At 40.1% G+C, this 72089-nt stretch overlaps 2 protein-coding genes across 3 annotated transcripts; both read right to left on the reverse strand.

Moving 5' to 3' along the window:
* Window positions 1-876: 876 nt before the first annotated feature.
* LOC124863591 (Na(+)/H(+) exchange regulatory cofactor NHE-RF1-like) lies at window positions 877-36463 on the reverse strand. Its single transcript, XM_047358044.1, is given in 7 exon segments — window positions 877-2455; window positions 2542-2567; window positions 2570-2660; window positions 5448-5491; window positions 9801-9954; window positions 16139-16309; window positions 35480-36463. Coding segments are annotated over 7 exon segments (1254 nt in total). The 5' UTR covers window positions 36110-36463; the 3' UTR covers window positions 877-2317.
* Window positions 36464-42565: 6102 nt separating this feature from the next.
* LOC124862444 (ras-related protein Rab-37-like) lies at window positions 42566-69223 on the reverse strand. Of its 2 annotated transcripts, XM_047356343.1 has the most exons (9): window positions 68950-69223; window positions 66054-66164; window positions 63271-63312; window positions 61005-61071; window positions 60827-60879; window positions 60380-60445; window positions 58709-58765; window positions 58553-58629; window positions 42566-43451 (listed from the first exon to the last, which is right to left on the reverse strand). In XM_047356343.1, exons 1-9 carry the CDS (start codon window positions 69058-69060, stop codon window positions 43346-43348), a joined length of 690 nt encoding a protein of 229 aa, XP_047212299.1. In that variant the 5' UTR covers window positions 69061-69223; the 3' UTR covers window positions 42566-43345. The 2 variants fall into 2 exon arrangements, with proteins under 2 accessions (XP_047212299.1, XP_047212300.1); XM_047356344.1 differs by lacking the exon at window positions 66054-66164.
* Window positions 69224-72089: the final 2866 nt, after the last annotated feature.

A 72089-nucleotide genomic window follows, 5' to 3' on the forward strand; every position in this document is an offset into this window, starting at 1 on the left:
GCAGGGAGCACTGATCAATCCATCCGCTGAAAATAAGAGGAGTGTGTGCACCACTGCAAAGTCTGGAGGAGCTGCACAGACATACAGGGATGAAGTTGTGAAGAAGTAAAACATTATACCAAGCTTCACGCATCTCACAGATCACTGTTCAATTCATCATCTGAAAATGGAAACAGTATGGCAGAACAACCAACAAGGATGTGGCCATCCACCTAAACCAGTCAAGATGTCTCTTGCTTAACTGTTGACAGCACAAGTACCATCTGTGCACTTGCCAATTCTGGATTATATCAAATGGTGGCTAGAAGAAATCCGCTATGGAAACCTAGCAGATTGACCCTAAACATAAAGCCAAAACTACAACGTAAAGGTTTAGATCAAAGCATATGCATGTGTTAGAATGTCCCAGTCAAAGTCCAGACTTAATTCCAACTAAAAATCTGTGAGAACCCCTAAAAGACTAACAGAGGGAATTGCAGCAAATGTACAAAGTATTTGAATGTGCTTTACTTATTAGGTAACCTTTGAAGGCAGTTCTAACAATATCATCATTTTGTCGAAGCAAAGGGGGCTTACATTGCTAGCCATTTATTAGTTTTATTATGCACTGACTAGAAAGCGATGGATGTTTTTTTGTGTGTAATGCACAAAATGACAAAGTTTATTCACTGATCATTCATACAAATGCCAGCCACACTTTTCAGGTTTTTATCTAGAAATGACTGTGAAACACAAATATGTTGTACTTAGTGTTTTGTCATACAATCCCATTAAAATACAGTGAAGGTGACTGTGGGTGAAGGCTCTGCGGAGATAGAGACCTTTGCAAGGAACTCTTCAGTGTTCAGAATTTTTCAAGCACATCACCTCAACACATGGACTTGAGAATATTTTTATTCATTCTCAGATAATACAATAATGTTGCCATGACAGACACACTACACAGTGGAAAATCCTTATTGCTTGCACAAAGTACAAATATCTTTCCTTAAACTCAGTTGTTGTCTCCACATTTCCCAACTCCAGTCACTATTACTTATGGAATCTATTGAAGGATAGAAATCCCATGTGAGGATCTAAGTGACACAGAGTAACAGTTTTTAAGACATCTCTTACATTCTCATTTCTCCTGGAGGAAGAAAAACCTCTAGCTGTTAACGTTTGTGATCCGAGCACCAGTGAGCAGTTACAGCGATGGCCATAAGGGGGCGCTGAAAGTTTCCCATTTTACAATGTGGCTCACACTAAAGTACACATTTGTTATGGCTGGATAAAATCTTAAGAACTTAAGTCAAAAGTCTAAAAACATACATGATAAAAGACATATACACATACATATATTAAACAAGAATGCAATTTAAAATATAGTTAATTCCAGTTTTAAGCTGTTCCCCCTAAGAGCTGGATCACATTAAAACAATTTTATAACAAAGCAGCAATGTTTATCTTAGGTGAAAATTTAAAGAATTCATATGGGGGTTTTAGTTTAAAATGTCAACAAATATAATTTTAAAGGTGACAAGAAGGACAAATGATGGAAGCCCCGAAAGGCAGGTGATTAACTTTTCTCCACCTCCCCCCCCCACATAATATTTACATTGTCTCATAAAGGAATGTTATGACAAAATGTTCTATTTTATATTGGCTTTATGGCTTCTTAGCAGGTTAAAATAATCTTCTGACTAATTACTTCTGTAAAAATGAGGAATAAAAAATATTTTTCACCTAAAATTAATTAACAATACATGAAACATTAATCATTTTTGGCTCGCCTTTCAGGACGGACAAAATAAAAGCAACAATAGGTATAAGAACGACAGATTTGTGGTTTTTTTTAAAGGTTTTGCCCCAACCATTAAACCCAACCAAACCCGTCACACTTGGTCAGACTGTTGGTCATGTGGGTGTTTGGACAACAAAAAAAGTCAGTGGTTTCAATGATTTTGGAGTGAGTCAATAAAATCTGCAACTCCTTCACATCTCCTCACGTGCCAAACAGACATGCTTGATCATACACAGACACTCACCAGAAATGAAAACAAAAACAAAAGAAATATCTAGCCCCACCTGAACAGAATACAGATCTCTGATTCATTGGCATATATAATTTCTGGTTAGAAACACAGAAAAATATACATTATTATAAATGGGTTATAATAACATGAGGCATAATACCTAGAAGAATACTATATTTTACAGAACAGCATTAGTTTTCTAAGGTGTGTTTCTCTTTTCTCATAATAAAATACCTTTCTCTGATATCTCTTGGGAAGATTTCCTAAAATAAAAATGTGTGTTTTAGGTAAGCGGAGGTGTCCTATAGGTTGCTGAAGAGCTCGTTTTTCTTGGTCCAGTCCATGGGTGGAGCTCTCTTGTTGGATCGTTTCTGGTGGGTGAGCTCCTTGACCTGCTGCAGGGTGAGGTTGAGTGCTGGGATGGCATTTGTGATTGGACCCTGAAGGAAAAAAAATTTAATTAGCTGAAAAATGTTAACTCACCTATATAGAAGATGGCTAAAATCATAACTTTTCTGTGATGTACCTCAGGCGGGGTGTGTGCAGTCGGGTTGTGAGTGAGGTGTTGGACGACGCATTGGACGGAGAAGGACTGATGGAGAGCTTTGAGTTCCTCTCTGGCTCTTTGGCCACTCTACCATTCACCTACACAAACAAATATTCATTAGAATCCCTTAATCATATTTAACCAAAGATCTTAAAGAGTTTATGCAATAATATTCGGATTTCAGTAAGTTAGCATCTTTCTTGTAGTATCTGAGTTGGCCACATGGGGGCACAGTTGGATTGGAGATGGTTAAGAAAAAAGACAGTTCTGACTCATTTTATCAAAATTTTAAGGTGGACTGGCTCAAATTCCTTAAACATGAATTAAATATATTATTAAACGTCAAGTATTTATTGCTATTTGTTAAAATTTATAATCCTTTTTTGAAATAACTAAATAATCTAATTAAAAATAACAAACAAATGTACCTATTTTGTCCTCGAAAAAAATTTAACTTGCTGCTGAATCAGCGGAAACATCTCCAGCTTATTGCTCATGAGCCTGTTAAACTGTTACCAGTTCAACATTTTTAATCACTAAAAATTGAGTCTTTCACCTCACCTCCAGCTTTGTCTCCTCCCTTCATAGCTCATCACTGCTTGTAACACAACAATATGCGGAACAATTATCTTGGCTATTGCACATAACATTCCTGAATAACAGGAACTGCCGGTCAAGTTTCACTCTGCATATCTGGCCCAAAGCCAGGGTCAAAATGGTCAGCATAAACAAAGGAGTTTCTTTTAATTCTCTGTCCTGGTGTAGTCATCCAAAACAACATCACTGTTATTATAGAGTATTTACACAGAAACGGGACACTAGGTAGCTGGCACTCATAGATTGTCTAGTGATGCAACATGGAAACAACAAACACAAATGCAAGGTTATGAGTTTTTTATTTTGTATCTGCAGTACTAGATTTCAAAGAAAATGTTTAACAATTTGGGAGATTTAGTGGAAAAGTAAGCATTTATTTAAATGTTGCCTGCACCCCATATTACTCACTTTTTACACTGATGTCATATGTATTCTTCATTAAATTAATTTAAAAATGAATGAATTAATAGGCTTTCACGTACAAGACAGCCCATGTTTCACAACTTCACTAATTGTTTTAAGTAAAAATGTATTTGTTTTTTAATGGAAATCCAGTCATACTTGGCAAATTAGCTGAAAGTGACTAGTATCAATTTTGAGATCTGGGAATGTTTGGTAATTTTACTTGATTTTACAGGTATATGAAATTAAAATGCTTATGTCAGTTTTCTCAGAGATAGATAAGTTTCTAGCTTGCTAGTTTTAAACAGGCACAAAAACTATGAAGAGACCTGAAAAATTATTTCTGCTTTCATCACAGATCCATTAAACAACTTAAGTAGTTATTGCCTCTTCTTATTTAATTCAAAACTTGATAATATCGGAGAAATATTAAGAATGCACATTATCAGAATGTTACAACAAAGAAGAAATCAATGAATTTTTTTTTTTAATCAAAGTAATGTTTGTTTCAGGATAATATATACATGGCAGGGTTAGTTTAGCTGCAATAGCAATTATAAAAAATATAGCTGACATTGGATTACTTTAGTTTAGCTTATCTTGGTTTGGCTTATTTTAGTTTAGCTTTGCATAGCCTATCTCAACCTTGCACAGTTTAGTTTATTCTAGTTTATCTTGGTTTAGTTTAGATTAGGTCGGTTGTTCTAATTTTTCTTCTAGTCTAAGCTAATTTATCTTAGGTTAGATTATTTAATCTTAGTTTATCATGTATTAGTTTTGTTTTGTTTAATCTGGCTCTTCTTTTCTTGTCCTAGTTTATGCTAGTTTATCTGAGCTTATTTTCATTAAACCTAGCCTACGTTTAAGTTTAGCTTAGCACATCTTAGCCTATCCCAGTTTAATTTTGCATACCGCAATTAAACTTAGTTTATTTTGGTTTATATAAGCCATCGTGGTTTAGCTTAGTATAGCCAAGTTTAGTTTAGCTTCTCTTGGCACATTCTATCTTATCCCAGTTAATTTCTCAACTGAACTAGAATCAGCTTACCTAAATATGTGTACATCAATTTAGTTTATCATATCCTAGTTCAGTATAACTTCTCTTAGTTTAGCTAAGAATAGCTCAGTTTAGTTTATCATAGTTTAGCTTCGAATGTTGCCTAAGGCAGGAGAAAAACAACCAGCTTTCTCTATAAAAGATAATAAATCACGAGTCTGGAAAAAGGAAAAATGTGTCCCATTTTTCTTGTTCTCAGTTATTTTTCAACTTGTAGTACAATTTATGCTACATTTTCTCCATCTCACCTCAAACTCTAGCTATCACTTTTATGGACCTTCTAGTTGCATGCTACACAGCGGATCACATATTTTTATGTTCTAAATTTTTTTTATGAATACTTCATTTACAGCCTGTCAAACACACAAATCATGCAAGCATTAATGGGGAGTTAGTAGGGTGGAGTCTTTTAACAGATCCCCATACAATAAAGACAAGAATGGTCAGACAATAACAGGAAAGGCTGTTCTGTAAACGTCTCTGATTAATAACTCACTTCATCAGCGTTTCAGTTCTCTGATGTAACATGCCACTTAAGCAAAAAAATAGAGCATTACATCTTTGTTTTGAACGTCCTTGATTTGTTGAGCTGTATTGTACCACACGAGGAGTTCTTAAAACAGAAAATTATTTAGTCGTCTTTCTGCCAGGAAGAAGAAGCAGGATCAAAAGAGAGGGAAGTAACCTCTGTGGGAGACTGGTCACTTTTGCTTACTTTAAAATTCAAATCTCACAATTAGCTTTTATTTTAAAGGCAATTGTCAACAAAATACTATCTCTGAAAACTCAGGCTCCTCTCAGAGATGAGTCTGTTGCTGGTTAATCTTACCTTCTCTTCTGTTTCTCCATTAACAACAGGCTCTGGAAGTGGACCTGCAAAAAAAAGAAGATCATCACTGTAAATTATGCAAACAGAAATGTTCCAATCTGTCCCAGGTAAAACGTTAATTCAGCTCATATTATTGAAAAAAAGATGCACCAGTTCCTTTATAAACCGCATGTTGAAATGTTGCAGACATCATTCGTCTTTAGCCTTATCTTCCATCCCATTGGCCCCCTAACTGCATAAAAAAATCTTTAAACCAAACGATGACTATTTACTGTTAAAAAATCTATTTTTGAAGGTAATTTCAGATTTAAGGCCCCACATCTTGGTTGCTTACATATGTTTGTGACACATACTCTTAGAGAGGCCTCTACATGTCCTAGCCTGACATAAGTGATCACTTGGAGCAAGCACTTCATTAACCAAAGTGCTGTGCATCGAGGCTGCTTGGAGAAATGTAGCAGTGTGTGTCGGTTTGCCGAGTGATTGTGGGCAGCGTGTGGAGAGCTGGCAATTACCTGGGAAACACCTCGCTGGAATCTTTCTTCTGAATAGACCGTTATTATTTCTAATTCTGGACTGAGCAGAGAATGTATCTTACCACAAAAATATAGGCATGGGTCTGTAAAATATTCTAACAGTATGATTACAATTAGTTGAGTCATCTGCTCTGGTAGTGATGCTGCTGCCGGTTGCTTCACAAACCTGCTTGCCAGCTGTAGTTTTTAAACAAAACAACCTTAATAAGAGTCATGGGTGGCACTCCTTTAGTTTCTATTTCATAACTGATGGGGCTTTTGCAGAACCTAAATTTTTCTGTCTTATAAACAAAAAATGACCATAGAAATACAACACAAGCAATAAAATAGCATAAATAGTAACAATAACACAAAATAAAAACTCAGTTCTAAAACATTTCAACATATTTCAATGTACAAAATGTGCGAAATTATAACAAAAAATAGGACAGTTTTTAGTGTGACCCAGGGGTGTCCAGCTCCTGTCCTCAAGGGTCTTAGATATGTCCTAGGATGTTGCCTAGCTCTGCAAAGGCCTGATAACAAAACCATTCACTTGATTCAGATATGCTGAATCAGGGCAACATCTAAAACATGCAGACTTTGGTCATTGAGGACTAAATTTGGACACTTCTTATGCATGTTACCACATAAGCATAAAAATCATTGCACACAAAATATGCCATGATTTGTTCAATTAGTACAATTTATCTTATTTTTGCCATTAAAGGTGGACCCACAAACACAGAACTGATGAAAGGGAACCAGTCTGCTTCTAAAATATACCTCTCAAAGTCCCAAGAGGCTGAGCTAAGGAATTACTAAGCATTACTAGGGAACCACTGAACCAAGTAAACTTACATGCTTAATATAAGGAGACTAAAATTACAACCTTTTTTGACACAAAATAGAAACTTTGGGTTGTGAAATAGGGTCCCTAACATATTAGCATATTGTGATAAAGTTCATTATTTTCTATAATGTAATGATGAAAATTTAACATTCGTATATTTTAGATTCATTGCACACTAACTGACATATTTCAGGTCTTTTATTGTCTTAATACGGATGATTTTGGCATACAGCTCATGAAAACCCAAAATTCCTATCTCACAAAATTAGCATATTTCATCCGACCAATAAAAGAAAAGTGTTTTTAATACAAAAAACCTCAACCTTCAAATAATCATGTACAGTTATGCACTCAATACTTGGTCGGGAATCCTTTTGCAGAAATGACTGCTTCAATGTGGCGTGGCATGGAGGCAATCAGCCTGTGACACTGCTGAGGTCTTATGGAGGCCCAGGATGCTTCGATAGCGGCCTTTAGCTCATCCAGAGGGTTGGGTCTTGAGTCTCTCAACGTTCTCTTCACAATATCCCACAGATTCTCTATGGGGTTCAGGTCAGGAGAGTTGGCAGGCCAATTGAGCACAGTGATACCATGGTCAGTAAACCATTTACCAGTGGTTTTGGCACTGTGATCAGGTGCCAGGTCGTGCTGAAAAATGAAATCTTCATCTCCATAAAGCTTTTCAGCAGATGGAAGCATGAAGTGCTCCAAAATCTCCTGATAGCTAGCTGCATTGACCCTGCCCTTGATAAAACACAGTGGACCAACACCAGCAGCTGACACGGCACCCCAGACCATCACTGACTGTGGGTACTTGACACTGGACTTCTGGCATTTTGGCATTTCCTTCTCCCCAGTCTTCCTCCAGACTCTGGCACCTTGATTTCCGAATGACATGCAGAATTTGCTTTCATCCGAAAAAAGTACTTTGGACCACTGAGCAACAGTCCAGTGCTGCTTCTCTGTAGCCCAGGACTGGGGAATGTGGCACCTGTAGCCCATTTCCTGCACACGCCTGTGCACGGTGGCTCTGGATGTTTCTACTCCAGGCTCAGTCCACTGCTTCCGCAGGTCCCCCAAGGTCTGGAATCGGCCCTTCTCCACAATCTTCCTCAGGGTCCGGTCACCTCTTCTCGTTGTGCAGCGTTTTCTGCCACACTTTTTCCTTCCCACAGACTTCTCACTGAGGTGCCTTGATACAGCACTCTGGGAACAGCCTATTCGTTCAGAAATGTCTTTCTGTGTCTTACCCTCTTGCTTGAGGGTGTCAATAGTGGCCTTCTGGACAGCAGTCAGGTCGGCAGTCTTACCCATGATTGGGGTTTTGAGTGATGAACCAGGCTGGGAGTTTTAAAGGCCTCAGGAATCTTTTGCAGGTGTTTAGAGTTAACTCGTTGATTCAGATGATTAGGTTCATAGCTCGTTTAGAGACCCTTTTAATGATATGCTAATTTTGTGAGATAGGAATTTTGGGTTTTCATGAGCTGTATGCCAAAATCATCCGTATTAAGACAATAAAAGACCTGAAATATTTCAGTTAGTGTGCAATGAATCTAAAATATATGATTGTTAAATTTTCATCATTACATGATTGTTGCCTAACAATGCTACAGATAAATGTCCTTTTTATTTAAACATTTCTGCCTGGGTGCAGGGCGCTCCTCTTATTTTGTTGCCATGCGGTGGTGAGCATGTGTATATGAGTGATCACGTGACACAGTGGTTCTCAGGCTGTTTAATAAACCCAGACATGTTGACTCTTTGAAGCCACTATTCCACACAAACACACAAACAATACAAATCGCCAAGAATTGCTCAATTTTAGTATTCGTGTGGATTCTTGGCATTGGCATTTTCAGGTCCAGAACTGAGTACAATTTACAAGAATCTATTAGGAATACTGCATCAACGTTAGGAATCAGTTAACAATATGCCAGATGCATCTAAGAATCAGGTACGATTACATTTGAATTTGTTACTATTCTGAACAATTTGTGGGATTTTCCATCAAAATATAATAAAAAGTGATGAGTGACTAGCACCAGTTACTGTTGATATTTAGAAGTTAAAATCTTTTTAAGTGAAGTAATTGTTTTTTCTTATGAAAACTAAAAACTAAAGTGCTGTTTTTTTTTTAACAGAAAATGTAAGAAGCTAAATGCAATAAACTAAAAAAACAAAATTTTACTGTTTTATGTTCCTTAATTTTTTTTATTATTATTGTCCTTATTTCTTTTTTCCAAGGGCAAAAAACAGCTTTAGGCGGTACAATGGCCTTGAAGGGTCAAGATAAAACTTCATTACCCCAGATTGAGTTAAGAGTTCCGTCTAGTGGTTTGTTAGATAAACTAGTTTAAATAGGGCCTGTTCTTTAGATAAAAAGGGAAAAAATGCATTTTGTCTTGCATGCAAGGATTCAAAAGCTGACTACTGCATTTAAAAGTAGTTTGTGACCTTCACCTGCAGACTGAGACATTCCCTTACAATAAAATAATCACGTTTGAGAAAAGGCTGTCATATTATTCAAATATGTTTTTTTTAAATATATTTCTGGTATTAATTAGCACTGACAGGCTCAATTCCAGAGAAAAAATGTCTTTGCCATCAAACGTAAACAACCCGGTTAGTTAGAGCCGTCTCACACTGATCCGTCTGATCTGATGTATTTATGTCGAAAAGATTAACTTTCCCTGCAGGGCGACAACATTAGGTGGGGGGGCAGGAAGTGGCTTAGTGTTTGTGATCCTCGACAGAAAAGAGAGAGCGAGTCCTGGAGGAAAGAAAAGAGAGAAAACTATAGAAGAAGCGAGCCAAGGAACAAGAGGGGAGGCAGTAAAGTGGCTATAAATATAGCTGGTGACTGACAATAAACCTGGAGAGAAACATTACGAGATAATTGCAGTCATGCAATCAGTCACTGCCTCACAGTTGCTGCTGATGAGGGTAGGGGGTGGGGGCGGGTGAGGGGGTAAAGCATCTTCTCACCAGTTAAGTGCTCGGAGGTGGGGGTCACCCTGCATCTCTTGAAGAAGGCATCGGTGTCGGAGTCCACTACGAGCAACCGGGTCACGTCCCCGCCCGCTTTAATGGTGGCGACCACCTCTGAATGCGTCTTCCCCTCTACAGAAACACTGTTCACCTGCAGAAGATAAAAATACAACATTAAATATTTTTACTTTGACTAGGAACAGATCAGAAATAAATACACACATTCTTTATTCTTTCTTTTTCTGTATGTTTGTTCCCACATAGTTTATTACTGTTAGGACGTCTTTTTTCAACATTATCAAGCAGGAAATCCTGTGTCCACACACAAAGATCCTGCACACATTCTTTCATCTTTTACTCTTTTCAGGGAGCATTGTCCTTAAGAACTGCAAAACCATCATGTTTCAGCCATGAGATCAAATGATTATTTTTTGGTATAAATCTCCATGGGAAAGCATGTGAGAAATTTCTCAAACCTTGTGTGTGCTTGAGTGTGTGAGTGTGTTTAGGTCACTGGGTGGACCTCCAAGACTAAGCCCAGTCCTACAGAGGAAGCTGGACAATAGCTGCTTGGCCCGCAACAGCAGTAACAATGGCTGTCCGCTCCTCACAATGGCTGTCCCCCCCCCCCATCCTCAGTGGTTGGCGTGGCTGTCTGGGGCCCACTCAGGGAGTGGAAACCTAACTTGAGACTCTGAAACACACCATGGTGTCCATTTAATCCCTCTGTTGGTCCTTTCATTAGCTTTTTTGTAGTGTTTCTTATTTTTAGGTGTTGTATTATTTGCAAGGAGGCATGCACCAGACCATGCTCTGACTGAACCATGTGGTGACATTGTTTTTCTTGCAATATTGTCATTTTTTCTGCATGCCTACCTTTTTTTCTCCTATCTAACTTGTTCTGAAATTCGGTTTCTATGTAGATTTGGCCGAAGGTTTCTTAGGTGTGATGTAAAGCAATCGCCCTTTTGAAAATTTGCATAACAGTGATTATTTATTTAAGTCTGACTGAGGATTCTTAGAGTCCACAGACCTACCCAGCCTTTGCAGGGTTGGATTAAAGGTATTTAGGATTTAAGTATTTAACCTCACCTTATATTGGGCAAAGTTTCATTTCATTCTGACAGTAAGCGGTATATTTATTTAGTTCTGGAAACTGTATAGTGCCATAATAGCTGCAGATGCAAATTAAAAATGACATTTAATAAAATCTAATTTTTACAAACTTTGGTTTGATGTCTGACTTGGGGAAAAAACAGGAGGAAATTCAGTCGTTTATCCTATCTTAGTAATAGATAATTTCTCCGTACATTTACTAACTTAACTTTTGCAAACCATTAAAGCTACAGAGCCACATTTAAGGGCAATCCTGGTGTAAAAACCCTTAAAGGAGCTTAATGTCACTGCTCCAGTTGCCTAAAACTTATTACTCTGACAGTAGATATGAGCCATTTTAGGCAGATATATTTTCATGTAGCTATTTGTTGACATGTTGACTGTCATTGCCTGGGATCAAATTAGACTAAACCTTCCCTCATTTTAGTCAGTTAAGATTATCTGAATTATTTTTCTGCTAAGCACCTGTATAATATTATAGATAGTTATTTAGAGAAACTTTTATAACTTTTTTTCAAAGTTAGATGTACTACTTCTGCTTCAACAGGAACTGGGCCTTGGAGGCAGCAGACTCATTAGAGACGCCCAGACGTCCCTCTCCCCAGATACCTCCTCCAGCTTCTCCGGGGGGAGCCCAAGGCGTTCCCAGGCCAGCCGAGAGACATAGTCCCTCCAGCGTGTCTTGGGCCGTCCCCTGGGCCTCTTCTCGGAACTCCCTACCTGGCGTCCCAGGCCCCCCCCTGAACCGCCACCTTAACCCCTCCTTTAACTGCCACCTTAACGTGGTGAAGGGGTTTGAGTGCTCGAATGATCCTAGAGGCTATGTTGTCTGGGGCTTAAATGCCCCTGGTAGGGTCTCCCATGGCAAACATGGCTCTGGGTTATGGGTCAGACCCCCATGGTTCAAGACGCTTTCATAAGGACCACAAAATCAAGGCACGTGATGCCGCCTGGTACGGCGGAGCCGGGGTCCCACCCTGGAGCCAGGCCTGGAGTCGGGACTCGTCGGAGAGTGCCTGGTGTCTGGGTTGCTCCTCGTGGGACCTGGCCGGGCCAAGCCCGAACAAGAGACACTGGGCCAACCCCCAGTGGGCCCACCCCCTGCAGGGGGAACCATGAGGGACTGGTGCAAAGAAGATCAGGCAGCGGACGAAGGTGGAGACCTCGATGACCCAATGCTTAGGCTGGCTCTAGGGACATTGAAAGTTAGACGTTTTTATACAAATTCCCTTAGTATTTGGTAGCATTGCTCTTGTATGACAAACATTTTAGGTTTCCTTCCACAAGATTATCAAAATAGTTTCGGTCCATTCCTCCTGATAGAACTGGTGGAACAGAAAGGTGTTTAAGCTACCTTGATAATACAACTTTTCAATTCTGCCCATAAAGTTTTGGTGGGACTGAGATCAAGGTTAGTTGTCCTTAAAACAATTTGTAACTAATTTATTAAGTTTGAAACACCCATTTGTGCTTTAGTTTTAACAGGCCTATGTCTTAAGATGCTCCTTTAATGTTTCCATATAATGTAATTTTCAGTTCATGACAGAAGTGCACCAATCCATCCTGCAGCAAAATACCCCACAACATGATATGGCCACCCCCATACTTCACTGTTGGGATGCTGTTCTCAGGCTTGCATGCTTGCCTCTCTTTCCTCCAAATGTAACAATTGCCATTATGGTCAAACACTGAAATGTTAGTTTTAGCAGAACACAGGACGTGTCTCCGAAAATGAAGTTTGTCCCTGAGTGCATTTGCAAACTGTAATCAGGATTCTTTACATTGCTTTTGGTGCAATGGGTTCTTCCTCTCCGAGTGGCCTTTCAGCTCATGCCGATGCGGGACTTACCAGCATCATCTTCACAAGGCTTTTGCTTTTTCCTGCTGCCGATGCACATATTTCCCACCTAAAGACATTCCTCTCAAAGACACAGAAAAGATGAATGTGGCACCTTTATGTATTTGTAAATTGTACCTATGGCTGAACCAGATTTGTTAAGGTCCAAAGTTCTCTTTCTGATATTTTGTCTGATTTCCTTTGATTTTTTCATGGTGTAACAGAAGGAAGCAGTGTGTTGGGGTGTGTCTCCAATTAGCACAAATACCTTACCAAACCGTCACATCATCACTTGGGCTTTCCCAAATTTTTAAGTGTCTAGTAAACTTAGAGTATGTAAACTTTTAGAATCTGAAGAAAGATATTTTAAGAAAATCCCCTATTATTTTGACATTTAGCAAATAGAAGTAATTTTGCCCGTTCTGACTTAATCTAATTTAATCTCAGACATGGAAAAAAAAAGGATATATATCTTGATACAATGTTTAGTTTCACCTATGCAGGTCCTTCTCAAATATTAGCATATTGTGATAAAGTTCATTATTTTCCATAATGTCATGATGAAAATTTAACATTCATATATTTTAGATTCATTGCACACTAACTGAAATATTCAGGTCTTTTATTGGAAATTAGCATATCATTAAAAGGGTCTCTAAACGAGCTATGAACCTAATCATCTGAATCAACGAGTTAACTCTAAACACCTGCAAAAGATTCCTGAGGCCTTTAAAACTCCCAGCCTGGTTCATCACTCAAAACCCCAATCATGGGTAAGACTGCCGACCTGACTGCTGTCCAGAAGGCCACTATTGACACCCTCAAGCAAGAGGGTAAGACACAGAAAGAAATTTCTGAACGAATAGGCTGTTCCCAGAGTGCTGTATCAAGGCACCTCAGTGGGAAGTCTGTGGGAAGGAAAAAGTGTGGCAGAAAACGCTGCAGAACGAGAAGAGGTGACCGGACCCTGAGGAAGATTGTGGAGAAGGGCCGATTCCAGACCTTGGGGGACCTGCGGAAGCAGTGGACTGAGTCTGGAGTAGAAACATCCAGAGCCACCGTGCACAGGCGTGTGCAGGAAATGGGCTACAGGTGCCGCATTCCCCAGGTCAAGCCACTTTTGAACCAGAAACAGCGGCAGAAGCGCCTGACCTGGGCTACAGAGAAGCAGCACTGGACTGTTGCTCAGTGGTCCAAAGTATTTTATTCAGATGAAAGCAAATTCTGCATGTCATTCGGAAATCAAGGTGCCAGAGTCTGGAGGAAGACTGGGGAGAAGGAAATGCCAAAATGCCAGAAGTCCAGTGTCAAGTACCCACAGTCAGTGATGGTCTGGGGTACCGTGTCAGCTGCTGGTGTTGGTCCACTGTGTTTTATCAAGGGCAGGGTCAATGCAGCTAGCTATCAGGAGATTTTGGAGCACTTCATGCTTCCATCTGCTGAAAAGCTTTATGGAGATGAAGATTTCATTTTTCAGCACGACCTGGCACCTGCTCACAGTGCCAAAACCACTGGTAAATGGTTTACTGACCATGGTATCACTGTGCTCAATTGGCCTGCCAACTCTCCTGACCTGAACCCCATAGAGAATCTGTGGGATATTATGAAGAGAACGTTGAGAGACTCAAGCAAATTTGTGAGATAGGAATTTTGGGTTTTCATGAGCTGTATGCCACAATCATCCGTATTAAGACATAAAAAGACCTGACATATTTCAGTTAGTGTGCGAATGAATCTAAAATATATGAATGTTAAATTTTCATCATGACATTATGGAAAATAATGAACTTTATCACAATATGCTAATATTTTGAGAAGGACCTGTATATCCATTCGTTTAGAGGCATGTTCTTGGGTTTTTCCCATTTTGAACAGTGAGGGAAATGAGCTTCTGTCTCACATTGGTTGTACACCCCAGGGATTCAGGATGTCATAGATTGCTAATTTAAATCCATTTAATACTTATCACTTTAAAAAGTATAAATAAGAACGGTTTAGTTATATACATTTTAGAGTAGGCTATTAGGAAGGTTGACTTTGTCTAAAAAATAGGACCTTAATGGGATTTTTGTTTTTATAACACACAGTATGCATTATGCTTATGCAATGAAAGATATTATTATTTTAAATATGTCCACATAACTTTACCAGTGGTGTCAGAACAATTTGGAGGGTACTGTAAATATATTATGTAATAACTTGTCAAGTAGAAAGTACTCGCAGGCCACTAAATGTTTTTTTTTAACAGAAATTGCAAAAGCCATTTTATCATTTTATTTTTACTTGCTCAACAATAAAAGAAACACACAATATTTTAATGAAACAAACAAAGTAGTTTGATTTCTGCAGAAAAGAGATCTATAAATCACTGCAGATTTGAAACATAAAAAGGGTCTTGCAGGCTTGCATGGTTACAAAAAACAATATCCTAATTTTTTGTGGTTAATCATCTTTTTCTAGCAACAAAACCAGAATATGGCTCATTCTTGCTTTACTTTGCCAAGTTCAATAAATGGGAGAGCCCAAGTCTGCTTCTTTGTAAAAGTCACGAGATGTTTGCTGTCCTATTTACAATGAAATGAAATGAAATTAAAACAAAACATCTCTGACAAAAGATTAATATTGCACCTTATGTTTTCCATTTTAAGAAGATTTATATTTTTCTGTATCTCAGTCAAATTTGCACCCCAACATTTCTTTTTAATGTGTATCTGCATCAATCGCCTGAGTAAGCAAACCACATTTAGGCCTTTCTTGAATTGTGATTGAGGGCCACCCAAAATCACTCTGAAGGCTGCAAATAGTCCCTGACTCGCTTTCCTTTTTTCTTCTTTTTTTGCCCAACTAGTTTTTCTTGTTGCCTGTTCAGCAGGTTCATACCCCCAGCCAGAATCTGCTACACATTTGAGACTACTCAAAATTGGCAAGACGCATTCAAATTTCTAAATGTAATTTTTTTTAAATCACTTTATCTTTACTTCATTTAAGAACAGTTGAAACTGGTTCATATAGAAGACATCATTTCATTCCCTTACATGTAAACGTCAGTGGATCACAGAGAGGTCCAGAACAAGGAACATAAAAGGCTTTCAGTCCTTAACCACACTGTAGGTGAGGCCTGATTACACAACAAACAATTCTTCTCCATTTTTGTCCAAGAAACCCCAGCCTGACGAGAGCGGAAGTATGCAAGACTAATCAGGATATGCCTGTGAGAATGTTTTCTGGTCAACTTTAAACTTTATTTCTATATGACTATTACAGGACTGATCCAATCAGACATCTAGTTAGTTTTAATGGTGCTTAATAATGTCTCCATTTATTACCTGTGGTGATTTACAGCCCTGTGTGGCATCAAAGTACTTCAGCCTTTTAAAATTACCTCTACTATCCTGTCCTGGGGCTGCAGGCCGGCCCTCTCAGCTGGAGAGTCTTCATCCACTGCTCTGATGTACTGGCCCGGCCGCGCCCGCTCGCTATGCAGGTTGAAGCCATATCCGTTGGGCCCTCGCTGGATCGCACAGAGACGTGGCCGCAGCTCACTGCGCACCTCCTGTAGTAGAAAACATGTTAGTGATCTGACCTGCAGGAGTGCCACAACAGGTCAACCCATTAAGAAAAATATATAAAATACTTTCACCATGGGTGTCGGTTCAGAGAGAACAAGGGGCACAAAGATGACGGAGAGCTCCTATGAGTCGTTTACCATGAATATAAAGCCGAGGGTGAACATGCAGGTGGCTGCTGCTGCATGCTGATGTGTTGTGCGTTGTGTTTTCAACAATCAGGGGTAAAGTTTAGCGGCCGTTTTCAGCCCACGTGATTCCGAGTGCTAGCCAGGAAGGATAGGGGTCTGTGATTGGAGGTCTGTGGGGAAGGTTTTCTGGAGTATTTGTGAAGGAGGCTCTACGGAAAAGGGACCGGGAACTGGGTGTTGACCTCTGACCGCCTCTCCCATCTCCGTCTCGGCCAATCCTGCTCTGCAATGGCAGGAAGAGTATCGTCATCCAGAAAAAAAACTTCAGCCTGATCCCAGAACCTCCCTTCCGCTGTTGAGATCTAACAAGTTCTAATTTTAACTTATTTTAGCTCATTTTTTATTTTAGCTTCAGGGGGGTTAATTTGTTGTGTCATCAGAGGACATGCAATGTAATGAGCAAAATGCAAGAGCTTCAGCGTATACGAGAGTCAAGGTGATCTTTGTCACCATGGTCACAGCTGACCTGACCCTCCCTCACACAACAGAACAAGTGCTCACTCCCTCCCTTGCCTGATTAAAAGCACTTAAAACCATTAACTGTACACATTTCAATAACTGAGGCAGCCTGACACAACAGTTTGTTCTGTAATGTACAAAGTATTGAGTGAGTGTCACTTCACTGTGTTGTATAAGCCGGCCGTTCTGAGCTAACACCCCTCCCACATCCATCAAACTGCCCTGTTTTTCTGCCTAAGAAAGCACCTACAATGTGAAATTCACAGCCAGGTTCAACGGAAGTCAGAATGTTTGGAGGAACAGCTATAGAATACAGAAATGGAAACCAATAAATGCCACACTTTTTATACTGGAGGATGCAATACTAAGAACCTAATTTCATGTGGTGTTGCAGACAAAACTGGTAGCACCATACTTGTGTTTAATAAACCTGGATGCCTGTGACCCAACGGCTGACAGAAACAGAAAACTTAACGTCTGAGGTTAAATTGACTTAATATAAGAGTCAGCTAAAAGTCATCAACCAAAATGTCATATCAGACAAAAATAACCTGAGTAAATACAAAATGCAGTTTTAAAATTATAATTTTATTCATTAAAAGGTGGAAAGCTATCCAAAGCAACCACCAGCCTGGAAAACTGTCCTCAATGTTAAATCATGAATTAACTGAGATTAAAGAGGAACTAAACCCCAAATCAACTTTTTTCAGCAGATAAACTGTATAAACTTGGCCTTAAGTGTGCTATCTTTATGTTACTGTGCTATTTTTCTTAATTTCATGTAAAGTTGTTAAATTCTGCAATATTTGCTCTAAAACCGTCTAAGTGCTGCCCTCTTTGGGTTGAACGCTGGTTACTGCAGTTGAATTTTCCAATTGGTTCAAACAGTACCGCTTGGTACATGCTTACGTCACAGCCCCCGCGTTTGGGTAAAACCATCTCACTCCGACACACCCCGTAGCGAGTCAGGTGTTGGAAATGCTTCTCCACTGCCTCGGTAGCGCTGGCTTTGGGCATCGCAGAGTCAGCACCTTGAGTCAGTAGCTCAAACTGATAAGACTCAGGCCCGCTGGGCTCTGTAGAGCCTCTCTTAACCTTTGATGATGAGGGGGTGCTGCCACTTCTCCTCATCTTCCTGACCACAAATATCCTCAGCCAAGCAAGTTGAATTTTGAGAAATGCAGAAAAAAGATGTGCTTTCTTCCATGATGTGATTTACAAATTTACTAAAGCAGGAAAGCTTAACTTCAGCATAAACAAAGAGAATGAGAAGATAATTCAGCCTGAAGGATAAATTACCATTAACACTGAAAACCGGGGAAACAGTCTAGCGGACTTAAAGTACTATTCCAGATATCGTTTCGAAATACTTTCACTGTCTTTTTCTTTGTTTAATCCATTACAGCCAATGTGTTCAAAACAACAGTTTACATGTGATAAATCCACCTCCATTTGAGGTCTAAAAGGAAAAAAAATGTTAAACATTTAATCAAGTCCTTTTTCACCGCTTCAGCAGGAATGTTAACAGATTTATTACACTTCTAATGGTTATACAAGATCTTTCAACTTATTCAGCAGCAAGGTTTTTATATCACTACACTGGCTCCCTGTATGTAAATTGATAGATTTATAAATTCTGATATATAAGGCACTAAAAAGTCTTGGGCCAAAATAAAATTTAAGTTGCTTCACATGTATGAACCATCTAGATCCCTCAAGTTATCAGAGACCTGCTAAACAACAAGAGGCACTATTTGGTTTCTCTGCAGTGATTAAATTAAAATTATAATTTTAACAATTGTAAGGTTTTGTCATTTGAATGTTTTTCCTTTGATTTTGTGTAAAGTGCTGTGAATACCTTGTGTATGAATAGTGCTGTATATATAAGCTTGTTTTGTCTGGCTTTATATGAGTGCTTTAAATTACAAAGATGCAAGTAAAATTACAGAGCGAACAAAAAGGTGGAGTCTCCTTCTTATGCTTCATTTTGCGTCAGAGTGTCTAAATTAGTAGATTGTTTTTGCCAGTTATTGACGTTCCCTCAATCCTGCAAGAGCCCTTTGCACCATTTTCATACAATGTTCAACCCAGTAAAGCATCATCTCTTAAATTAAAACAAAAAGCAAAATTAAAACCTCCTTTGATTCACTGTTTCCTGACAACCCATACGTGCTAATCATCGAAACCCTCTATTCTCACGACACTGTGCGTAAAGTATGGGTTTCAGTGGTACTTGTCTTCGTGCTGATTTCTCTTTCAAGTTAGGAAATTGAGCCAACAGACGGAAGAATATTGAGGAAAGATGTGTCAACGGTTCCTGTGCTTCACTTCCTCTCTTCTCAAAGGGAAAGTATGAGTGCCATTGATTGTGTTCATTTCAAAAACATGCTTTAATTCTGGGAGGAACATTTCACAAAGCCTAAAAAGACAGCGTTTGAATTTGATCTTTCATCAAACTGCAGCAAATATTGATAAGCAAGCCAAGATGTTGGGGATTATATTTTTAGATACCTCAGAGATGAAGCGCTTTGAACAGGGGAGATTATGCTGTATTATTGTGTGTCATGTTACAACGGAAAATTAGGGATTTTCACAGCCCCTCTGTAGGCTTTGCATAACCAAACAAACCCTGAGTAAGCAGCATAGGTGAAGAATTCAGTCTGTTTTCCTTCCACATATCATATTTCTTCACATGATTTTGGATCTAGGAAGAAAACTAAAACAAATAAATGTCAAGGATTATACAAATGCTACTGAACTGAGCTGGCCAAGACTGAGACTGTAAGAAATGAATGCTCTGTTCAGTGTACACGATAGAGCACTGATTGTCTGTATTTGCATTGATAAGACGCTGCAGTATAAGACATGCTGCTGGATCAGTCAGTTCTGACGGATAGGTCCAACACAGTTTTAATAAACATGATTCCTCAGAAACATTATGTTTTAATGGACATTATCTGCTTGTCACATTAAAGCACTGAACAGCTGAAGTACAATCACATTTGCCAGTGTCTTGGATTCCTATCCCGGCTTGTGTGTGTTCAGCAGATTCCACAGACTGCCGACCCGCGTGGAGATTCCTAGGCCCTCCACTCCCCAGCGACACAAACTGTCCTCTGTTGTCTTTGCCAGAGTGTGTTGCATCCTGTCCCAAGTCACAGGATCTCTAATGTCAGCTGGGGTGCCCACCAAGGACCATGGAGTCCAGTGCCACAGCTGTAACACTCAATATTTCCCTGTCTGCTTTAAAAATCAACCTAAGCTCCTGCCTTTGTGTGCATCAATATATTTAATGTCTACAAAATAAGATTAATATGATCACAAATCATGTATGATATGCGAGAGCTCACATATTGCAAATAGCTTCTTCCAAGTAGTTTCTACAAATTGAAAAATGCACAAGTCAGCTGTTGGATGATTTTCAGCTCAATCTGCGCTGATCTGTGAATGGCAGGTCCAAAACAAAACACAATTATTTCTTTCTATAAGTAAATGCACCATCCTTGTGTTTTTCCAGGTGGCACACCCACCAACAGTCTGGAAATTGCAACCAAGTGAAGAAGATTCAAAATTAACTATTTTCAGTTTTGTGATGGGCTTGAATTGAAGGCGGAGGCAGCTCAGAGATTTAAGATGCTAAAAGAAATCGATTTTCAATAACATGGCTTTGCCACTTTATTTAGCAAGTTTTAGACCCAAATGAGCACTCCGTTTTAAAAAGCAACCAGTGAAAAAATATTTTTCTGGTATTATTGAAGCCTTTTGGAGAGCTTTTTATCCTGTTGCTCTGGGTTCACGGCACTCTGTGTAGTTCTTATTTTAAATAAACATGTAGCTGCAGAGACAGGAACATCTGGAGAATCTTGAAGAAGCATACAGTACATTCCAGTTGAACAACACTAACTAAACAATCTGACCTTATAGTTGTTATTTTTATGCATTCTTTAAAGTTTAAGTCACATTTCCAATTGATATACTTTCTGTGATTATATTCAACCATGCATATGCTTTTGAAAACAAACGTGCTTTCAAACTGCTTTTCTTGTTTGTTGTTGTTGGTTCTTAAATAGATCATAAGGTTAAAACAGAAGCCAGGCCTAAGAAAACTAATAATTTAAAAATAAATTTATAAACAAACAAAATCCTATCTAGCTCTGCCGGGGTATTTCTTTGTGGTCATTTTTTCAGCTCCAGGCCCAGATAAAGAGGGACAGTTACAACTTTAACATTAAGATTAGTTAGAATCAACAGAAAATAATTTTGTTGTACTTTTGAACATATTCAAAATGTTTGTTTTTTTTTACTCATTTTGTGTTAATCACATAAAATTATTTCTGTCTCCAATAGCATCTGTTACAATGGCATGCACCTGGATAATTATGCAAATAGTGATGTAATTTAGCAGATAAATGACAGCCAATGGCAACTTGCCTTACAGAAGAGTGAGACTTTCAGGAGACAACAGAAAAGCTGAACGTATCATGGCAAAGTTGCTTTATTTTATCATTTTGAGTTTCCAACCTACATTTGTTATGGAACATACATTTGGAAATGTTTGACAGCCTTTTGGGAAGTTCAGAGCTAAGATAAGTATCTAAATTGCTAAATTAGCTAATCACGCTAAAGACATCTTAAAATCGGAACCCCATTATTGTTCTGTGTTTGCTTTACATTCTGAATACTGTTCTTATATTATAGTTGTTAAACAGAAATTGGAGTTAGACTAGTTAAAATCAGTATTCTTAGGTCAAAGCTTTACAAAAACTTTAGATTGGAAATCACCCACAAAAACTCTGACTGGTGGATCTCTAGACATGTCTGGCATTATCTGTTAGCTCCGCAGGGTGGACGATAAGATAATGAAAGAAAACCCAAGCACCATGAGAAAACTAGAGAGCAAGAGATCTGAACATGAGGTTTGTGTTTGTTTGAGTGTCATACAACACGGGGATGGGGCTGAAAATCCAACGTAAAACCTTACTCATAGGACATGATACCCTTTAAAGTACTAAAACACTGACATCATTCTGGTAAAAAGTTCAACTGAGGTCACCGAACAACTAAATAAATGGCAAGCCTTTGGTTTACTATTTGTTTCCACTGACTCAAAAACCCATTTTTATCATTGTGTGCTGCAGATTGTCATGCAGTTGTAATCTGTCTCCAGAAACCTCATATATGAGAATACTTCATGTGAAAATCAAACAAAACTTTTTTTTAATTCTTCCTCCTCACAAATAAAAAATAGAAATAAATCTTAAGCTTCAGCTCATGCTTTGTGTTTTGAGATGCAGTGAGCAGTCATCCACATGGTCTGATGTGAAGTTGTTAAGGTCTGTTCTGGGTTTCCTCAGGAAGCTCTGATAGAAAGGACATATCACAATAAGGCAAAGTTCCGTTTGAGATAATGGCACCTAAAATTGAACAGTAGGAATAGCTTGTATTCTTGTTTTTTTTTTTTTTGCAAAAGATAAGACAAGTTTAAACATTGGACAGTCACAATGATTTTTTTTTACCCTTTTATGGTTCCAGAAAATGCCTTTTGTGTTTGTTTTGTATTTTTCCTATCGCATAAACACAAAGAGGACATCTTTTGAACTTATTTCCTCTGCTACCGCACATCAACAAGCATCCTGAGGACAAACATGGGTTGCTGTGGTTTGTACCCAACCTTTTTTTGACACTACTGATTGAACCAAAGAGCTTTTTATCAAAAACTCACCAACTAAATATGGACCACACACACACACACAAACACACACACACACACACACACATACAAAGCAGAAGAATCTACCCTAGTGGCCTGGTTGTTTGACAAAAAAACTAGTATCAATAAGGGCACTGAACAATTCTTCAATATTATGTCAATAAATCACATTTATCTCTCCTATATGCTTACAACGTTACACACCAATAGTGAAACAGTCATAATATTTATTTCCTTATAGGAAAACTTGCAAAAACATACATCTGTAAAATCAGAGGAATTTCCCCAACTCCAACCTTCAAAATCCAAGATGGCCGCCTTATACATTTTTAAATGTTGCTAGCCTAGCCTTTTTTTACACAAAGTGAGGGTAAAACTCTCATTGAATGTATTGGCCCCTTATTTGTATGTGTTGGATAATGCATGCTATAAAATGCTTACCTAACCAAAGAAAAATCCCCACTGTTTTTATGAGTCTGTATGTCAGACTTCATATATAGTTAAGTGTCATATTTTCTTGTCTTTCCCATTTTGAAGAGATGCTAAGTGAAATGGGCCTCTGTATCAGATCATATTTACACTCCAGAGAAACAGGAAGTCACAACTTAAAAGTTCCTAGACACTCTAGATCAATTCAAAGAAGTCAAGCAGAAATCAAGAAATGCTTTGATTATACTTCATTTTCAGGACTTGCTGTGGGTATAATAATTGTGGAACCATTGATTAAGCAAAATATGTATATTGTGTCTGGATATTTTTAAATGTTTTACTGTAATATCATGCCACTACAATAGAAGATTAATTTATCTCAAGGTTTTAAGTGTGGAGGGGACAACATAAGGATCTTATATGTCCTGAGAACATAATATCAGCCACATATAACATGCAAACCAATTCAAAGCATGATGTGTAATGCCTTCATTTTAAGTAACTAGTTGAGTCTTGATTTGTTTTATGGTGTCCTAAACAAAACAATTAAATAAATGCTGACAAAGTTGAAAAAAAGGAACATTTGAAAGAGAAATTTATTACAGTTAATTATTTGACTTTAGATAATGTTTTCGAAATCTATGTGATTATCTCTAAAACATTTCAGTCAGGACTAAAACAATGGGCCAAAAATCATCCACACTCAATAGCAATTAAAATATGTTGCATATCAACAGGTAAGCAGGATCTTCAGTTCTGAGTTCCAAGTAAGCTTGACTTATATGATGAATCTTCAGGGAGCGGCAAATGCTATGATAAACACCAATCATGTTTATCACTTTCCGACTGAGCCAGCAGTCATTTTGCATTATGCAGCTTGCTGTGCTGATAATGTTAAATGGAGGAGAGCTGGGGCTGTAAACCATGCAGTCTCTGGCATAAAGGAAGCAATCCAAGTGTGAGATTTCAGCTGCTGCAGCCCTGTCAATCAGCCATCCACTTAATTCATACTTTCCCTCATGCTCAGCCAATTTGACTACAGGCATAAAAATTAGAAGAAGAGCACGCATCTAAAAAAAACAACCAAATAGCATTTATTTCAAAGTGTCCTTCTAAATTTTCCTTTAAAGCCACAGTGGTGCATATCAGCAGTTCATCTTCATCCAGAACAGCAGTCTTGCTTTGAAATCACACTTTCTGTAGATCATCAGTGACAAGGTGTCACGCTAATGGTGAGCTGCCATTCCTCAGTCAGCTCTCTGTGTAGACTTTACCCCCCTTCCCCCTGTCTTCAAATGAAATAAGACAGCTCTCTCAGCAGTTTGGACTCTTTGATCAGCATAAACAATAACCACTAAAGTGACATGCAGCAAAGCACCATGGTTATTCAGTGACACGGGACACCATAAGCCTTGTGGTCCTTGTGATTGTCATGAGCACCCTCTGATGAAGATTAACAGCCTCAAGGTCAGAGTCAATAAATGTTGAACCTTGGTCATTCTAAGGCACAGCACACATTTTTGTGCTTTTGGGTTGTTTGGAGTAGATCGTTTTTTAAGCCAGGATGGGGGTGTTGGATTTCAAGCTGGACCACTGGACCAGGTGGAGGCTAGGAGAGAGGGGAACAAAGCCCCCTACAACAAAACTGGCCTCTATGGAAGAATGGCAAGAAGAAAGCCATTGTGTTAATAAAATCATAAGAAGTTTGGTTTAAAGTAGTTACAAGCCTTGTAGCTGACACAGCAAACATGTGGAACACGGTGTTATAGTCAGAATTGACCAAAATTGATTTTTTTGGGCTTACAAGAGTAGGACTATGAGGAAAAGTAGTGCTGCACTAAAACCCTCATTACTCTGTTCCCACTATGAAACACAGTGATGGCAGCATCATGCAATCGGGATGCTTACTGAAACTGGTCAGAGTTGGCTAGAAGATGCTATCCATCCGTCCGTCGGCCCGTCTGTCCCTCTCCCTCTCTATGACATTCTCCAGCTCATTCTGGGGGGACCAAAGGCATTACCAGGCCAGACGGTATATATAGTCCCTCAAGCAAGTTCTGGGCTTCTCCAAGGTCTCCACCCAGCAGGACGTGCTTGGAAAGCATCCAATTGGAGTCGTCAAGTGGGCATCCTGATCAGATGCCCAAAGCACTTAAACTGACTCTTTTCAATGTGGAGAAGCAGTGCTTGCAAAGATAACAGAGCTCCTCATCTCTAAGGCAGGAAGCCGATTTCATCTGCTTGTATCCGGGATCTCATTATTACAGTCATGATCCAAATCTTATGACCATAGGTGAGGGTTGGAACGCAGATGGACCAGTAAATCTAGAGTTTTGCTATTTGGCTCAGCTCTTACTTCACCACAAATGACCAGAGCAGCGCTCGCATAACTGCAGACGAAACTTAATCCATCTGTCCAACTCCTGTTCCATCAAACCATCACTCATGAACAAGACACCAAGATACCTAAACTCCTCCGCTTGAGGCAGAAACTGACCCCCAACCCAGAGGGGGCAGTCCACCTTTTTCTGGTTAAGAACCATGACCTCAGGTTTAGAGAACCTGACGCTCGCTGCTCCACCCTTATCAGCAAACTGCTCCAGAGCACGCTGAAGGTCATGACCTAAAGAAGCCAACATAACCACATCATCTGTAAAAGAAGAGATCCGGAAATTCTCAAACCAGACACCCTAATATCCACAACAACACCTTGAGATCTTGCCCATGACCACCACAAACAGGATCGTGACAGGGGCAACCCTGACGGAGTCCAGCGCTGGGAACAGGCTTGACTTCGTGCCAAGAATGCGGACACAGCTCTTGATTTGGACATGCAAGGGTCGGATATCCCTTAAAAGAGACATATTGGATGATGGATGGAGTTAATGCTGGGTAATCCTGAAAGAAAACCTGTTGGAGGCTGCAGAAGACTTGATAATGGGGTGCTAAACATACTGTAAGTGCTACAATGTACTGGTTTAGATCAAAGGATATCCATGTGATGCAATGGCTCAGTCAAAGTGCAGACTAAAGTCCAATTAACAATCTGCGGCAAGAAAATTCCTATTTACAAAAAGGCTCTTCATTTAATCCGTCTGAGCTTGATCTGTTTTGCAAAGAAAAGGCGAAAAACTGAACAACTGTCCAGTTGTTTTGTTTTTAACCTTGGATTTACCATGTCCTATATGACTAAGAATTGTCACCACCACATATAACATTTTCATTTTACTTCTGAATTATGCACTACTTTGTGTTGGCCTATCACATAAAATCTCAACAAAATAAATTGAAGTTTGCTGTGTTAACATGACAAAATTTGAAAATAAAGTTTGAATACTTTTGTGAGGCCCAGTTCATCAGTTAAAGATCTTTGTTTTGGAATTTGCTCAGATTTGTTTATTTTAATCAGGATTGCATGAAATCCACCCAGTAGCAGGGTCATCCATTTATACACCATAAAAACAGTCACATGGATAAATGTAAAAATAATTAAGTTCATCGTGGAAACAGGGTAACATGAAAAATAGAAGTGGTGACATTGAAAAAGCTGAGCAATCAGGGTTTGTTGAAAACAAGCAGAACTGGGCCTCTGTTCCTGTGGCCTTGCTGTGACAGTTTTAAAACCAAAGACCCTGGAAGCAACGCGATTCATGGCTCACTTGTCTGGGTTCTAACACTGGTTCACTTATGAGCCTGTGCTGTAAAGTTATAGATTCAGATTTGTTTTTGTGTGGGACCATTTAGACAGACATTTATCTCACTACTACAGGGGTGATGGGTCTGGAAATGGTAGGTGGAAGGATCTATTCTTTTTCACCATTTTTTGTTTTACTTGGTACTCTCATCCCAGTGAATCTTTAGAATGTAGATGTAACTGTTATGTTTTGCAAAGGGACAGTGAGCCATGTGTTGTGACTTATACAGGACAAAAATATAATCCCAGATAGGTTTGAAAGCCCAAATTTGGGCTACTAAAAACAATTATGTCACATCTGCTCTGCAGAACCCAATATACTTTGTCTTCCCTTCTGGGTATTACTCCTCTCACTAAACAATAATGGATATATTAAAAAAAGACAATCATCAGCTCTTCTGGCTCATCTTGAAAAGAAAGTTGGAAATTCAATGTGGGAAAATTTCTAATTTAATGAAATGATGCCCGTTGGCCTCAACATGGTAATTGTGCCCCAAATTGGAAAATAATGTTGGAGTGACCACAGTCTAGCAAATAACTTAGCCTTTGGTAAACAATAAATAATATCATTTACATTTTCTACCAATTTATCCACAATAATATTGTTTCTTTAAATCAATACTAGAGCCTCAAAAATAACAGTGCATTCGACAGGAAATTGACTCTGGATATAAATAGAAAGGGGCTGAAAGTATTACAGGGTGAGGGTTGAGTAATTTCCCCCTCCAACCCCTACAGGGCGGGGCGACCCTCCAGCTCATTGTCCAACAAGGGCGATAAACCTTTCGCATAATGAAGTGGGGACTTGGAATGCCCCATTGTGAAGTCTCTGTCCAGTATCCCATGAGACCCAGTCACCACCAACACACAGCCACAGAAAGGGTTCAGGTTCCACTCCTGACCTGAAGACATTGGCTCTGTTGTTTGGGCTGATGTCACAAATGTTTCAGCAGGAGACAGTGCTGTGAATGGCCATGATGGCATATTGTGAAGCACTCTGCAGGTTGATTATTTGCTGTCACCTTGATTAATAAAACAATGCAATGTCCTTCACCTATTCAACTGATTCTGAACATTTACTGGAGGAAGCTTTTGTTCAGTATCGTTTGACATTTAAGCAACATAACATGGGAACATGAGCTGACACAAAAAATCTCACAGAGATTTCTTTGTTGGCTAAGGGTTAAAATGATAGGGCTCCCCACTAAAGGCCAGCGGAGGATTTTTGTTGCCCTACCCTTGTTTCTTCCTCTTCTTATTGCCTGTTATTGCTCTGTTTGGTTTAAAAAAAAAAAAAAAAAAAAAATATATATATATATATATATATATATAAAACATCTAAACAATAGAAAAATAACACCTTCTTTCTTTAACCAGTTACAATGTTATTCACATTTTTTTTTCTCTTGAGGTGCAAATAATGTGCAGGAACATCTCAGAAAATATTGCTAGTGGATATTTAATCTTTTATGACCACACTTTACTTTAGGTTTCCCCATGATTACCTCTGATAAGGCACATGTCAGCTTTTAAGTTTTTAAGTCAAGGCAGCAACAGGAAAGACGTAATTGTAATCGAAATCTTTCTTTAGGAAATCCTCATGTATAAGCGCTACCAGATTGAGGTAACAACAATTTTTGGTGCTGACGCTGTTACTGACAGAAGAACTCTTAAATGGGCCATTCTCAGTATCATGAGGAAGTAAAAACATTTAAGAACCCATTTAACATCAGTTTTTAAGAAGAGAGTATTTTCTACAACATGCACAGACACATCAGCTTTTTATTCAGGCTGCGAGAAAGTGAGAAAGAGCAAGACTTTAGAAGAAAACAGAAAGGCTGAACAGAATGCAGCAAAAGTGACCTTCTTAAATAAAAAAAAACTGGCTCTCTGCATGTGGAGAACTATTACTGGAGCTGGAATGTATTCAGACCTTTTGTTTTATTTATTTATTTAACATTTTGTCTGCTTTCAAACTGTTGCAGGAATTGCCTGAACTATATGTGATTAGAAGCTCAGGTGTGGGGTGTATGTTTCGTGTGTGTGTATGGAATATGTTGACATTACTCCTCCGGACAGAGGTGGCGCTGTGTGCTGCCGTAGCTGAGAATCAAGAGTGAAGGAGTGACGTCGATATTATTGTGTGTGTGGGGTGGGTAGAGACGGCGACCGGAGCAGCGGTGTATGAGTCTGTAAGCCCTGTGTTTTTACGTGCTGCAAAGTCATTAAAAAGAACCCCGAATCTCGTCAACAACTCAGTGTTTTGATGCTGTTTCTTCATGCTCAACTCAGCAACGTATAAGTGAGGGAGTTAACCCGAGGAAACTAGTAACTTCGGCCCTGGAGAAAGTGTCTCCCCTGTGTCATCAGACTACGGTCAGGGGACAGAAACAGGAAAGGTTAACAGTACTAACGTTTGATTTAGTGCATCAAACTGTTTCTTTTACGTGTTTACTGAATCAGGGAACAGTTCTAAATACAATAACTTAAACAGATCATACATTTTCTTTGAATTTGTTACACAACCAAGGACACATCTACTATGAGGGTAAGCATTACATGATTTCTGATCTGGTCCTAATAGCAGTATTATAGAAGTGCTGTATATGTGCATTTGGTGTATTGCTTTATCTAGCTTGTGTTAATAAACAGAAGAATTGATTAAGCTTTTTGTAGACTAGAGGTACATATCAAGCTATACCTCTGGTGTCTCGTAAGGGAAACATGTTGCAATCAGAACTGCACAAAACTCTACCACAGTGCAAGTCTTATAAACAAGATAGAATTTGCTCCCAAATGCACTTGCACATACAAACATGGCCACATCAATATGTGCATACACATCACTGTAAAACACCCACACAGAACAAATATAAACGCAACTCATGTCCAAGTGAGAAACTGCAGGTGGTCAGAATGAATCATGCAGTACATCTGATCCTGTCAGACGGCACTTCACTATACAAACAGGGGATAATAACCTGGCTTTGTCACAGTAACTTTAATAGTAACCAGAGTCAGAATAGCAAAACCATCGGCAGGACAAATTGTTTACTTTTAGCCACAACTGAGAATCAATTGTTTGCCCTTGAGAGCTGGATCAGAAAGGGATCAAGCTGAAGGATGTGGGAGAATCCTCCGCCAACAACAATGACAGGAAACCAGCACTAACATCCTGAGGTCTGAACCTCCCACTGACCATCCTGGCTGAAATAGTTACTGTAGGTGTGCCCATTTCTCCATCTAATGCAAATACATTTCTCAAAGCTGACGTCTGTTCTATTATCAATCTTGTCAACCAGCTAATCCTTAATGTGTGCCTTTCAATATCAGTAACTTGAGAAATTGCTGAAACTATTATTGAACCTTAATTGAACCTTTTTTTTTAATTCCAAGCACTTGCCTTCAAAAATCAATCGTAAAAAATTCGTACACATGTCCACTTGTAATTTATTCTCAGTATAACTATAAAGCCTCAGAGGTTTGTTAGAAAACATTTGTGAACATCATAAAGGCCAAGTAAAACAGCAGACATGCCAAGAATAAAGTTGTGGAGAAGTTTAAAGCAGTGTTAGGTTAAAATCCCGAGCTTTGAACATCTCACAGGTTGAACAATCGTTCAATCCATCATCTGAACATGGATAGAGTACAATGCATCTGCAAACGTAACCAATGCACGGTCGTTCTCCTAAATTGACAGGCAGAGCAAGGAGTACATTAATGTCAGTCATGACTGGAGACACGTTGGTTCCAACATCTTTAATAAGCAGCTTTTATAGGAATTAGATTAGAGAGAAGAAATGACAAACCCAGGGCATTTCAACAAAAAGTCTACCTCGTGTTTTACTAAATCCCCTCAGCATTGCGTGTGGTATGTATGAGTTGCACACACACACACACACACACACACACACACACACACACACAAACACACACACACACACATACACTAACACACAAACACACACAGATATAAACTTAGAAACGCCTCACTGCATTTGAGATTTCATCTGGGCACAGCCAATTTCATCTGACACAAGTACTCTTCCTCTTCTGTAATTACTGTTTAAAGACAAGCTTATGAAAGCAGCCAGCGGTGAAGAGCAGAGTTTACAAAAAAACATATCACACCCTCTTAGTGCAATCTAAATCGTATACACTGTTTTTATTGGAAACACAAGAACAATTTGCTACAAATATACAATTTAAAGTTTTATGCATTTGGATGATTATTTATCTGCAAAGACTTTGATTAATGATTAAAAGAAAACACATTTGCTTACCTAAGAGAAGATTTTCACATGGATCAACAATCATAAACCCTATGATTTCAGCTTTTTGTTGAAAATTATGTAATTAATCCTTTCTCTTGTCCTGCTAGGTGCTGGTTACATTTTAAAACAACTGGCTTATCAGGTCCAGGTTATATAACCACCCAAATTTACTCCCACTGTTTTTGTGCAGCTGCATTTATCAATGGAAAAAACTATACTAAACTGAAAATTAAAATGATCATATCTTATACAAGAATTAGTCAAAAATAGTCAAAGTGATGTGCAAATTGAGAATGTTTTAAAAAAAAAAATAAGGATTGTGTTTAATATGAAACCAACAGAGCTATTTGAAAAAAAAAGGCTGACCTGGGGCATTTTTAATGGCAGTGTTGGCAATTCTGAATACGTGTCTTTTTAATATTTAAGCTCTTTTAAAGATAAAGGTGTTTCAGATCTTGACTACAGAAAGGGTTAATACTATTTAACTCTACAGGCATGATGTCAGAAAAAGTCACAATGTTGCTCCAAACCCTAAGCATTTAAAGGGCATTAAAGGATGTGAAAGTTACCTATATCATTTGCACAATTCGGTCTGTCATTATTACCTGGATTATTAAAAATTTAGATAACATCTAAATATGTATTTTCATTTCAAGGTAAAAATCTTGATATGAGTAAAATCTTTGGGTCTCTTGAGGGACTTGTCCGTCAAATGTTGCTTTTTTCTACAATTTATAACAAGATTAGTTTTGTTTTATATGAGGTTGATTACCTTTTTTTGACGACCTTAATGACCAGTACATGGTGCACCTGCTTCACCCGCTGAGCTATGCAGCACCCCATAAAAAACTTAGTTCAAACAAAAACGAAACGTTTGAACTGAAGAGAGACTTATCAGAGTGCAACATTGTTTATGTTTCTCCAAAATGATACGACCTTGAGAACTATTTACTGCAGGTCAGACACTGACTGCTAATAAATACTCCACAGAACCCAACTTAAAATAAAAGAGTAAGGCTATTACTTTAAGATATCAAGACATAGACTTGAAGAATATCACCATATTCTTCAAATCACTAAATTCTAGACTGTTTATGTACAAATTTCTCTAACAATTACCTCCTGCTTAGATTACCTCTGTTATACAATCTGGGCGCTTTATTTCTTAATATCCAGTCATTTACCGACGTGCTGTTACTGCATAAGCTTTCTTAAATAACTTTTGAATTTTAAACATTTAGCTAAATTGCTGTTGTAAAATCTAAGTATTAGCTTTGATTGACTACATAATTAAACTACTGCATTCTAAATTTCCATGCATTTTACTCCTAGTTCCAATGGTTTTATTAATGGGCTTACAGTAGAGGCTACATCCTCCAGGCACTTTCTTGCACAATGACAGAGTAAAAATTTTACAGCCTGGTAAACAGAGCAATGACCTTTGGAACGACTGATGTGTTTTGGTCTGTTTTTCCGTTCTGCAGTGACGATAGCGGATTCTGCTCTCCCGGGGCAAACAAAACGTTTTTGACCCTTAATCACTGCTCATCCATTTTTACACCTCCCTTCTCTTACACGTTCTCACTTCCACCTACCTCCATCCTCACGCACAATTCACAAGGCCTGCAAGCACGCACCCACATATACACACACACACACACACACACACACACACACACACACACACACACATATATACACCATCAGTGTTGCCATAGCAACAACAAGCTTAGCCTCCTCATCTTCCAAAGACCACATTTGAAGTTCAGGCGCAAAGGTGAGACCAGACAAGTACAATTCGACTGTTGAACCAGGATGCAGGAAGAAAATTCCAGAAACAGTTTAAGTAATGCAACATACGCCCCGAGGTGGCACTGCAAAACAAAGACATAGCTTAAAAGAGTCTCTTAGAAGAGTCCAATTTTCACCCCGATGTGCTCTGATGTCTCCAGTTTGCTTTCTCACCTTGGGAAATCTTTCTTAGTGCAAAGAGAATTCCCAACGGGGATGGCTGCTCAGCATGAATTACTCAGAATCTTCTATTTTTTCTGCTATGGTAATGCATTTTGGGAAGCTGCTGATCAAAACCCCAACACTTAAAACTGACTTTGTTGGGGAGGGCTATTGTTTGCCTCGTCGCCGCTTCCCCTCGGGTTGCATGCCAGACTTAAGTGAACTACCACAGCTCCATTAGGCCATCTGTGGCGAGTATCGGGAAGTAAACACAAGAACAATTGCTGTGTATTCCTAGGACAAACAACATAACCCAGCAATGCTCAAGTACAGAGCACAAACAAGCGTGGGCAGCTGCTATTTTCATGTGAGAAGGAAAGAAAAAAAATCTCTTAAATACCAGAAACATGAATCTAAATGGGACTGCCTGCACTTGAGAACCCAAAGCAGTCATATTGTTATGAACTAAGATGGATGTAAAGCAGCATTGGTTCTCACTTTTCAGATTCATTCAATCAACATAAAGGGTTTAAACTTACAAGACAGGGGCTTCTGTGTCTCACATATTTTTAAGTTTTAAGTGTTTGGCAGGAGAAAAAGTATGTGAACATGGCATATTCTACAATTAAAAGCTGCAGAACCGTTCATCTCCAGATTTACATTTTTCCCTACACTGATTTGTCAACTGTCTAAACAGGAAAGAGGAAGAAAACAACTGAAAACTAAGAAAAAGTTTATATTTAACCAAGATATCAATGCAGCACTTGTTTGATACTGAGAGATAAATTAAACAAATGAGGCAAATAGCAGATCTTGCCACATTTTTTAATTTCTTAAAAACAAGCAAGTAAAAGACGGTGAGTCAATAAGTCACGTGAACATGATTTCTCTATCAAAATCTAGTAGATTATAATGATTATGAAAAAAATATGTTGAGAACGTTATCAGGCAAAAAATAAACCAGCTTATCAGCTGTGAGCTGTCCTATTTTTCAAAAATAGGCTTTGGAATCAACCCATAAGAAAACTCTTATGGATCCAGTTTAGTTAATGTAATGATTGATTTTACATTAAACAGACTGATTCCTCTTAACTCTTATGTTTTCTATCTCTTGCCAGGCTCCCACAGCACAGTGGAAACTGACTGTAATTCAGTTTGTACAACATGCAATAATAGAAGCTATAACAGGTTTTATTCTGTATTTCTCTGCCCTTTTTCGCATCATGAACTGAGGATGAGTGTTGGACACAGACAGAAACTGCCTCGGGGGTAAACAACCAAGACTCAACGAGAGTGCACAGCTGTCCTCGACTGGAGCGTCTTCTCCAGTGCTTTGAGTGAAACACAGCCTAACCCTAACCCTAACCCTAACCCTAACCCTCACACACACACACACAGACACACACACAGCTAGAACAGCGTGGCAAGAGAAAATAAAAGCAGACAGCAACAAGTGGCTGAGGAAGAATTTTTTTCCCATAACGTCCAACAAGCAAAAATGAAAGCGTGACACAAAATCACGTAAGGGGATTCGTTTCGTGAATATTAAATAAATGGAACCAAATTATTCCCTCCTGTTTGTGGTGGACGGTGCAGAAATGGAAGTGAAAGTCGATGGCATCTAATGCAGGAGCAACCTTTTTTTTTTCTCCCCGACTTTCCTCTGCTTGTTTTTTCTTCAACCTTTTCATCTGGCTTAATAATTAAATATAGATGTGTCAGAATCCAGTCTTAAGTTTTCAGGTATGTGCTCGTTGAGATGGATCAGGAGAAATCAGTTATTTGAGAGCAGTGGTTGGCTGACATATGAGCATTATGGCTAACCGCTCAGGGTGCAACATTCTGGGGGTCACCATAAGCATAAAAAAAAAACCAACTAATTATACATCTTGTCAGAAATGACTTTCTAATTGTTTATTTCTGGGTCCACCACAGTTAGCTAATGGCGCTAAAGTTGATAACTGCTTTGTTTTTGTTATTGTTCATTATTTGTGTTTTTTTCCCCTATTTGATCATCTCTTATTCAAAATCTAAAATAAGAAGCCAGTTCAGGTTAGGTCTGAATTGGACTCTCCTAGTCTGAAAAAAAATTATTTAAAAAGCAATATGGAATTTATGAGCCCTTTATTTATAAAAACAAAAATAAGAAATCTGTACGGTTTTTTTTTTTTTTTTGGACATTGGGACCACCTTATATTGAGATAAGTTTGAGAAGCATGGGTGGTGGGGGCACAGCTAGGTCAGTAACTCTATTTCTGACACAAAGTACCCTTTCTTTGAGAAGCCCCCCCATCCAAAACTCTCCACCCCACCTGACTCTGAATGAAAGGACCAACCTGTCAGCTGCCATCAAAGCTTGATAATAATCAAGTCATTAGAATCAGGTGTGTTGGGACCCTGTTAAAGCATCCGACAGGTGGATGTTGTGAAATGATGCAGGAACGTACCTGTTTTTCACTCACCTTCTCGGAGCTGATCCTCAGCTTCTTCTCCACCTGTCCATGGACCTCTCCGTTCCTATCCGGTAACACAGGGGCCGGAGTGGGCTCCCTGGGTGTCTCCTCTTGCTCCTGCTCTGCCACCTCCTCTTCATCTTCCATCTCTGTCACCTTCACATCCCCGTTTTCTGTCCCGTCTGCCTCCGTGTCCTCCTTCACCACCACCACCTCCTCCTCTGCCACTTTCTCATCTTCCACCTCCACCATTTCCTCCACCTCCTCCTCTTCCAGAGGTACGGGGAGCCCCTCGGAGACGTACTCCTTTAGACACTTTAAGTTGTGCTTCTTCAGAAGCTGCTCCGTCTCCGGGTCCACCACGATGAGCTCCAGCGGGCCCACGGTTGCTCGTATCCGGGACACGACCTGCTGGTGGCTCTCGCTCTCCACCTCCTCGCCGTTTACGAACACGAGTCGGTCTCCGGCGCGGAGCCCCGAGGACTCGGCCGGGCTGTCGGGCTCCACTAGGCGGATGAACTGGCCCGTCTTGCCTTTCTCCCCGTGGAGGTGGAAACCGTAGCCGTTATCCCCCTTGTGCAGCGTGCAAAGCCGGGGGCGCAGATACTGGCTTTTGCTCGGCATGGTGAGCTTCTCTCTCCTTCACAGTGCTGCTCAACCTGTTGCTCCCTCACAGTGGAAGTGACTGAGACTTCTCAGGATGCTGCTGGGGAGGGTATGTTTATGTTAGAATGAGTGGTATCCCTTAAAAAACATCCAGCCCCCGTCCTGTTGGGGAGATAAGTCCGCGCTGCAGAGTGTCCCACTCTCTTCTCCTCACTTTCACACAAGTTATTGCGAGTTCGCCTGGTTTAATCCTAACTGTGCTCTGGTGGGTCCTGACCTGGGTCTGCCAATCGGATCTGAGCCTGATTAAACCCACTCAGCTGTAAAGGCGTTTCGGTGCTGCTGCAGAAGTGGAAAAGCCGCTCAGGAAGAGGGAGGTGCGTTCACGGAACAGCCCATCTGCTGGTTTATGCAAAGGGGGATGAGTGACTACAAACAGAGGCTATCCAGGAACACTAACTGTTCTTGCATGAACGGCTCCCTGGTATGAGGGACCAAAAATGACAAAATGAAAAATAAATATGTAAATAAATAAATATATATATAAATAAATACACATATAAATGTATAAATACATAAATACATGAATAAATACACATATAAATGTATATATAAATAAATATTAGAAGAAATAAATACACATATAAATGCATAAATAAATAAATATAAGAAGAAATAAATACACATATAAATATATAAATGCATAAATGAATAAATATAAAAATAAATACACATATAAATGTATTTATTTATCTATTTATTCATTTATTTTCTCCTTTTTGTGCATTTAAACATTTATGTATTTATTAATTCATTTATTTATACATTTTTTCATTTATACATTTTTTATTCATACATTAATTATTTATACTTTTATTTATTTATTCCTACATTTATTTCTGTATTTCTGTATTTCTACATTTCCACATTTATTTATTTTTGCTTTTCTGTCTCCGTATGTTAATGAGGTGGGTGGTTCTAACATTTGTCCTCAGCACCATTGGTTAGAATTGTGTGTATGAACCCGATCCTGCTGCTACTGCCTAGATTCCGGTACCGAAGTTCTTTTGGTAGACACAACGGAGGGTTCTCTTACAGCCATTGCCAATGATTTAAGGTCATTGGCAAATGATATTGACCAAAATGACTACCTCCATTTTCGTTTTGCACGGGTCATGGAGGATTTCAATCAGCTCCAAGCTGAGATGGATGTGGAGGTTGACTCCACTATATTGGACAGTGGAGGAAGTTGGTCGTCAACTTACTTCGGTAAAGTTAGAAAGATATTCACAGATTTGGCTTTTCCGGATCAATAATTCATCAGCGGAACATTGCCTCTACAAAACCAACAGTTTTTTGGCACTACAACATGCTATAGTGAAGTTATTGACCATTTTATGCATATTGTATTGAATATTTGGCTATTTAAGCTATAGTCTTTGGGAAATTCAAATTGTTTTAAGTATTAATTTCCAATCCAAGAAATGTAGTATGAAAAACGTGACATCACATACACATACAATGATTTTAATGACAATACACCTCTCCTGGTGATTTTATTGAATATTTCTCCATCATATTTTTCTGGTGTTGCAATTTGCAGATGGTCCCTGCGCATTTGAGGAGCAGCGAGCTCTGCATAGAGGCCAATGCAAGTCTCCCAGCGCTGTGTTAGGCTCGTTTTGAGGAAAATACGATTGATGCTCACTGTCTGCCTTGCTGTGGTTGCAGAGAGGTGTTGGTTTTGTAGAGGCAATGTTCCGCTGATGAGTTATTGATCCGGAAAAGCCGAATCTGTGAATATCTTTCTAACTTTACCGAAGTAAGTTGGCGACCAACTTCCTCCAGACTGTCCAATATAGTGGAGTCAACCTCCACATCCATCTCAGCTTGGAGCTGATTGAAATCCTCCATGACCCATGCAAAACGAAAATGGAGGTAGTCATTTTGGTCAATATCATTTGCCAATGACCTTAAATCAATGGCAATGGCTGTAAGAGAACCCTCCGTTGTGTCTACCAAAAGAACTTCGGTACCGGAGTCCAGGCAGTAGCAGCAGGATCGGGTTCATACACACAATTCTAACCAATGGTGCTGAAGACAAATGTTAGAACCACCCACCTCATTAACATACGGAGACAGAAAAGCAAAATAATTAAATGTGGAAATGTAGAAATACAGAAATAAATGTAGGAATAAATAAATAAAAGTATAAATAAATGAATGTATGAATAAATAAATGTATAAATGAAAAAATGTATAAATAAATGAATGAATAAATACATAAATGTATAAATGCACAAAAGGAGAAAATAAATGAATAAATAGTTACATACATTTATATGTGTATTTATTTATTTTTATATTTCTTCATTTATGCATTTATATATTATATGTGTATTTATTTCTTCTTATATTTATTTATTTATACATTTATATGTGTATTTATTTATTTATTTATTTATTTATTTATATGTGTATTTATTTATTTATATGTGTATTTATTTATTTACATATTTATTTTTCATTTTGTCATTTTGGTCCCTCATACCCTGGGCCAGCCCTTCCTTTTCCGCCCCATTTACAAAAATATAAACTTATTTGTAATTTGGTCAAGGTTTTACCAGAAAACATTGCAGTTTTTACTCTTCTTAGGTGGCATTTATTAAAAACATTCAGCTATGGAGAGAGTATCTATCTATCTATCTATCTATCTATCTATCTATCTATCTATCATGCAAGTTATTTACTCAACACATCCTGACTGATTACACTCCATGTAGAGTCCTGTGTAAAAGTCTTAAGTTCTCCCTCATTTCTTCAGATTTTGCTCCGTAGTACTTTCTAACAGCCTTTTAGATGTGTTGTATTAATAGTTTCATGTGGTCCTAACCAAAACCCTTTCTTTAGACGTTTTCTGTTTTTTTTGTTTGTTTATTTTTATTTTTTTGTCAAGCCATAAAATGCTTATCTATTTTTATGAAGCATAACAAAACACCATTAACCTAATGGATGACTCAGTGTGTTTACAGAAACAGTTTAACAATGAAACTGTTTTGAATGGCATCTTTGGGCACTTTGTCAATACCAACCTGTCACTGAATCTACCCTGGAAAACAGTTTGATGGGCATAAAACAGTAGGTCAGCACCGGTAACATGATGTTCAAAACGTTATTGGCTGAAAACCTGGCATTCAGTGCATGATCAGATAAAAGATGATTAATCTCTCAAGTCTTTGCCGATTTCTAATATTTTAATCCTGGATCATCAGTCATGCTATATTTAAATGAGTTTGTTTTTTTACTGACCAGTTCTGATTTCAGGCCTCCATTTGGCCAAATGGTTTTTAAAAACCTTGGATAAAAGTTTGGGTGCTTGTGGTCAGAATATGTTTTGCTCAAGTGGCATTGGTGCCATCAATTAATTAATCCTTCAGAAATGTCCCATCATATCAGAGTGAGCATGAACAAACATGTCATTTCGGGAGATATCCCAACTCTTTTTCCTTTCAGATTATTATTATTATTTTTTTTTGCCTATCAGCTTACCATAGAAAGTACTTCAAACTGATTTTCTTTTCAAATCAAAGAACAAAAAAAGTCCATAAACTAATTTCTGCATCTGCAGTGTGACTCATGCTATAGATGGATGTGAGGGGGCGAGTATAGGTGTAACAGCATACAGAGAATCACACGTGTTACATCACCCACTGTTACTTAAAAAAACACACTAATCCACCTCACTGCAACACACCATTAGCAAACACACCACAATTAAAAAGAAATTATTCATCCTTTTAAAGAGTTGCCTGTTTGATTACTATTAATTATAGAATCAACACTTAATTGCCATCTGTCCTGCAGTAGTAAAGGTGTACTTATTGCATTTATACACAGAGGAGAATAAACAGGGAGCTGCTGCCACACTGTGGCTCATTAACCTCAGCACACCCTGTTATACAGGATGGACTCCGGCTGTTTGACCAACACACACACACACACACACACAGCACCACAGACAAGACCGACTTCAATAAGGCAACATCACATACATTACAAAATATGCTTTTTATATCTTGTGTATGATAACAAAGCACTTTAATGGCACTTTGTGATCACTGTGACGCCTCCATAGAGGGAGAGACAACCAAACATTCATAATGAACAGTGTACAAAGTAATACACAATGCGGTGCATGAACAACTAGAGCTTGGCACAGTCTCAACAACAACATCCATCATTAGAAGAGACAACAATGCTTGGGGCAGTGGAAAATCTGAGTGAGTAAAAATACGGTTTTTTTGTGTGTGTTAGCCAGTTAGACGTTTGCATACTCACAGGCATGATTGTCTCAGTAAACTTGCACTTTTAATGATTTATTTGAACTGTTCTTCTCCCTGAATTGACTGATGGTGCAACAAAAAACTTCAAAGATTCTTATAAACAAGAAATTTTAATTTGTTGTGCATTTTTTCTAATCCACATATGGCTAAAGTTATATGAAAAGGCTCAAATATAAACATACACCCCCACCCACTGACATTTGGAGAAAACTCCCTTTTAGCAAGTTGTAAAGAAACTTCACCCCTTTTGTAGTCATCAACAAGGGCCTGGCAATATTTGAACACTCTTTGAGGCAGAATAGGTAGAGTTCATTTAAATTGGCTGGGCTACTGAAAAAGGCCCAGCTTTCAATCACAGTCAGAACATTTATTATAGAGTTGAATTCTCAGTCATCCCAGAAGCTTAATGATAGTCTGTTTATCCATTCCAAACCCAGTTTTGATAGGTGTTTGGGATCATTGTCCTGTTGGAACACAAATTATGTAGAAGTTTTAATGACTTGACCCAAACAGCCCCCTTCAGATAAAAGGAAATTGTTAGGATGTTCATGAACAACCCAAGGATCACCGAGGGTTGAGGTTATCATGAACTAGAAAATTTTAGAATACCATTGTCACTCTTCACAAGGCTTTCAGACCTAAGAGCACTGTACCAGCAGTCAAGCATGGTGGTGGGAGGATCATGCTGGGGGCCCTTTTTGCTGTCAGTGGCACTGGTACATTGTACAAAGTGGATAAATTCTTACATCGCCATGGACTGAGAGGGTGTCAACCAAGAAAGACAGATGTGCTTTAATATCCACACATTCAAGTTCAACTGAAATTCGCAGCTGCCAACATGGACAAGCCAAATGCCTGGGGACAGGTTTTATGTTCAGATTGGGACAAATGTTGACCTGTATCAGGCACTTTCACACCATCATTGTTTGGTACTCTTAACACGAACCAGAGTTTTTTTTTCCCTTGGATAGTCTGGTGTGAATGGGTAGAGGTGAAAGCTCATTGAAACTCTGTTGTGGAGCTACTAGGTGAACCATGATACCTAAAAATGTTTGCTCACAGTGAGAATGCAACCAGACTATCCAGTGAACCAAGGGGAGGAAGTGAACAATAGGGAGGAAGTTACATATGATTTTTGGCTATTTATGCAATTACAAAACTTTTAAATTCTTGCAATAACTTGCTCAACATTAGTCCTTGCCTGCAGCTTATACTGAGCAGCTTGTTGTGATAGCGCCTCAAACATCTAAATGTTGTAACTGCATATATTGTCCAGGCAGTTTGGTCAAAAGCTTAGTGGGAAAGTAAACCAAACCAAATGAAGGGGTGAAATTTCATAAGGCGGCATTCCCCGCCTAATCAAACCGAGTTCCTTGGTCTTTCCCATTGTGAAAGCATCCTTAGCCACAATAACAAGAAGTGAGTTTAGAGGAGCCAAGGTGAAGCTTTCAAGCCTAAGAACACTGCACAAACTGCCAAGCATGTTGATGGCAGGATCATGCTGAAGGACAGTTTTGGCATTGTACTGGCTGATTGCTCAAGGTGCAGGGAATAATTACGAAGGACTACCTATAAATTCCTTAACTTCATTTGAAAATCAACAACTAGATCGTTGAATCTTGGGACCGGTTTGGTGTTCCAACGGGACAATGATCCGAAGCTCACAATAAAACCAGCTTTGGATGGACAAAGCCAGCTATTAATAATCTTCTTGAATAACCTCTCCAAAGCCCAGAGCTTAAGGCTACTGGACATTTACAGTTTATGTCTCTAAGCTGGGTCTTCCCTAGGAAACCAATTTAAATGAACTGTTATAGTTCTGATATGAAGAGAATTTAAAAATAAGCCAGAATTATGCAAGAAGCTTGTTGATGGCAAAAAAAAATTGTGGTTCCTCTGCAACTTGCTAAAGGATATTACACAACTAAAATCATGAGCATCTTCCAGTAAACAATAGCAATTGAACCAGTTCCTTTATAGCTAAAGGACATCCAAATACAGAACAACTTTCATTGTGCAAACTTACTGTAGGCTAAAGTTTCACACCATCTATGATCAGTGTTAACGGACTAATTTGACCCCCTGTGAATAAGAGAAAAGCCTAATAAATGAAAAATTGTGCATCCAGTTCTTTTTTTGGAAAAAACATTGAAGTTTAATGTTGTTAATGCAGCCCACATAGAATAGAACTGTCAAAAATAAGATTAAAAGCCTAAATTATTGTGACATTAACACCCATGATGAGTGTATGTAAACTAACTAACTGGAACTGTACATCTACAGTCTCTTGATGTGAACGTACTGACAGACACGAGGTTGGTATTGCCCTCAAAATATTGTCTTTGTTCTATCTAACAGCAGTACAGATGTGAACAGACGGGGCCATTTAGCTACAATCTGACTGTGAGCTCTTGACTGAAGATAAAGACTGCAAAGGCAGGAGGAGGGGGCTCAGTTAACAGCCTGGTAAAACTGGAATGAAGCAAACTCTGATGGCAAAAAAGAAATGCTATATCCACATAAAGAGTCATTTGGGTGGTCCATGAAAACCTGCCGCTTATCAAGGGAGTCCCTGCAGACGGGTATAGAATTTCAGACTGTAAGTCTTGACGTGTACTCTGATACAACTGTCACCACAAAGATCACGAACGTTTCTACACATTACACAAACTATTTAAATTCACATTTCAGCAAGGGCAGTAAGTCCAGATTTGCTTTCACTCAGCCATTAGCTCCGCACAGAAGTCGAGAGCATCTGCCTCTCAAGGGGGTATGGTTGCTTGGATTGGCTTTTCATAAGAGAGACATTTTTCTTTATTCTTTTACCTCAACCCCATCTTCAATCCCACCCTTCCTCCCTCCATCTTTCTTTATCTTGCATCCGTCTCTCTGCGTGGCGTTCCAACATCTGCTACCCGAGGCTGCAGCAGCCAGACTTGTGCTTCTGAGAATCAATGTAGTCGTGAATCTTGAACTTGGGCTCATTTGGCTGCTGTGTCGCTCTGTGCTTCAGCTCCCTGACAGAGAAAAGGAGAAGGAGAGAGAGGGAGGCAGAGAGAGGAAGTTAGAAGCAGAGAAGTGGATGTGTGGGATGGAGCACAGAGAGGGAGAACAAATCAAGAATATGAAAAAGGAGGAGGGAGAAAGAAAAGCAGAGACATTGAGATTTTATCAAAATGCCTCTGGTGGAATGTCATTTATCACAGCTTATGCTTGAAACCAACAAATCGTCTATACTTAAGCCCAAAGGTGGATTTTTTATTTCTAGTGAACTCTGCTGAATATTAATCAAACGAAGCTCAATTGAGGGAAGATGTTCTGGATGTGGAAAAATTCTCGTCTCTGTTGCCAAACCAAATGCTGTCACCAAACAACTCTCCTTTCAACTCAGTTTAAAACACAGACTTTATGTCTGGCATATTATATTATTGGGATTAGGTATTGCAAGAAATAGAGCTTGTATGTTAGATTTTGTGAAATAAGTCCTCCTTATGCAGTATCTATGGAGACCAAGGTTTTGATCTGCTGGTATCTTTTCATCAGTAAGACCTTAGAAAAGATTTGTTTTGATTCATACTATATCTCTCTTTTAAGGGCAGTCTGTTTTTTTTACTACTCTACTCCATCCTTCTGTCTTTTCCATTTTAATTTTGCTCTACATGGTGACCAGTGACAGAGGCTTTCTCAGCTCATCTTCCAGTAATATGCAGCTGAATCAAACGTCTCTCAGCTGAAGGTCAGCAAACCTGTAATAAAACGGTGACAAACTGAATAGTTTTTTGGCCTTCAGTGGTGAAGAAAAACTACAATTTTGATGCTACTTCTTGACATGTTCTTCATCAGAGACTCTGGCGAAGACGCAGATTAATACCATATCATTGACTCTATTTGCATAAATAAAGCTGTAAAATATATTTCCAACCCCGGCACGAACACTGTTTAAAAAACACGCAAACCATTTTGTTTCTCACTGACATAAAATCGGGGTTGCTTAAATTATTTGTTTTCTAAATGCCACAATAATGAGAGATAATTTCTTTTTACATTTTTCAACCAGTTTTGTCAAGTTACACTCAGAAGTGTACATACATGTAATTAGCATGTGGTAGCATTGCCTTTTTATACTATATGGCATATGTCAAACATTTTGGATATCTCTCTACAATGCTTTGCTGGGATTTTGGCCCATTCTTCCAGACAGAACTAGGGGCTGAATCTGGTTTGTAGGCCACCTTCTCAAATAACTTTTCAGCCCTCCCCACAAATTTTCCCTGAGAGAAAATCGAGATCAGGGCTTTGTGGTGGCCACACCAAAATGCCAGCCACTTTGCAAGTAATTTGGCAGCATGCTTGGGTTTTATGCACAACTTTAAATTCTTGGCTGATGTCTTGAGATGTTGCTTCAATATTTTTGGCATCATGTTCTTTCCAATTTTTCCTGACTTGTTTATATTTTTCCATAATGCCACAAACGGAAGAACTGTGTTTGAAGTGTTACCTAAAGACACATCCACACCTTTGCCTCTGTGTATCTTAGATGTTGTGAATTAATGTATCAAGAGCTAACATAGCCATGACATCATCACCTGGTCTTTCAAAAATTGTTTAAAGGTGTAGTAATCTTAGTATATGTGAACCTCTGAATTTGACAAAAGTCTTAATCTGTTATACTTAAAAAAATATTATTTTAGTCCTAACTAACCGAAAGCAAGGAAATATTAAGTCTGATTTATTGTCAGTCCGTGTGGAAAAGGGGTTTGTCTTTTATATAGTACAGTATGGTTTTAACTGGATGTTTCTTTATTCGACTGTATGTTTGTAGGTTGTTCTTGCAAGTGATCAGCAATACTGTATTTCATATTGGACCTTATTGTTTCAGACATGACATGCAATTGACAAAAAAACAAAAGATAGGCAGGAATCCGCTGATTACAGTTTATATGCGACTGTCTGAAAACCAGGTGTACAATTTCTGCCCTGATCTCAGATTTGGGACTTGTGTCCATACTTGCCTTGTGATACTTCAATACTATATTTGATACCGTCAAACACAATATTCTTTTATAGAGGCTGGAACATGTTCCATGGATCAAGAAAACTGGACTAGGCTGGTTTAAATCATACTTGATAGATTCCAGTTTGGTCTTGACTTACACATCAGAGTAACAGTGATGTGATAAAACATCTGCTTCTTAAAGATTTCTTCTCTTTTTGCGTTTGTAGTCACACTTACATGCAAACGATTCTCAACAACTTTTTAATATCAGAAAATTGTAACTTGAGTAAATATAAAGTACAGTTTTCAAATAATGATTTAATTTATAAAGGAATAAAACCTACCCAAAGCAGTCTTACCCTATGTAAACATATAGTTGCCCCCTTTCTAAATCATGAATTACCTTGGATTAACCCCTTTTTTTTGAGTGATTCATTTCACCCTGATCTGATAGCTGCTTTTTAAGAAATCATTTAAACAGAACCTGTCTGAAACATAAATTAGGATAAAACATCCCAAAAAGCAACACATCATACCAAAATCTAAAGAAATGCAAGAATGAATGAGAAAGTCTCTGACATCTGCCAGTCTGGATAAGATTACAAAGCCATTTCTAAGGCTTTAAGACTCCAGTGAACAGCTGTGAGAGCTATTATCCACAAATGGAGAAGAAATGGAACAGAAAGTGCATCAAAAGAGCCTAGAACAACATCTAAACACAGCAGGTCTCAGTTGCCTCAATAATAAAGAGACTTAGCAAAAATGGCATCCATGGGACAGTTCTAAGGTGAAACCACTGTTGACAAAAAACAACAAAAAGGCCTGTCTCCAACCTTTGTGTTATTTTTGCTCAGCAGTAGTTTTCACCTTGACATATTCCCAACAGTCACCAAATTTTATAAAAAAAACCATCTTGATGGTCTTTTAGGAAACTTTTAGGAAAATATTTGAACTGACGAAGCAAAAGTGCTAATTTATGCAGAAGGTGTGTATCTCATTACATGTGGTGTAAGGCTAACAGTGTAATGGTCTGGTTCTGCTGTACTGCTTTCTGGACCTGGATGACTTGCCTTAATTAATGGAACCATGCTAGATCTGCTTTCTGTCCCAGTCAAAGTCCAGACTTAACTCTTATAGAGATGTGACAAGACCTTAAAAAGACTTTTGATACTTGAAACCCCACCAGTGTGGCGCAATTAAAAACAATTCTGCAAAGAAGAGTTAAACAAAACTCCTCTACATCTATTTAAAATACTATTTGCCAGTTATCACAAATGCTTAATAGCAGCTGTGGCACAACCAGTTAGGTCTGGAAGCAATTACTTTTTCTCATAGCTCATGATGGTTTGGACAGTTTTTTTCCCTTGATAAATTAAATAATCATTTGTATCTACCCAAGTTATCTTTGGCTAATATTAAAATTTGTTTAAAGATTTGAACTGTAACAAATAAGCAGCAGAAAAGAGTTGTAAGGGGGCAAATACTTTTTTATAGCTCTGTAGTTATGGAGTAGGGCAAGACTTGGTGCTTGGGCCAATTGCTTATAATTTCTATATGGGTTCATTTAAAATTCTTAGACAGCATGAGATGCATATCCATTATGTTGATGATACTCAACTATATTTATTTATGAATGAATGTTGGTTAAATTGAACCAACAGTATTTTTTGAAGACATAAATGCTTGGATAATGTTTCATTATCAGCTTTTGAATTCAGACAAAAACAGGTTGTCCTCTTTAAACTAGTGTTTCTGAAGAACTTTCTGGTTTGACAGTCACTCTACAACCCCAATTCCAATGAAGTTAGGACGTTGTGTAAAACGTAAATAAAATGTATTCAACCTATGCGCAGTTGAATATATTATAAAGACAAGATATTTAATGTTCAAACGGATAAACTTTATCATTTTCTTTTTATATTCACTCATTTTAAATTTGATGCTTGCAGCATGTTAAAAAAAAGCTGGGACAGGGGCAACAAAAGACCGGGAAAGTTGAGGAATGCTTAAAAACCCCTTTGGAATGATTTGGTATAACAGGAGCATCCCTGGAAGACTCAGTCGATCACAAGAAAGGATGGGGCCAAGTTTACTACTTTGTGAACAACTGCAAGGGCAAATACGCCAGCCGTTTAAGAACGTTTCTCAACATACAATTGCAAGGAATTTAGGAATTTTATCATCTACAGTCCATGATGTCATCAAAAGAATCTGGAGAAATCTCTGCATCTAAGCAGCGAGGCCGAAAACCAGCATTGAATGCCTGTGACCTTCGATCCCACAGGAGGCACTGCACAAACAATCAACATCATTCTGTAACAGATATTATCACATGGGCTCAAGAACACTTCAGAAAACCATTGTAAGTTAATAAAGTTCATTGCTACATTTACAACTGCAAGTTAAAACTCTACCATGCAAAGCAAAAGCCAAAAGCACCGAGAAACGTTGCCAGCATCTCTGGGGCCGAGCTCATGGACTGATGCAAAGTGGAAAAGGGGCATTGGTGTCCTCAGTTCCCAAACGCTTACTGATTGTTGTTAAAAGGAAAAGTGATGTAACACTGTGGTAAACATGCCCCTGTCCCAGATTTTTGAAATGTGTTGCAGGCATCAAATTCAAATTGAGTGAATATTTGCTAAAAAACAATGAAGTTTATCAGGTTGAACATTAAATATCTTGTCCTTGTAGAGTATTCAATAACATACAGGTTGAACAGGATTGGCAAATCATTGTAATCTGTTTCTGTTTACGTTTCACACAACGTCCCGACTTCATTGGAATTGGGTTAGTAGATGGGATTCATTAGGGCTTTGAAAGCATTTTCTTTAGATGGAAAGCATCTAACATAAAATGTAAATACATTTCTTAATGTATGTACTTAAAAAAAATCTTGCAAACATATTGACTCACCATCTTTGTTTTTAGATGTTTATATTGTTTTCGAGAAGCAAGAAACCTGCAGCACTGACTGAAATTCACCATAAATCTAATGCTTTTATTGGTGTAAATGATTGCTCACAAAACTGAACATGCTGTCATATGGTAGTGAGTGGAACCTGAGCTGTAAAAAAGATATATAAATACATAAAAAATGTTTTTTGCCCTTCAGCTTGAAAGGCATCCACACAAGGAAAATAAATTACACTGTAAATGTCTGACACCAGGTGTCTCCAACACAAGCAATACCATTAAAAAGAGACAACAGCTGCAGACACCAAATTAGCTAATAACCATTACTTTGGATTAGACGCTGGAATCAGAGACGAGACAGTATCCGTGCACAAATTACAACAATAAAAATCCCTGAGAGGAACAGCAAGGTTAACTCAGAAACGATTAACTGCAAGCATGAAGAAGATAAAAAAAAAAAAAAACTCCCTAATATGAAACATAGTCGTCTGACCCAAATTAAGAATGATTCTCCATAAATTAAATTTTCACTTTTCTTTTATAAGCAGTGAAAGGTGCAGAATTTAGTGAAATAAATGGGTAGATTAACTTTTTTACTGCAGGTTATTCTGTTGGTAAAAGCTAACTGGGGTTTTGAAGTGAGAAGTATTTAATTTGGTAATACCTTTCAGAGGAAGAAATTAAATTACCTAATTTAAAGTTGCTTCAAATTTAGTGTAGGATGCACCATAAAGCCTATGCCTGATTATCTAATTATATCTTAAAAATGAAGGATTTCAGCATTTTCTTTCTCACAAGGTATTTTCAGGTTTTATAAAAATCTGAACAGTTGGGAGAAAACCGGTAAACAAGTAATGAGGGTTTAGGCAATCAAAGTTGAGCCTCGAGGAAGAAAGAAAAAGCCTGTGTTGGCAGATCTGACAGATGAACCATCAAAGCTCAAAATACTGAAATGGTTCATGCAGGTTTCAGTATATTCACTGTCTTGGGAAAGTATCCACAACCCTTGAACTTTCACATTTTGTCATGTTACGAGCATAGACTTTAACGTATTTTGTCAGGATTTGATGATATAGATTTTTTTTTCAAATAAAAAAAAGCTTGATGATCACTTGTATTCAGCCTCCGTTACTCTGATACTTCCAAATAAATCTAGTGCAACACATTTCCTACAGACGTCACCTAATTAGAAAGTAGAGTCCACCTGTGTGTATATTAATCTCAGTATGAATAGAACTGTTCTGTGAAGTCGTCAGAGGTTTTTTTAGAGAACATTAGAGAACAAATGACATCAAGGAACAAAGCAGACAAAGCAGGGATGCAGTTGTGGAGAAGCTTTCAACATCTCACGAGGCTCTGCTCCAGTTATTTGGACATAAAAATAGTACAGCACAACTCTGAAGCTATCAAGACATGGCAATCCACCTAAACTGTCAGGCTGCACAAGGAGAGCATTGGTCAGAGAAGAAGCCAAGAGGCCAATAGACAATCTGGAGGAGCTGCAGAGATCCACAGCTCAGTTGGGAGAATCAATTGACAAGACAACTATTGGTTGTGCGCTCTGCAAAACTGGCCTTTATAGAAGAGGGGTATGAAGAACGCCCTGAGTTGCAGTTTACCACAAGTCTTGTAAGCAACACACCAAACATGTGGAAGAAGATGCTGTTCTACAACGGAATATTAGAGCCAGTCTTTTTAATTACGAGAATAAAGTGGTAATATTACAAGACTAAAGTCATAATATTACGAGAATAAAGTCGTAATATTACAAGAATAAAGTGGTAATATTGTGATAATATTGTAATTTTATGAGAATAAGGTCGGAACGTTACGAGAAAAAAGTGATGACAACTCCTTTTCCACAAAACAAGCAATTTCTTCCAAGTCCTATGACATATGCACAATCATTTCAAAGTCCTGATACTGGTAATAACTTGATGCTGATGTGCTAAAAGAAAAATAATGTCCTTTGTGAAACTGATACTAAAGCATAACTTCACAAAATGCTCAACATTCCTCAATTTAATGCATGAAAGGCTGCGCTTTTTTGTAAGAGTTCTAATAAAAATTCAGACTTTATTCTTGTAATATTCCGACATTATACTAATACTCCGTCGTAATGCTCAGATATGCAAAACGCCATGTGCGGTAGGAAACACTGAACAGATCTCGAACACACCATGATGCTGCCACCACCATGTTTAACTGTGAGGAAGCTTTTCTTCAGCAGGGATAGGGAAGCTGGTCAGAGCTGAAGGTGGATGGAGCTAAATTTAGGGCAATCCTAGAAGAAAAACACTATTAGAGGCTGCAAAAGACTTGTGACTGAGGTGGAGATTCACCTTCTAGCAGGACAACTCTAAACACACAGCCATGGTTGGTTTTCCAGTTGTCAAGAGCTGGCATCCACCATATTTTAGATACTTCCCCGTCATTAGAATGGCCTAGTCAAAGTACAGGCCTAAAACCAATAGGAAATCTTTAGCAATTGTCAAAATAAGGTGAGATCTTTCCATGTAATCCATGCAACATTTAGTAACTGCTCACAGTTAACTCCATAAAAGTTACAATAAATATCCTTATGTGTAATCCATGCAATAGTTATTATCTTTTGCATAAGTATAAACAACAAATATCCAATGATGTAGAATGATTTCCAAGTATTAAATGCAATCAGCGATCTTTTCCATTTTTTTACAAGTATTAAATGCAATCAGTAATTTTTGATCATTAAGTAAAAAGATATATGAGTGAAATGTGGGTAAGAACTGAGAATTAAAGTAAAAAACATTAAGGTTTGACATTCTCAATCATGAAAGAGATAATCATTTATAAAGCATGAATAAAAAGAATGAAGTGATGGTTTTGCAACTGTGTTTTAAAGTAAATGTTGAAAGCTGCAGAATGGAATGTGTAATACTGTGTAAAGTTTAAAACTGAGCAGATTAGGGAGAGAACTGTAAAATGACTAGGAGTGACGAGAGCCAGCTGCATGCTGACATCGAACCTTTTGAAGGCTAATGGGAGGAAGGGAGGATGCGACTACAGCCAGCTGCGTGGCTATTACCAGCATCTCCAAGGCCGAGAAACAGCATCAGTAGGTCACAATGACCATGACTAAAGTATTGAGCAATGACCAAGAAGCTGAGCTGAATAGGTTGCGCAATAACTGAGAAGCCTAATAAGGGGCTGACTGGTGAAAGCATCAAGCACCATAAAAGCAATGCTAAAGGAGGGAACGGGTTGTTTCCTCGCAGAAGACCAGCGAACAAGATCGGACGGAGAAAAGAAGCTTAGATGGAAAAGGAACAAAGACACAGCCCAACTGATCGACTGCATTAAAAAGAGGATCAATCCGTGGGCCCAGAAAGGACTGTGCCTCAAGATTAAGACTCTGATTTCATCTAAAGCCTTTTTATAAAGACAACAGAAGTGAACTTGATCGGTGAACAGCTGATTGCTCTAGGTTTCAGGCTTCTGGAAGTCCTCAATCAACCTCATTTATGTCTCCGGGTTTCCTTCAACTCTTTAGCCTCTGGAAACTACTGTCTTCGAAGACATATGACAACAAAGATCCTGTTTAACCATCGAAGCCTGGAGCATCAGTGCCTGCCACTTAAAGGAAGAAAACTGAAGATTAAGTCGTATTCCCTTCAAGAAACCACTCGTTGTTACCAGAAGAATCTTCTCCATCAGGTGCATGGATGAGCCTCCGTCTTCAAAGCCTCTCCAAACTCACTAGTTTCAGCATCAGGGAAAGACAGGTTGAGTGGATTGATTCATTTCTATTATTGAAATTATTTTGTGTTGCCGAATTTAAGCTGTTACTGACCCCTGCAAAAGCGTTACTAATTAAAGAAAGCATATAAAATTCTAGTTAAATCGTGGACATTGAGTTATTTGAGTCACCATATTTTTTGGTTTTTCATTGGTGGTAAAAAGTCTTGTTGCCTGGTTCTAAGATATTTTAGGAGGTTTTTATAGGTTCCCTTAGTCAAGTTTGTTAAAACAGGGCCCTTGGGGCTCGTGCCAAGCCAATAAAATTAACCTAGCCCATATACCAAGAGCCAGTTGTAAAATTAGGGAATGAGCAGCCGTGAACAAAAGTGACTGTTGAAAGTGTGAATGACTGCGATAGGCTACTCAGTCGTCCAGACCTCCAGTTGAAGGCTGTCAGAGGCTAGGCGAGTCATTTCCCGACACCAGCTTAAACGGAACTTTCAGTAAACCTGCTTAGTAAGATCTTTCAGGTTTAGGGAAGTCCGGACCCGTTGGATGGAGAGCTGGTTTGAGCAATCCCTTTAGACATAGGGAAGTAGGAGGGAGGGGTTAGCTCATCGGACAACAAAAGGTGCCGCCCAAACAGGGACGCTGACAGAGATAACGGGGCCCCAGAAGAAGGATGCTCAGCAGAAGGACGTCTCTGCCTGAGCACCCCGGACTGACAGCCTGAAAGGGAGTAAGGTTGTCTGTGACTGATAAGGCCGTCAGTCACAACCCTCGCAGTAACTGCATAGCATGCAGGTAAGGATAGGGCTTTATTGAGGGTAGACTGACCAGACCCAGACAGTAAAGCTAGTAGCCAAATAGTCTTAATCCATCCCTACTCGAAGGATCCTCGAGAGGCTTTGGAGACGGACAACTCGAGACGACAAAAACATATCGATGGACAAAGAGACTGAAACGCAGGAATGGATGGAGCGGGGAGCTGAAGGACCTCTCCCGTCAACCGACATCAACACCGTTACAGCTACACCGCTTACCTACCGAGTTGCTGTTAGGTGGGGACGGATATTTAACATGGGCTTCATCGGTAAAGAAAATGTTCTTCAGTTTCAACAAAGAGCAATCGAAAGAAGAACTAGAGAGTCAGCTAGCATACCACCTACAAAGAGATGAAGCATACTATTGTTCAGAGATAAAACATGGATTTAGACTGGTTGTGATACCATGCCCCAGAGCAGTCCAGAGGAAGGAAGACATTAATCGATGGTTACGATGGTGGACAGGGTTCCTTGAACTTTGGGGACTGGGGAAACCGGTGTTACTGCACAGTCCATCCGAAAAATATGACCCAATCGTAAAGATGGTTTCCAGTGAGTCTGGACTGAACGGGTACCTCACAAACCCCAACACTAGAGCCACGGCAAGGTTGAAAGAGTATGAAAAAGAGACCAGAAAGATGACCCAGTTCAAAGAAAAGCTCCGAGCCATCCAATATGATGACAAAGAGAGTTTGCTTGAGGAGTGTAATGAGTATGGCAGACCGGATCATAGAAAAGACCACAGAGCTGACTCAGAGATACCAACTTATGATTTAATGAAAGAAACAGAGAGTGAAGAAGAGGGCAACGAGTCAGAACAAGAGCAAGACCCAAGAGGAGCTGAACCCAGCCAAGGACCAACTATTACCCCATTCATCACAAGGCCGACGAGTGAAATCCATCAACGGATTGCTCAGGCCAGACAAGAACTGCAAGCGACTACCGGGCAGGAAGTCCTCTTATCAGCAGCCCTCGAGTGCCATAAGGGAAACCTCCAATGGATGGCCAACACCCCAAGCCACAGGGAGCATGACCCCACACAAAGTAAAGTAAGAGACCTTACCTTCCAATTTGAACAAGAAGCCAAAGAAAACAGTGCCAGTAACCAACTCAGAATGACAGGATTTTGAAGGAAAAGAGCCAAGAAAGGTTAGTCAGTAGTCAGACAGAGTCATAATGAGGAAAGTCCTAGACCCGATGCCCACAGATGCAAGACGGATTTCCCTGCAAAACGGGACTCGACTATACCAAGTTATCGGAGACCCCTGGGAAATAGGGAGATGGACTGTTAGTTTTCACAAATGACAACTTCAAGATCCACAATACCAAATTCAGGAAAAGGTTAAGAGCCCAGGCAAGGGAAAATTACAAAAAAGAGGTTCGAGAGCTGAGAAGACAAGTGAGCCAGAACAAAGCAAGCAAAGTGCATCTGACTAGTGGGGCCAACCTCACTTATTATACTGTCATCCACGCTCCCATTGCCGCTTACAAAAAGGGAGAAGATTTGAAAGAGTTTAGAGAAAAAATTTGGGTAGTCCTGGAAGAAGGACTGAATGGTGCCATCAACCACAGCCTGAGAAGGATAACAATATGCCTAGACAGACTGAGATCGCATAACCTGCCATGGGATTTGGCATAAAAAGTAGCCGTTGCAACAGCACACCATGTAGTCAAGAATCTGCTGACAGATGCCTCACTGACCGAAATAGTCATCGTCACTTCCTTTAGCCAGCATGAGAGTCGGAGGAAGAGAGAGCTGGCGTTAGTAGAAAGGATGGATGAGAAGAAGTCGAAAGATCTAGTTGTGATGCAAGGCGCTAGACCCTCTTGCTTGAGGGTGTCAATAGTGGCCTTCTGGACAGCAGTCAGGTCGGCAGTCTTACCCATGATTGGGGTTTTGAGTGATGAACCAGGCTGGGAGCTTTAAAGGCCTCAGGAATCTTTTGCAGGTGTTTAGAGTTAACTCGTTGATTCAGATGATTAGGTTCATAGCTCGTTTAGAGACCTTTTAATGATATGCTAATTTTGTGAGATAGGAATTTTGGGTTTTCATGAGCTGTATGCCAGAATCTTCCGTATTAAGACAATAAAAGACCTGAAATATTTCAGTTAGTGTGCAATGAATCTAAAATATATGAATGTTAAATTTTCATCATGACATTATGGAAAATAATGAACTTTATCACAATATGCTAATATTTTGAGAAGGACCTGTACATGTCAATCAGTACCCTGTCAGAAGTGGGGTTGGCTTATGAGACCTATAGACAAAGGCGGGCCATAGACGGATATAACCTTGCAGGACCACAGATATAACCTGATCATTGGCTAGTCTACCAGTGGACATGGATGTGGAAGGGGTTGGAACCTGGATTGCCTTACCCATCACCCATTTATCAAACCCTGCTCAAAGGACGAGTGGACAGAACTGAAGAAGCAGATCAACTGGAATTAGCAGGCTATTCCCAAGGATAACAATGCCAGAGACTTATTCAGACATGAGTCCTCTCAGTTATTTAGCTACTTTTAATGCCTAAGATGAAGAGCCTCCTGACAACCCTGACAACACAAGTCCCTTTGCTCAACCCAAGCTATGGAAACGGATAAAGATTACGGATAGAGCGTCTTTTGTTTTTCTTATCAGCATTATTCTTTTGTTAGTTATACTTTACCAAGCTGGAGTGGGACCATGGAACTTAACCCATGTTAAGGTCGCTCATGGCTCTTCAAAATATGCCAACCAAACTTGCTGGAACACAACCTCTCTGAACGTCTTTTTGCCTTGGACAGAATACCCTCCCCTAAAGAACCAGTCTGTGTTCTTTCATGAAAGCCAAGAAACCAATTTCACCAGACTGAAGAAGGTTCTACAGAGAAACCCAACATGGATAAACGACTCCACGACCCAACAACTTGTCAATCACAACTGGTCTATCTCCAACCTTGAACTCACTGAAGGAGTAATAATATGGGTGAAAATTTTGCACCGACTCATCCGTTGTACAATTCGCTGCAATTGGATTCACCCTGATCGAGGGGTCCCAAAGTGACACTGCGACTGGGCCTGTCAGCCCTTGGTACAGTTTAGAGGCCACTGTTATTGGGAGCCTGAAGTTATCCACAAGGCTCCTTCAAGAGTTGTGAGTTGCCCAGCCTGGTTTCCCCGTTGGGAATTTTGGGGGAAATATCAGTTAAATTGTGACGAGAATGTGTCCACTAAACCAGACGCATCCCAGCACACCAGCAACCACACCGACTGGGGCCTTGTCATCCCCGCAGGAGGATCCAACGCCACAGCGCAGAATGGCACATGCCTTCCTGACACTCCTAGGCCTAAAAACACTTTGTCAACCAGAAACCGTACAAATTACCCGTTGGCTTTTCGGAATCGAGAAGCCCTGCAGGAATGTATTAATACCAAGCTCAGACATTTGCCTAGCTGTTTTTGGAACATATTCACTCAGAACTATCTGCCCTTAGCCCCTCTTTATACTCATCGAGTCTACCTCTCCTTCATTACCTCCTGGTCGAAAACCATCTGGACTGAACATAAAGAATGGCTGAACACGACGTTTCCCAGGGTATGGAAGGCTTATGGTGTTCCCCACTTCAAAGGAGACTTCCCAGAGGGTGGAAGCCGAACACATGAATGTTTGAAAGGACCTTATTATGCAGATATATATGTCCAAAAACTACCTAAGCCAGATGAAGGCTGTCAGAGGCTAGGCGAGTCATTTCCCGACATCAGCTTAAACAGAACTTTCATTAAACCTGCTTAGTAAGACCTTTCAGGTTTGGGGAAGTCCGGACCCGTTGGATGGAGAGCTGGTTTGAGCATCGGACAGACTTGTACTGTACTGCCTGAATACATCCTCTGACATTTACAGGGGTTGGACAATGAAACTGAAACACCTGGTTTTAGACCACAATAATTTATCAGTATGGTGTCGGGCCTCCTTTTGCGGCCAATACAGCGTCAATTCGTCTTGGGAATAACATATACAAGTCCTGCACAGTGGTCAGAGGGATTTTAAGCCATTTTTCTTGCAGGATAGTGGCCAGGTCACTACGTGATACTGGTGGAGGAAAACGTTTCCTGTCTCGCTCCTCCAAAACACCCCAAAGTGGCTCAATAATATTTAGATCTGGTGACTGTGCAGGCCATGGGAGATGTTCAACTTCACTTTCATGTTCATCAAACCAATTTTTCACCAGTCTTGCTGTGTGTATTGGTGCATTGTCATCTTGATACACGGCATCGCCTTCAGGATACAATGTTTGAACCTTTGGATGCACATGGTCCTCAAGAATGGTTTGGTAGTCCTTGGCAGTGACGCGCCCATCTAGCACAAGTATTGGGCCAAGGGAATGCCATGATATGGCAGCCCAAACCATCACTGATCCACCCCCATGCTTCACTCTGGGCATGCAACAGTCTGGGTGGTACGCTTCTTTGGGGCTTCTCCACACCGTAACTCTCCCGGATGTGGGGAAAACAGTAAAGGTGGACTCATCAGAGAACAATACATGTTTCACATTGTCCACTGCCCAAGATTTGCGCTCCTTGCACCATTGAAACCGACGTTTGGCATTGGCATGAGTGACCAAAGGTTTGGCTATAGCAGCCCGGCCGTGTATATTGACCCTGTGGAGCTCCCGACGGACAGTTCTGGTGGAAACAGGAGAGTTGAGGTGCACATTTAATTCTGCCGTGATTTGGGCAGCCGTGGTTTTATGTTTTTTGGATGCAATCCGGGTTAGCACCCGAACATCCCTTTCAGATAGCTTCCTCTTGCGTCCACAGTTAATCCTGTTGGATGTGGTTCGTCCTTCTTGGTGGTATGCTGACATTACCCTGGATACCGTGGCTCTTGATACATCACTAAGACTTGCTGTCTTGGTCACAGATGCGCCAGCAAGACGTGCACCAACAATTTGTCCTCTTTTGAACTCTGGTATGTCACCCATAATGCTGTGTGCATTTCAATATTTTGAGCAAAACTGTGCTCTTATCCTGCTAATTGAACCTTCACACTCTGCTCTTACTGGTGCAATGTGCAATCAATGAAGACTGGCTACCAGGCTGGTCCAATTTAGCCATGAAACCTCCCACACTAAAATGACAGGTGTTTCAGTTTCATTGCCCAACCCCTGTAGATTTATTATGCACAGACGATGTTTTTAAGTCTTTATTTCTGCTAATTATGATGATTTTCTGCTAACAGCTAATGAAAACATTTAAGATTAGAATATTACATCAGAGCAATAACAAACATTTTAACATAGAAATATGGGCTTGATAAAAAGTATGTTTTTAAAAGGAGCCTTAATAAAACACATATTCTACTTTATTAAATATGTCCAACCCCTGTAATTCTTAATATCAAACATTTTGATGTCTCAACTTCTAAAAGTTTTTGTCCCCACCTGATGGCAGCACAGCAAGCTTAAAAAGAGGTAGGTAATCTTTCTTTTAACAATAAAGAATAAATAAAAAACTAAATAAAAAAACTCAAGGAAAAGCTCAATGTTAATAAAAACCATTGAGCAAATCTGGAGAGAACCTTTTGTAAGAGATTGCTCCTCATGAAACTGACACATTAAACATAAGACTTTTAATCTGTGCAAATGGTTAAATGAGAATCACAACAGCTTTAAGACTTACTTTGCTATTGCGAGAAAAGCCAGCTCCACGTTGACTCCTGTCTTTGCACTGGTCTCCATAAATGGCACCCCATATTCCTAAAACGGAAAAAACATTAGAAAAGAACCGAGGATGTTTTTAATGCGGATGTAAGCACTTTAAGACATCTATTATTACCTTGGCCAGCTTCTCTCCATCCTCAGTCTTCACCACCCTCTCTGCAGCCATGTCTGACTGTGAGAGAGAAAAACATGTCAGGGGTCAAAGATTCACCACAAAATTAGTCACAGTGATGCACAGTCTTGTCAGCCTCTTTCTCTGGCTGCTGGGTTGCCTGAGATGCAGCTCCATGAGAACTGATGGGATGTCAGCAGCTCCACCCCCAGCAGAAGAGCAACGCTCACACAGACTTACAGTCTTGCTGCTTTCACGGTAAAGATCTGAGCTGCTTCGTGACACCCACGACCCTTTGAGGAGTCCTTTCTGAACCACCAGAGGGAGCTTTTTACATAAATAGGCAGTGACTGGTGCTTTGAATGAGGGAAAGGATTTTTCTCTTTCAAACGCCTTAAGCTCTGTACAGACGTTGGCTCAGAGGCTTATAGCAAAAAGAGGGAAGCTAAGGGGGCCTGTTATGAAGTCTGTTATCAAGTATTTTTTGCTTTTTTGTCAAACTTTAATGTGTGATATCAGACAAAGATAACCTGACAGAATACAAAATGCAATTTTCAAATTCTGATTTCCTTTATTAAGGGAAAAAAGCTATCAAAGCCAGCCTTGCCCTGTGTGAAGCATCTAATACCTAGCTGGCCCACCCTTGCGGGCTACAACAAATCAAGCGTTTGTGATAAATGGCATTGAGTTTTCTGTGGAGGAATTTTAGCCCACCTTCATTGCAGAATTGTTGTGCCATCCACATTGGTGAGGTTTTGAGCATGAACAGCCTGCTTTAGGTTATATCTCAACATTTTAATCAGCTTGCTGATGTGCTTTGGACCATTGTCCTGCAGGATAACCAATGTGGGCTTAAACTTAAGCTAGCCAGACAATCTCCTTCAGCATTTTCTGTTAGACAGCAACAGTCTCAGAACATCACAATACCACCACCGTACTTGACTCTCAGTAAGATTGTCATATTCTGAAATGCTGTGTTAGTTTTATGCCTGGTGTTATGGGATACACACCACCCCAAAACATCCACTTCTCTCTCCTCAGTCCACAGAATAATTTCCAAACAGTCTTGGGCACCATCAGGATGTTTTTTTTAGCAAATGTGTGCTCCAAGAGCACACATTTGGATGCCATTTTTGCCCAGTCTCTCTTCCTTATTGTTGAAGCATGAACTCTGACAGTAACTGTGGCAATTGAAACCTGTGGCGTTTAAAATGTTTTTGTGGGTTCTTGTGTGACCTCCTGGATGAGCTGTCGATGAGTAATTTTGGCAGGGGAACTGCTGTTTCATGTTTTTGCTCCATTTGTGGACACTGAGTCTCACTCTGATTTTCTGAAGTCCCAAAACCTTGGAAATGGCAGGTGTTTGATTATCTGCAACATTTAACAGTGACAGAAAAAGTAAAAACTGAAGAAATCTTTGGAGGGGGAAATGCTTTTTCACAGAACTGCATTAGTGAGGACACATTTTCAATGTTTTACATGCAAGAATGGGAATGAGCAAACCACAGTTTGCCTTTCTGCATTCGTGTCACAGTGGAAGAATTTTCTGTCTTGTAAAGCGTTTACATGTCTGCGCGAATGTGATAAGAGTGTGTTAAAACTGCACTAAAAAAAAAACCCAATATCCTTCCCATCGTTATAAAAACGCACACAAAATAACAAAGCTTTGTTCACCTTGTTGCCGAGCAACATGATGACCACATCCTTCTGGGCATATTCGTGTATTTCAGTCAGCCAAGCCTTCAAAAGTACAGAAAGAAGAGGAGATGTAACCAAAAGAAACAGCACCACTTGAAGAATGCACTTTCTTCTTCTTTATCTTGTTCCACTCCTGAGCTGTGTTGTATTGTAAGCACGCTCTTATCAATCATGCCGACACTGAGTCATTCTTATCCTCAAGCACTTTTATTGCTTTTCATTACTGAAACTGGTGAGCGTGTAGCCAGGCAGACGACAGCATCGTGTCATTTCTAAATAGGTCTTGGAGGAAATGTTACAGGCCCAGGTAGTGCATCGCATGTGAAGAGACAGAGAGAAGCATCCAGCTCGAGATTTAGGAGCAGGAGGAAAAAATTAACAGACAGAGAATGATAAGACGAGCAGGTGGATAGGGAGTCTTACCCTGATATTGTCAAACGATGGCTTGTTGGTGATATCATAAAGTAGAAGTAATGCTGCAAAAGAAGAGAACAACAGCTCTTTCTGTCAGCACCTTCATTCATGCATGCACAGTAGACGCACACGCATGCACGCACACACTCACACTGCGTGTGCTTGAAATATAAACAGCAAAGGTTACCCTGGGCATCTCTGTAATATGCGTGCGTTACGCTGCGGAATCTCTCCTGACCAGCTGTGTCCCAGATCTGCACAACAAGCAGCACAATTACACAGAATCCGACACAGAAAGACCACCCAGCTAATCCCAACCAGCCCATGGATGACTGGAATTTTAATGATCTACAAATACAGCACTTTTAGAAAGTACAAAGAAAGCACAGATTATAGTGTGAGGATTTTTTTTAAAACAGTACTTAATATAATGTAACTTGATGTGCCTAGTACAGGTTTTCATACCCTTGATTTATTTGTAATTATTTTTTTAGATTTTGTGACATTAACACCACACATTTCTATGTTTTATTGCGATTTTAGGTGATAGACCAACAAAAAGTTCTCCATAACTGTGAAATGGAAGGAAAATCATTCATGGATACAGGTAGTCAATATTTATCAACTAGGCGACTTCTGAAGGTAATTTATTGTGCTAAGTTTTATTTATGAGTGTCAGAGTAAACAGGTATACACTACTGGTCAAAGGTTTTAGATACACTTTCTCCCTTAATGGGTGTTTTTACTTTCATAACTGTGAACTGTGAATGAACATACATGGGATTATATAGTACACAAAAAGTGTGAAATAACTGAACATTTTTCTATTTTACATTCGTCAAAATAGCCACCCTTTGCTTTGATTACTGCGTTGCTCTCTTAGCCTTCTCTCTATGACCTTCATGAGGAGGTCACCTGAAATGGTTTTCAAAAGAGTCTTGAAAGAACTTCCCAGACGTTCATTGAGAGATGGCCAAAGGTTAATATTTCAGTCAGCAAAGGGCGGCTACTTTAAGAAATCTAAAATATAAAACATATTTAAAGTTCTTTTACAATTTTTTGTTTGCTACAGTATGTGTTCATTCACTGTTAAGTGAGATTTCAGTGAGAATCTACATACAATGTAAATAGTCATAAACATAAAGAAAACCATAAAATAAGAAACTTTGGACCAGTAGTGTATTTAGGAATATCCATATTCCCAACAACACAGCCAACTCCCACAGCATGATGCTGTCACCACCATGTTTTACCATGGTGATGGTGTGTTCAGGGTGATATGCAGTGTTTTGCCAATATTTTGCATATAGACTAAAAGGTTCAGTTTTGGTCTTGTCTGATCAGATCACCATCTTCTACATGTTTGCTCTGTTGCTCTTAAATATCAAAACATATCTCAAACTCAGTTAGATTGGATGGAGGTTCTCTGCAGTCTCAATGTTTGCCACAGATAGGTACATTTACATCTGAACTTTGACTGAGCCATTCTAACACATGAATATGCTTAGATCTAAACTATCTAGCTCTGACTGTAAGCTTAGGTTCGTTGCCCTGCTGTAAGGTTATTCCCGTCCAGTCTCAAATCTCTGGCGGCCTCAAGTAGGTTTTCTTCCAGGATTGCCCTGAACTAGCTTCATCCATCTTCCCATCAACTCAAACCAGCTTGGGGTATGAATACTTTTGCTATGCACTGTGGCTGTTCATTTGACATTATGATTCTTCCACAAAAAACGATTGTACTTTCAGATCGGCACATCACCTACTTTTATTTTATTATGCCAATTAAACATTTGCATGATAGAGTACTGAATTAGCATATCAACTTATAGTTAGTAATCCCTAAAATCAGAGGTTTTGTCTATTTGCAGATTTATTTTCTTTTTGTTATGTCATCTTTTTTGCTTCCTTGACTTAATGTTTATGCCACATGTTTTTAAGTTCAAGAGAAAAAAAATCCCTGAATGAGGTCATTTTAAGGACAGACTTTCTGTAAACTCTAAAACGTTTTCCTCTGGTATAAATATGAAGTAAGAAAAAGGCCCATAGCCACTCTTCAAAATAGGAAATATAAGAGAACGCTTCTTTCAGATGAGGCAGATAATTCTTAAGTCAGGAAACTGCCCCGTAACAGTCAGGGCTGCAAATAAAAAGTTTGAAATAACGCAGATTAGGAGGGTGGAATGAGGATGAGGTTTTTGTACAAATCGTTATCAGATTTTTCAATAACTGTGTTGGATGCTGTATATTACATTCTGCTACAGTGTCAACCTAAAATATTAATAAAGAATTCACTTCCTCTTGGATTAAATATGGCAGCCAGGCGATTACATCAAAGCATGTTTCACATTGATCTATTTATTTACCTTCTACACAACCTGTCAGATGAGTTTGGGTGAGCGTTTAGTTTGAGCTGATATGATCAGAAAGGTGCAAAAAGAGAACCAGACTCTCACCTGGAGCTTGACTTTCAGGTTGTCAACATCCACCACTTTATTCTGTGGAAACAAGAGGGACTGTGAGTGAGAGACGAGACGGCATATGTTTGAAAATGACACGGGAGCGGCTGATGAACATTATGGCGGCCTAAAAAAGCATTGCGACTCAGCGTGTGACAGAACAAACAAGGCAGCTAAAAGTGGCTTTGAATGCTGGCAGAGAAAGTAATTTGCAACACCCACAGAATAGCAAGGTCCCAGGATTAGACTTAATTACAGCAGAGGGAGAAAGACGGCTGGCAGCATAACAACGGACTCCTCCGTTAATTTCCTGCCACCCTGTAGGGGTGCCCTCTGATTTCCTGTAGCCCAAAAACAAGTATGAAAAAGTTTAGCCCCCCTAAGTGTCATGGATGGGTGCTTCTAGAAGAGTGGAGATACCCTTTTATGCATAGCGGTTGTGTATTAATACGCAAAAGTATGCACACCCCTTGTGCTTTTTCAGGTTGTGTCACTATACAACCACAAACTTTGATGTATTTTTTTGACATTTTATGGAATAAACCAACACAAAGCAGCACACAGTTTTCGTTTTTGTTCCCACACAACAATATTTTTTTTTAAACCAAAAAAAGTCTTGACTTTAACGAGGCCATTCTACCACATGAATACACTTTGATCTAAAACATTCAGTTGAAGCTCTGGCTGGGTGTTTAGGGTTGTCGTCCAGTTGGAAGCTGAACCTCTGCCCCAGCCTCAAGTCTTTTACAGCATTTAACAGTTTTTTTATTTTCAGGATTTCCTGTATGTAGCTTTAAACATCTTCCTTGCAACCAGTTTCACTAGTGTGTCCAGGGTGATGCACACTTGTTGTTTTCTGCCACACATAGTGTTCTGGATGTTAGCAAACAGCTCACCTTTTGGTTTCATTTTAAGAATGTTTTTCTTGCCACTCTTCCATAAGGACCAAAGATGTGGAGTGCACAACTAATAGGTGTCCTGTCAACAGATTCTTCCACCAAACCTGCAAAATCTGCAGCTCCTCCAGAGTTACCAAAGAATACATATTGCTGTGTTTGGTGTTGTGCCAATTAGTCATCTAATTTGCACTAATAACTAATTAGGTGACTTCTGATGGCAATGCTTTGCACTGTATTTTGTGTATAGGTATATCAGACTAAAAGGGCTAAATAGAAATGTACAACATACTTTTTGATTTTTATGTGTAACAATTTTGAAAACCAGGCATCCTTTTCGTTTAACTTCACAATGAGATTTTATTTGTGTTGATCTATCGCATAATATCTCGTGAAACAATGTTTAAGGGGTATGAATACTTTTTGAGACATTTTAAATGTACCATTGTTTAACTGCAAAAAAACACTGTACTTTCTTCCAGTCGTCATGACATGATGCTACAGGCACAAACCAGGTCACAACAAAGTTTGCAAAACAAAAACCACAAAAGGAAAAACAGTTGGTTAGAAGAAGGAAGTGAGGCAAAAAAGTGCACTTCCTGGAACACCATATCAGTGAGGTCATAACTGACAGGGCCTGCCTTTCTTGTGAAAGCACAAAAAGCACAAACATTCACTCACTTAACAAGGAAACACAGGAACAAACTACCTCAATAACAGTATAAAACCTACGTGTTGTGCGCCGAGCCATCGACGACAGTTAAAGCTGCCACCTGCTGAAGCCTCTGTCTTAGCAAAGGGAACTTGCATTAGTTCAACCCTTGCATTAGTTGCCATGGGTTTCCATTTTGTTTCTCTCCCCCCAATTATGACGTGAGAGCAGGCTGCATGCTGAGCAACTGCTGCAAGGAAGCATGCCCAAAATAGACCAGCATGTAAAAGCTGCCACAACAGCCTGCCTTGCCTGCCAAACCATGCAAAGAGGACATCCTCAACATATTGCCTCAACTGTTTATCTCAAATTGCTTTGTTACTAGGCTGCTTCAGACCCCTACTAGTGAACAAGGATGGAAACAGAAAGGCAATTACACCCTCAGCCTTTTTTTCTGAATGAACAGCATCAATTAATTATGGTTTTTAATTAATGTCAATAAGAGTCACTTCGCTTTTCAATGCATTTTAGCTGCTTCTGTATAACTACATGTGACATCTTAAGGGTTTTTTAAATGCACGTCAGATATGCATGTGCCTTTATGTCCACTGAAAGGCTAAATATCACTTTGGCTAATGCAACACTTTTCAGACTGTACACCCCTATACCTGACTTGCCATTAGTGCAAGTGTCTTTCTTTGACGGGAGGCGATCTAAAGCTTTTTTTTCCTCTTTCACAGATGAAGATGTTGCAGAGTAGTCATTTGCTTGAAATCCACCGACAGCCACTACCTGTGTTTGAATGTGTGTATGTGTCTCTTTGTGCAACAGATGCATGTGACAAGGTAGGAGTTTGTGCGACAGCAGGGTGACTCCTCCAGGGCCGAGCTGAGCCACGGCCAATCTTTCCAGGAGTCAGGGACGTGGGCGGGCATCTGCCAAGACATTTACGAAGCCGTACACAGCTCCAAGCAGCACGAGTGGTCTGTGAACTTGACTGATTAGTGAGAGGATTTGTACATTTAGTGCTATCATTGTAGAGTGATGAAGAATTTTGTGAGGAAATAGGCGCTAATTGGGCCGATGGCACTCCTACCAGTGAATAACTTGTTTTTGTAGATGTCATTAAAGGAAAAAAAACATTACTTCATCAGAAAAATTTGTAAAAGCACAAAAAATAACTAAATAGTTCATACAGTTCAGGTGTATCTTTTCTGGAGCATCTTTCTCACCCTAAAGTCTATTCCAACGGTGGCTATAAAGTTGCCTCCCAGAAATGCCCCATCTTTAAAGCGCACCAAGACACACGTCTTCCCCACCGCCGAATCTCCGAGCAGCATCACCTAGAGACACCCCACCATCAGAGAAGAAGGCGACAGGTCAGTGGCATGAATTTTATGACACCGGGTTCAAATGACTAAAACAGAATCTGCCGTTTAAATAATGTTGGAAACTGAAAACAACTGGGTTCATAATGTTTGAGTGTAGGTATGGGTCAGTAACCGGTATCAAGGTATATCAATGCTATAAGAAGAAATGCACCGATTAATCGGCCAGCAAATGGAATCTGAATTTTTCCTTACACAGCTCTGAAAGGTTAAGGTTAAATGCTGAAAAATGAGATTTTTTTCCTAGTAATGAAATTAATTAAAACTAAAAACTCAGACTATTTTTGGTGGAGGTGCAACAATCAATCAGTCAGTCAGATGTAAGAATTTCCCTTGATCAGCTCTGATCAGTGATCAGCAGATCAAACACTGACAAATTATTTTTTTTTCAGTAAGAATGAAATGCATCAAAACTAAGAACTCTCACTATTTTCTGTTTGAAAATCATCACCCAATCGCACATACTCTGATGCACCTTTCTAAGTTTAATAAAAAATCAGCTAAAGTTTAGGGATATGTGTTTTGATGCATTATTTTCAGTCTTCTGCAGCCTCAAACGGGAGGATTCTTGGATTGCCCTGCATCCATCTCCATCAGTCTTCTCAGTCCCTGCTGAAGAAAAGCCTCCCACAACATGATGCTGTCACCACCATGTTTCACTGGGTTTGTGGTGTGTTTAGGGTGATGTGCAGTGTTAGCCACCACACATACAGTATCTCAAAAAAGTGAGTACACCCTTCACATTTTCATGTATATTATTTAATATCCTTTCATGGGACACGGGACAACACCATATAGCACTTTGAAACATTGCAAAGTACTCAGTGTACAGCTTTTATAGCAGTTTCATTTGTTGCCCCTTAAAAATAACTGAACACACAGCCATTAATCTCTAAACCACTGGCAACAAAAGTGAGTACATTCCTAAGTGAAAATGTCTGAATTGTCCCCAAAGGGTCAATATTGTTGTATGCCCACCATTTTTTCCAGCCCTGTCATAACTCTACCGGGCATGGGGTTCACTAGAGCTTCATGGGCTGCCACAGGAATCCTCCTCCTCTCCTCTATGACAACATAATGGAGATGGTGGATGTCAGAGACTTTGCGCTCCTCCAGCTGCCATGAGGTGCCATGTTGAGCTTCCAGTGACCAGAATGAGAGAGTGTAAAGAGCAAAAACACACACCTGCTCCCCATCACACCTGAGACCTTGTAGGACTAATGAGTACCTTGAGGGAAAACAGCTAATCAAACACAGTTTGCACATGTTCATTGAGGGGTGTACTCTCTTTTGTTGCCAGCAGTTTAGACATTAATGGCTACAGCAAATTTATACAGTTTTACAGGCTGCACACTGACTGCTTATCTTCAGCGTTGTCCTTTGAAAAGATATAAGAAGATATAAAAATATATTTACAAAAATGTGAGGGTTGTACTCACTTTTGTGAGATACTAGCAGTTGTCCCACTGACATATTCTTCAACCTGATTTGTAGATCTCTGCAGCTCCCTCAAAGTTACCATGACAACCTTGGGTAAAGATTTTAAGCCATTTTTGTCCTAAACATGTTGCAAATCTTTGAATTGATTTTCTTAATACCAATTTGAAACCCAGCTAAGGCGTACATAGGGTGCCCAACTGGTTTTGCACATATGGGTTCTATTAAGTCAACCCAAGATGGTTGACATTCATCCAGTTAGTACCCATCCAGCCTAAACAAAATCCATATGGCCCCATACACATGTTTGCTAGATCTGTTCAACAACAAGATATTGTACTCCGCAAGTCATTCAAAATGTTAAATATCCACTATCACAAGTTTTATTTTACACAGTTATCACACATGTAACCAAAGTAAGAAATGCATTTATAAAAATGACTTGTGTGGAAATTGTAGTACTCTTGCGCTAAGCTTAATTCGTTTATGCCTTGGGCTGGCTTTGGATACTCTGTAAACCGCCGAACAGCAAAAAGGCATTCAATTCTGCAAAACAAGCACTTTATAAGTACTTTTTTGATCAAAATTTTTTGTGCCTATGTCTAATTGTAAAAACCGAAATAACAATAAATAAATCACTATAATTAATGCAGATCTCATAATCAATATATTAAAATATATTATTTTAGCAGTATTTAGATTACAGTTAAATTTTTGTTTTCAATGTTTATTCTGTTCATACAGCTGTTTGTATCACATGGTCTGAATCTCATACTGTCCCATGCCCACATCTTTTCTTAGAAAACTGTGGCTCTCTAATTCATAATCAGAGGAAAAAAAAGGTCGGGGTGATCGCAGCCAACCGCAATCATTTTACAACATGCAACTCTCTCGAAATACTAATCAAAAATAATTGCAACAGCAGGATGAGCAATTATGCAATCATTTCAGATTCATTTGATTACAACATTGCATGTCAGTCAGATCAACAGATAGATTTAAAAAGAGATCATCCCCTTGTCTGCTTGAGCAAATATTCAGGAGAGAAGCAACAAGTACTCCCTTGGTAAATATTTGAATCAGTAAGATCTCCCAACCATCTGCTGCATGGCTTGATATTAACAAGGACAATAACAAAAGGCAGACCAATCAGCTGGTAGTTAAAGGTTGCCACTACTAGTGCACATTCTCCAATTGCATGTTGTTCATTACAGAGTCTACACCCAGGTCTTCTGATCAAAACATGCAACAACAATAAAAAATAAAAAAAACACCACACTCAAGCCAAAACGGAAATACACACCTTGAAGGCAATATCATAGTACTCGTTAATAGAGGCGCATCTCTCCAACACATATTTTGACGTGCCGTTTTTAGCCTGCTTGTCCGTCAACGACGCCTTTCGCATGGACATGGTACTGCCAAGGAGAGCCGGAGCAGCAGCGGCAGCAGCAGCTTTTATACCTCCAAGATGCGTTCAAGAAAGAGAAGAGGCGCACGGTGTCAGTGAGCGATCAATCCCGGGCTGCGCCGACCTCCAGCCCCTCTGATCGCATAGTAATATGCAGTACAGACACTTCCTCAGGGGTGGTGAGAAAGAAGAAGGAAGAAAGAGGGAAGATCAGACCTGAACAGTGTTAAAAACACGGAGGCGCACGATGGAGAAACTTGAGAGGCAGTGAGCTGTGGCGGCGGCGCGTCTGCCTCCAGCAGTCAGGAGAGCGGTAATGACGAGCAGGCGGAAACATTTCTCTGCTTTGGCGGAGCGGAGCGGCGCATCCTGGCGTGGGCAGATAATTAGAGCTGGCCACAGATGCACAGAAGGACGTCGACAGTGTTCGCTTATTGCAGCGCGTCTTTTGTGGCTGACATGGAGCTGAGGGGGGTCAGCGCATCTGAACCCAAAGGTGCACATACTATATTAAAGTGATCGCATTATGCCATAAAGTGATTCTCATCCACTCTTATACATTTTTACATCACAGCAGACAAATAATCGATTACTCTACTTCTTCCCTTCATATATATTTAAAATGGTTTCACAGATTCAATTTCCTAATGAGACAAAAAAAAAAAACCATGAATGAATCTTTTCTTGCATTGTTTGTCTTCCCCTAGCGGTACAATCAGAAATCTAACTGCTCCGCCTTCTCTTGAGAGACAGCAAGCATTTGTGGCAGTGGCAGTCTGACTGCCACAGGGTGGCAGGGGATTCCGCGAGGATGCCAGAAAGTGCCAGACCGGCCGTAAATGCTTGCCACGGCTGTTGCCGCTGTTTTTTTGGAAGCTGATGCTGATTATCGGCAAACGGGATGTCATTGTTGTTATAGCCTGTTACCTTTAAATAATGATGTCATTATTGATTATTATTTAATAAACAGCTTTAGACCCATAACATAAGGTGATTGTATTTACTTGACATGGAAAATAAATACACTATGTGTATGTGTGACGTGTTGAAAGGATGACGAAGATTTATTGCACAAACAGCCGGTTTATTATAGAGCACGAGCGGCTATTCTGAATTATCACTCACAGAAAATTATAAATAAATGCTTAAAAACACGCTGGATATCCCAGGCCATGAGGCTGCCACAAGGATGCCACAGGGTGCCAGAGGGTGCCACAGGGTGCCAGAGGGTGCCACAGGGTGCCAGAGGATGTCACAGGGTGCCAGAGGATATCACAGGGTGCCAGAGGGTGCCAGAGGATGCCACACGGTGCCAGAGGGTGCCAGAGGATGCCACGGGCTGCCAGAGGATGCCACAGGGTGCCAGAGGATGCCACAGGCTGCCAGAGGATGCCACAGGGTGCCAGGGGATGCCACACGGTGCCAGAGGGTGCCAGAGGATGCCACGGGCCGCCAGAGGATGCCACAGGGTGCCAGGGGATGCCACAGGGTGCCAGAGGATGCCACGGGCTGCCAGAGGATGCCACAGGGTGCCAGAGGATGCCACGGGCTGCCAGAGGATGCCACAGGGTGCCAGGGGATGCCACAAGGTGCCTGGGGATGCCACAGGCTGCCAGAGGATGCCACAGAGTGCCAGGGGATGCCACAGGGTGCCAGAGGATGCCAGAGGACGCCACGGGCTGCCAGAGGATGCCACAGGGTGCCAAAGGATGCCACGGGCTGCCAGAGGATGCCACAGGATGCCAGAGGATGCCACAGCCTGCCAGAGGATGCCACAGGGTGCCAGAGGATGCCACAGGCTGCCAGAGGATGCCACAGGCTGCCAGAGGATGCCACAGAGTGCCAGGGGATGCCACAGGGTGCCAGAGGATGCCACAGGCTGCCAGAGGATGCCACAGAGTGCCAGGGGATGCCACAGGGTGCCAGAGGATGCCAGAGGACGCCAGGGGCTGCCAGAGGATGCCACAGGGTGCCAGAGGATGCCACAGAGGGTGCCAGAGGATGCCACAGGGTGCCAGAGGATGCCAGAGGACGCCACGGGCTGCCAGGGGATGCCACAGGGTCCCAGAGGATGCCAGAGGACGCCACAGGGTGCCAGAGGATGCCACAGGGTGCCAGAGGATGCCACAGAGGGTGCCAGAGGATGCCACATGGTGCCAGAGGGTGCCAGAGGATGCCAGAGGACGCCATGGGCTGCCAGAGGATGCCACAGGGTGCCAGAGGATGCCACAGGCTGCGAGAGGATGCCACAGGCTGCCAGAGGATGCCACAGAGTGCCAGGGGATGCCACAGGCTGCCAGAGGATGCCACAGAGTGCCAGGGGATGCCACAGGGTGCCAGGGGATGCCACAGGGTGCCAGAGGATGCCAGAGGACGCCAGGGGCTGCCAGAGGATGCCACAGGGTGCCAGAGGATGCCACAGAGGGTTCCAGAGGATGCCACAGAGGGTGCCAGAGGATGCCACACGGTGCCAGAGGGTGCCAGAGGATGCCAGAGGATGCCACGGGCTGCCAGAGGATGCCACAAGGTGCCAGAAGATGCCACGGGCTGCCAGAGGATGCCAGAGGATGCCACAGAGGGTGCCAGAGGATGCCACACGGTGCCAGAGGGTGCCAGAGGATGCCAGAGGACGCCACGGGCTGCCAGAGGATTCCACAGGGTGCCAGAGGATGCCACAGGGTGCCAGAGGATGCCACAGGCTGCCAGAGGATGCCACAGAGTGCCAGGGGATGCCACAAGGTGCCAGAGGATGCCACAAGGTGCCAGAGGATGCCACGGGTGCCAGGGGATGCAACAGGGTGCCAGAGGATGCCACAAGGTGCCAGAGGATGCCACAGGGTGCCAGGGGATGCAACAGAATGCCAGGGGATGCCACAAGGTGCCAGAGGATGCCACAAGGTGCCAGAGGATGCCACAGGGTGCCAGGGGATGCAACAGGGTGCCAGAGGATGCCACAAGGTGCCAGAGGATGCCACAGGGTGCCAGAGGATGCCACAGGGTGCCAGAGGATGCCAGGGGATGCTAGAGGGTGC

This window comes from Girardinichthys multiradiatus, chromosome X (genome assembly GCF_021462225.1).
Source record: "Girardinichthys multiradiatus isolate DD_20200921_A chromosome X, DD_fGirMul_XY1, whole genome shotgun sequence".
Classification (NCBI taxonomy): Eukaryota; Metazoa; Chordata; class Actinopteri; order Cyprinodontiformes; family Goodeidae; genus Girardinichthys; species Girardinichthys multiradiatus.

What these genes read in the sequence shown, in the direction of transcription:
- LOC124862444 (XM_047356343.1), bottom strand. Translation starts at nt 69,060, where the DNA reads ATGTCCATGCGAAAGGCGTCGTTGACGGACAAGCAGGCTAAAAACGGC. An exon ending in CATCGTTTGACAATATCAGG is followed by an intron (nt 60,446 to 60,826) that starts GTAAGACTCCCT and finishes GTACTTTTGAAG; the next exon opens with GCTTGGCTGACTGAAATACA. An exon ending in ATGGAGAGAAGCTGGCCAAG is followed by an intron (nt 58,630 to 58,708) that starts GTAATAATAGAT and finishes TTTCCGTTTTAG; the next exon opens with GAATATGGGGTGCCATTTAT.